General features: G+C 49.1%; 2 protein-coding genes and 1 pseudogene across 13 annotated transcripts; 1 reads left to right on the forward strand and 2 right to left on the reverse strand.

The window, feature by feature from the left end:
- The first annotated feature begins 7,013 nt into the window (after nt 1-7,013).
- LOC102904802 (calmodulin-binding transcription activator 1 pseudogene) lies at nt 7,014-7,537 on the forward strand (annotated as a pseudogene).
- A 7,059-nt stretch (nt 7,538-14,596) lies between these two features.
- On the reverse strand, nt 14,597-41,197 carry Ppcdc (phosphopantothenoylcysteine decarboxylase). 11 transcript variants are annotated; one of them, XM_076576350.1, is made up of 8 exons: nt 41,105-41,121; nt 39,832-39,969; nt 38,507-38,570; nt 36,028-36,210; nt 22,572-22,667; nt 21,577-21,705; nt 16,574-16,742; nt 15,437-16,161 (listed from the first exon to the last, which is right to left on the reverse strand). In XM_076576350.1, the coding sequence occupies exons 4-8, from the start codon at nt 36,160-36,162 to the stop codon at nt 16,076-16,078; spliced, it is 615 nt and encodes a 204-aa protein (XP_076432465.1). In that variant the 5' UTR covers nt 36,163-36,210; nt 38,507-38,570; nt 39,832-39,969; nt 41,105-41,121; the 3' UTR covers nt 15,437-16,075. The 11 variants fall into 11 exon arrangements, 10 of the variants coding, with proteins under 10 accessions (XP_042136933.1, XP_042136936.1, XP_076432466.1 ...); XM_076576349.1 differs by having other exon boundaries at nt 41,000-41,111; XM_042280992.2 differs by lacking the exon at nt 39,832-39,969 and having other exon boundaries at nt 41,105-41,197.
- Nucleotides 41,198-42,068: 871 nt separating this feature from the next.
- Scamp5 (secretory carrier membrane protein 5) lies at nt 42,069-68,630 on the reverse strand. 2 transcript variants are annotated; one of them, XM_006971537.4, is made up of 7 exons: nt 68,511-68,630; nt 54,119-54,170; nt 52,995-53,123; nt 48,377-48,533; nt 47,151-47,252; nt 46,629-46,746; nt 42,069-44,644 (listed from the first exon to the last, which is right to left on the reverse strand). In XM_006971537.4, exons 2-7 carry the CDS (start codon nt 54,123-54,125, stop codon nt 44,450-44,452), a joined length of 708 nt encoding a protein of 235 aa, XP_006971599.1. In that variant the 5' UTR covers nt 54,126-54,170; nt 68,511-68,630; the 3' UTR covers nt 42,069-44,449. The 2 variants fall into 2 exon arrangements, with proteins under 2 accessions (XP_006971599.1, XP_015859679.1); XM_016004193.3 differs by lacking the exon at nt 48,377-48,533.
- Nucleotides 68,631-70,532: the final 1,902 nt, after the last annotated feature.

Here is a 70,532-nt window from a genome sequence, read left to right on the forward strand (position 1 = left end):
TAAACAACCCGGAGCCAGATACTGGGGTAAAAGCTGAAAGGTCAGAGGGACAAAGGAACAAGCCAGTGCTATCTATGTCTTACCTCTAGGACTCCTCAGCCTGAAAAGGCTTCCTCAGTCGAAAAGCTTTTTGTTCCTGTCTCCTCACACCTTATATACCTTTCTCCACCTACCCATATCACTTCCTTCCTAGTGCTGGGATTAAAGGCGTGTGTGTTTCCCACAATACTGGCAGCAAAGGCATGAGATCGCAAGTGCTAAGATTAAAGGTATGTGACTTCCAAATACTGGGATTAAAGGTGTGTGCCACCACTGCCTGCCTCTGTTTCTCTCCTAGACTGAGTCAATCTCATGTAGTCCAGGGTGGTTTTGAACTCACAGAGATCCAGACAGATCTCTGCCTCCCAAGTGCTAGGATTAAAAGTGTGTGCCACCACTGCTCGGCATCTATGTTTAATCTATTGGTTTGTTCTGTTCTCTGATCTTCAGATAAATTTTATTAGGGTACACAATATATCACCACAGCTCCCAGAATCACACACTGACCAAGGAAGTATATAAAGTGAGTCCAGCCCACAGTTCTCAGCAAGATTTCTTTAAAACTCCTTCATTCCCTACCCATCTACAGAAACCCTATTAAGACAACCCCCCCAGCTGTCCTGCCCAGCTCTGAGACTGCCAATGTACTCAGGCCCCCTCAGCCCTCTTGCAGTTAACTGAGTCTCTTTGTTCCTTGGTTTAATTTCTTTTCCCTTTACCCACTGACAGAATTTGCCATGACAAAAGAAACCTGGACACATCCAGACAGCAAGGCTTGTTTCTCTTTCTTCCCATCTTCCTGTTCTGTGTCCTAATCTGTTTTTCTAATGCCACACCTCAAAATTCCTATGAACACAATGACAGACCATGCAGTCCTGAGGGTCAGGAGAAAGGGAAAAAATGCAGGTAGCAAAGCAAAATTCTTATTAACGGATGTGGACTGTGAATAAATTTTGCACCAACAAAACTGACATTAAGTTCCCTCTCTCCCACCCTAACTTGCCACAAAAATGCTAAGTTTTCTTTTCTTTTCTGTTATTATTGCTTGTCTTTTTTTTTTTCTTTTTCTTTTTTTCTTTCTGGCTGGCCTTGAATGTTCCTCCTACATGCTAAGTTCCTTGAGAGCAGGTAATAGGTTTTCTCTCCCCTCCTCCCCATAACAGGTTACTCCACCAATGCAGTAAACCAGATCAAGCTGAACTGAAAAAGTATAAGAACAGGTTTATTTGAGCAAAGCAACTCCCAGATGGTTTCTCCAGTCCCAGAGATGGAGGCTGGAGAAGCCGCAGGCCCAAAATAAAGCAGGGAGATTATATAGGTTGTAGGTGAGGGGTGATGATGTGTCCTCCACAGCTGGGTTTGGTCAAAAGCTGAGCACTTTAGGCAGGGACTTGGGCTGCTGTCAACTTCAGGGGAGGAGCTGCAGTAGCTTCCAAGAATGCAGAACAGGGCTTTTTGGCACCTTTCCTTTGCTCAGAGACCCCCTGTGCAGACGGGGTTTGGAGAGAGAAAGGCAGGAATGAGGCTTTCTGGATCAAGCAGGAGTGAGCTGGAGGTTCCAATTGAACATCAGAGACCGCAAAGGCTGGCGAGGAGTACTCAGGAAGTCATGTGGCAAGAAAAGTAGGCCCATTTTTACTCCAAAGTCCTTGATGAAATCTCCTCTGCCCCTACCAAGCCTTCTCCCTGCTTTCACTTGAATTAACTCTCTGCCAAGTAATTCTTAAGAATATCTGGACAAAGGGCAGATAAACCATTTATTTAACATTACTATGATTGTGTGTATGTGCATGTGTGTGTGTGTGTGTATGTGTGTGTGATACAACACACACACATATGTAATGTTGCAAAGTAAGCCCACCTGAGACCACCACATGGACACTCAAAATCAAAAAGAAAAGCTTTATTGACAGCTGGCGGCTTCGTGGGGAACTTGCCCAAATCATGCAGCCCTCAGCCATACAGCCCTTTGTCTTTTATGCACAAAAAAACCACATCCTGGTTGTCACATTTCAGTTAGCAGGAAGCAGAAACTATAGAAGCCAAAAAGCAAGATTCATGCATTTAGGAACTTTCCTGAAACTACGGACCAGTCTTTGATGGGTTAGGTCTTTGTTCCCGCTTTGGCAGGTGTTGGTGGAGCCTACACGCTGGATTTTAAGGTCAGAATGGTGCCTCTAACATGGCATCAGTGGTACTAAGGTCTGGGAGCCTGTACAGTAGAGGTCAGAGGTTCTGTTGTGGAGTCAGTGTGAGACTGAAACAGGAACAATAGACCTTGCAAGTTAAGGGTTCTGTTTGCAGTTAAGACAGTTAAGTTCCTGTTTGTCCTGTTCCGGTTAAGGTTTCTGCCTGTAGTTAAAGATAACTTCCTGTTTGTCCTGTGTTATGTACCTGCAAGTTAAGATTTCCATTTGTAACTAAGAATAAGTTCCTGTTTCTTAGATGTGATGTAAAATGAGGAACATATTTTCAACCTACACTAAACTTGTGACCCCATTCACATGATATATATCTTCACCCTTGCTCCCCTTGTATTTTTTTCTAACAGTGTATAACAGCCAACTCTCTCACCCCTGTGGACACCTTATCTCTCCTATTAAAAAGACCTCAAGAGGCTGGCAGGGGCTACACCCACAAATCCTGACTTAGGGTGAGACAGCCGGTTAGCCAGTCCCAGGTACACCCCAAAACATAGCTTGCTTTAGTTGGACAGTCATGGATTTGGTCTTTTCTCTCGTGATTCTGAGATTTAACAATTTTTTCTTTCCACCTTTGCATAGGTTCCAGGGATCAAACTCCAGTTGCCAGTCTTGTCTGATAAATGCCTTTACATAGTGAGCCACCCGACTGACCCTATCTACTTTGAGTCCTGTAACCCAGGTTGGCCTCAACTCCTGATCACTCTGCCTCTATCTCCTAAGTGTTAAGACTGCAGGTGTGTGTCACCATACTTAGCTAAGAATGCTTTTTAATTTTTGATTAATTATTTTTAAAAGAAAAGTAGGCCAGCTGAGCATGGTAGTACATGACCAGAACCCCAGAACTTCCGGAGGCAGAGGCATGAGGTTCCTTACAAATTTGAGACCAATCTGGTCAGCAAAGCAAGTTCCAAGTTCCAAGTCATCCAGGCTACATAGTTAGACCCTGTAGTGGTGTGAAAGAAAATGGCTCCCAAAGAGAATGGCTCTATAAGGAGGTGTGGCCTTCTTGGAATAGTCCTGTTGGAGGAAGTGTGTCACTGTGGAGGCGGGCTTTGAGGTCTCCTTTGCTCAGCTTCACCCAGTATTTCAGTTTACTTCCTGTCTGCCTGCACAATGTAGAATTCTCAGCTACCTCTCCAGCACCATGCCTGCCTGCACGGCACCACACTCCCAGCCACCACGCTCCCCATCCATGATGATAATGGACTAAACCTCTGAAACTGTAAGCCATGCCTCGATTCAATGTTTTCCTTTATAACAGTTGCTGTGGCCTGGTGGCGGTGGCACATGCCTTTAATCCCAGCACTTGGAGGCAGAGCCAGGTGGATCTCTGTGAGTTCGAGGCCAGCCTGGTCTACAGAGCAAGATCCAGGACAGGCACCAAAACTATACAGAGAAACCCTGTTTTGAAAAAAACAAAACCAAAAAGAGTTGCCATGATCATGGTGTCTCTTCACAGCAATAAAAACCCTAAGACAGACCCTGTCTCAATAAACATAAAATGAGAAGAAAGAAAGAGAGGAGGAGGAGGAGGAAAAGGCATACTGTCACATGCAGTGCCTCATCTGGATGTATGGGAAGTCTTGGGAGTGTAACTCTCTTACATTCCCCTACTAATGGACCCTGAGTATCGCCACCTGGGGGACTAGTCTCCAGGCAGCTCAGGGCTCAAAGGGAAATCCACAACATCAGCATGTACTTGACTTTTCTGTTTTTTGGTTTTGGTTTTGGTTTTTGGTTTTTCGAGACAGGGTTTCTCTGCGTAACTTTGCGCCTGTCCTGGAGCTCACTTGGTAGCCCAGGCTGGCCTCGAACTCACAGAGATCCGCCTGGCTCTGCCTCCCGTGTGCTGGGATTAAAGGTGTGCACTACCACCACCCGGCTGTACTCGACTTTTCTATCTGAGGGGATTAGGGAAAAAGACACTCACGAACTCTCTTGATGGTTTTCTTCTTTATTCTTCTTTTTCATTCTCTATTCCTTCCCTCATTCCAGATGTTTTCATTCTATCTTTATTTTTGATGTTTCCCTTCTAGTTCTCTCATTCCAGATGTTTTCCTTCTAACTCATTTTAACTCTCTCATTCTTTTTTTTTTCCTCCTTTGGAGCTGAGGACCAAACCCAGGGCCTTGTGCTTGCTAGGCAAATGCTCTACCATTGAGCTAAATCCCCAACCCCAACTCTCTCATTTCTTGATGTTTTCATTCTAACTCATTTTAACTCTCTCATTCTTGATATTTTCCTTCTAGCTCATTGTAACTCTCTCTCTGTTCTTCCTCTTACAGCTTATATACCCCAGAGAAATCTTTCAGGCAATATAAAATTACAATGTGGTTACACTCTGTTTTTCAAGTGAATGATTACAATGAATACAAAACAAATAGTAAAAAACCAGCATGTTTTCCATATTCTTTACATGATTAAATATTTTACATATTACAGGTGAAAAACAAATTATCCCAAGAACCCACATACATTCATACCCAAGCAACTTGTTATAGATTAACCATGTGGGCAAGCAAGGTATTTTTCTCAGTCAGGTCTTTTACTGGCAGGCTACATTTTGCAGTTACAAGGAAAGGGCCAATTACTTTATTACTTATCTTTTTTTTTTTTTTTTTTTTTTTGGTTTTTCGAGACAGGGTTTCTCTGTGTAGCTTTGCGCCTTTCCTGGAACTCACTTTGGAGACCAGGCTGGCCTCGAACTCACAGAGATCCGCCTGGCTCTGCCTCCCGAGTGCTGGGATTAAAGGCGTGCGCCACCACCGCCCGGCTTACTTTATTACTTATCTTGAAAAGTAAACTTACAAAGAATCCTAAAGGAATCACAAACCTAAACTTTTATATATGGAAAAAGAATCAGTCAGCTCTACTTTAAATCTTTAGCATATATACCCACTCATCAATAGTTTTTTTTAATATCGGGAGACTGAGGGCAAAAATGGGTATAAGGAATTAATCATCACCTTTGGTCATCAATCAATCCTAGCAAGAAAAGTGTGTCAGCTAATGATAATTGGTCTGCTTTGTTCTTGTTCCCTGACCTTAAAGAATTCCACATTCTATGTGCCTTTCTTTTTTTTCTTCTTTTTTTCTTTTTTTTTTTTTTTTTGGTTTTTTTCAAGACAGGGTTTCTCTGTGTAGCTTTGCACCTTTCCTGGAACTCGCTTTGGAGACCAGGCTGGCCTCGAACTCACAAAGATCTGCCTGCCTCTGCCTCCCAAGTGCTGGGATTATAGGCGTGCACCACCACCGCCTGGCTCTATGTGCCTTTCTAAAACTTTAGATTGATCTTGAGTTTTTTGCCTCAAACCTATTTAGCAAAAACATCTTAGTCTAACTTTATGTTATTTTTAAGGCTTTGTTTCAGCTATTATGCACTCTGAAACCTGTGAACACATCTCCCAACATTAAGGTTAAAAGAATTTAAGCTAGCTGGGCTCCTGGGACTCAACTGTTTTTCTTAATCATTAACCTAAACTACAGTCTATATGGCTCCTCAATAGAAACTCACGTGTTCTAGCTGTGTGACACTTCCTTGTATTTATTTTTATTCATCAAAATTCTGTATAAACTAACATTATTATTATCAATGAGACAGTACAGCTTAGGAAGAAATCATCTTCATAATAATCCACAGGTAAAAATGCCCAGTAGATGGGATGTTTCCACGAGATAAACACACTACATTACAGGCAGTGGGGATCTCCCCACACCTATTCACACCATGCCAGACACCAGAGGAAGACAGCAGCAGCAAACATATAAAGGTACAGCAGAAGCAAAAGACATTCCAGAGTCTGTGGTCTTGGGGGCCTTGCCTGTCTGAGATTTCCTCCTGGTGGGCTGACACCTTGAACTTCAACTGCCACTTGCTGTTCCTCTGACATGGCCACTGGCATCTGAGGGCTTATTTGGAGGTTCTGGCAAGGACACATAGCTACTCAGATCCCCTTGACCCAAGAATGGTCCTCCTCTATTGGGGAAGATCACTGTCTTCCACGGCATGCAGCTCTGAGAGGAACTCATATGAATAGTGAAGGAGGAAGGGGACACTTGCCTAACCATCCTGTGATGCTTAAATGTGGTTGCCAACTCGACTACTATCTGGAATGAGCTAAAGCTCAAGCAGCCGGGCACACCTGTGAGGGATTCTCTTGACCAGGTCATTTGATGTGGAAGACCACTCTAACTCTGGGCCACGCCTTCTGGTGGCAGCCCACATAAAAGAAAATGAAGGAACTTTGCTTCTTGTCTGCTTGCCTTCGTTCTTGCTGGCAAGTTCATCTGTCCTGTTGCCGAGGAATCCCTTCATTGGTATTAGGGCCTCCTTCTTCAGGATTCTGAAGTGGACTCAAGACTAGCAGCTCTCAGGGAATCCTCTGGGACTCTAGCACCAGATTGGGACTGCTGAGACATCCAGTCTTGTGGACTGAACAACTACTAGATTCTTGTCCTTTCCAACAGGAGACCGCCATTGTTGGACTAGGTGGGCTACAAACTGAAAGCCACTCAAATAAATCATATCTATACATATACACATATGTTCTATCAGTTCTGTTCCTTTAGTGAACCCTGACTAAACACTGCCAGATCAGTTGACTCAATCCTAGAGGTAATAAATGTGGCAGGACCTTTTAAAAATTTTACTAGTTTTTGAGGCAGATAATATGTTCATCTGGCACAAGATTTTAAATGAAGTCTGCTTCTCACTGCTGCTGCTCCGCCTCTCAGGTCCCTTATTTATCTCCAGTAGATTTTTGCTTCATAGAAAACCAATACGAGGGCGGTACGAGGCGCGCGCTCGGGGTCCCGGTCGCGAGGAGGAGGAGGATGTGGCGCGCGGAGGGGAAATGGCTGCCGAAAACAAGCCGGAAGAGCGTTTCCCAAAGTGTATTCTGCGGAACTAGCACCTACTGTGTTCTCAACACCGTGCCACCTATAGAAGATGACCATGGGAACAGCAATAGTAGTCATGTAAAAATCTTTTTACCGAAAAAGCTGCTTGAATGTCTGCCGAAATGTTCAAGTTTACCCAAAGAGAGGCACCGCTGGAACACTAATGAGAGATCATGATGCAGCCGCCCTTTTGGATTTCTTTTTAATAATGTGTGACCCTTCACCTTTGATCCCCTGACCTGCATTACCTTGGTAACCATTTCATTTTTTAATTTAATTTCATTTTTTAATTTTGGTGTACAAGCTGTAACATTTCATCTCTCCAAGTGCAGCACACTGATTTCCTCAAGTAGAGATTCTCCTTTGAGTGATAAAGTTGCAAAATGCTGTCTTCATTTTCTGTATTGAAATTCATTTTGGTTTTTAAGAATAAAGTGTAAAGCCGGGCGGTGGTGGCACACGCCTTTAATCCCAGCACTCGGGAGGCAGAGCCAGGCGGATCTCTGTGAGTTCGAGGCCAGCCTGGGCTACCAAGTGAGCTCCAGGAAAGGCGCAAAGCTACGCAGAGAAACCCTGTCTCGAAAAACCAAAAAAAAAAAAAAAAAAAAAAAAAAAAAAAAAAAAGAATAAAGTGTAATCTGTGTTTTCAAAAAAAAAAAAGAAAACCAATACGAATCTATCCGCCGCCCATTTTTATACATAAGCTATCATGCTATATACATTTTTTTCTGTACTTTGCCTCAGAAATCTTCCCAAATCAGGAGTTTCCCTAATACTGTGTTTGTGTCTGTGTGGTGTTCCAGCAGATGGATTCCAATTTATTGAGTCAATCTCTAGTTGTTTCAAGTGAAGGGTTTCCAGTCTTTTATTGATCCCCTAGTTTGCCTTCTACTGATGGATAAACACCATGACCAAAAGCAGCTTGGAGAGAAGAGGGTTTATTTGAGCTTACAATTGCAGTCTGTCATGAAGGGAAGTCAGGGCAGGAACTCAAGGCTGGAACCTGGAGACAGGAACTGAAACAGAGACTATACGTAATTTGTGGGAGATATTTCTAGATGATTCCTAGAAAGATTGCATCAATCTATAGTTCCTACGAGCAAAGTATGAGGTTTCTGGTTTTCCACACATTGCTAATCTAAGAGCAAAACCTTAACTTTGAATGTAATTTGACTGATATCATTCTCATCACAAAAGTGGACAAGCAGTTTATGCACAATTTATGTGGTTGTTTTGTTTTCATTGAGGGGTGTAGACCAGGCTGTCCTTGAACTCATAGAGATTCACCTGCCTCTGCCTCTCAAGTGCTGGGATTAAAGGCATGCACCACCATCTCTCAGTTGTGTGGCTGTTTTTTATGTAAACTTTTTTTTAAAAGCCAAAGTGTGTGTATGAAGATCAGAGGATAACTTGTGGAAGTCAGTTCTCCCCTCCCATCATGTGGGCCAGTGATCAGGCTTGGCCACAAGGGCCTTTACCATTTAGCCATCACATCAACTCCCTAGACTTTTGTTTTTGAGGTAGCGTCTCAAAAACAACAGCTTTGGCTGTTCTGGAACTCACTATGTAGAGCAGGGCGGTCTCGAACTCACAGAAATCTGCCTGCCTCTGCCTCCTGAGTGCTGGGATTAAAGGCGTGCCCCGCCACAACAAGCTCCTAGGTTTGTTTTTAAGACACAGCCTGGGCTGTCCTTAAATTCACTGTGTAGCTGAGAAAGTCTCTGAACTGATGTCCCAGCCTCCACTCCCAAGTACGGGGTCATAGGTGTGCACCATTATCATGGTTTACACGAACTCTTTGCCTTCTTACCACTTTCCTTTGTGCTTTTGGTCTGTTTCTAGTAAATGAACAGTTCTTCATACTTTAAATATGGAATACTCTAGAGAGGAATACTTTAAATAGGATGGTGGCTCCGTCCTGTAGCACTTATCTGGCATATGTAAGACCCTATCATAGAGACAAAAGCCAAAATGAGAGCTGAATTCCAATAATCAGGCCATGGCCATCTGGAGTTTGATCTCTGGTAACTTATATCTTATACAGACATCTGTATGATGACTTAACCCAAACGACTATCCTCAAGAAAAACTTCGGCTGTAAGGTTTACTACTTAACAAGATAACCAGAGGATAGGCTATCCTCTCAGCAATGAGCCCACACACAAGTCCCATGGTGATAAGACCAAGTAACTTGGGGCTGGAGAGCTGGATCGGTGGTTAAGAGCACCTACTCTGATTCCTAGTATGCATATGGCAGCTCATAACCATATGCAACTCCAGTCCAGGAGATAAGATGCCCTCTTCTGGCCTCCTCAGGCACTGCACACATATGGTGCACAGACACACACGTAGGCAAAACACCTGCACATATACAACACAACATAAAGGAAAAAAATTAAAAGACCAAGTAACTTCCCCCTCAACTGTTCTAAAAGAACTTCTGCTTGTCCCCCCGAGCCCTCCTCCCCAAGAACTTGTCAGCTGCTCCCTTGCAGGATTTCCAATAAATTCTCTCTGTGCCTACATTAGTAAATTCTTTTTAATGCCCCATCACTGACCTTTCATTCTTTGCTTCCTAGCACTGGATATGATCCTCAGCAGCACAAAAACAGAAAGCTGGGTGTTGTGGTGCATGCCTGCAATCCCAGAACTTGGGATGCTTAAAGTAGAAGGGTCTCAAGTTCAAAGTCAGCCTGGGCTACATAGTTAGACCTTGCCTCAAACAAACACACATAGCAATGAAAGATCCTGTATATTAGGGAACTTCTCCTTCCGTTGTAAGAGTTGCAGGTGATTTTCCAAGTTTGTCTTTTAATCTTGCCTTTGGGTTTCTGTTCTGTCAACCTGTTTGTTTTTCTATAGTCAAACTTATCAGTCTTTGCTTCTTAGGATTCCTAGGTTTTCAGTCTTGTTCAGGAACAGGATCTGACCTACCCACCCACTCACTCCATACACACATCTGACAGTGCAATAAGCTCGGGATGATTTGCTGGGTTCTATAAGGCACAAGACAACTGTTACTTTACAAGAGAGCCCAAATGCCAGAGGGACACAAAGAAAACAGACAGCAGGCAGTGGTGCACATGCTTTTAATCCCAGCACTTGGGGGGCAGAGGCAGGTGGATCTCTGTGAGTTCTAGGCCAGCCTGGTCTATAGAGCAAGTTCCAGGACAGCCACGACTACATAGAGAAACCCTATCTTGAAAAACAAAAATAAAAACAAAACAAACAAACATACAAGGACCTGGGTAAAGATCCCTTAATCCAGTCCAAGTGGGCCAGAGAAGGCTTTGGAAAGGTGACCTACGGTTTCCTGGGGCAGCACAGAGAGGTGACAGATGTCTTCAGTACAGGCAGCATCATATGCAAAGCTAAGTGGCAGGAAAGAGCATGCTTGTCAACACTGGCAGAGGACAGGAAGGCCTGCAGGGTTGGCTTTTGGTCCAGGGAAGAGCTAGAAGAGCAGGGATCGGGGCCTGGCTTGGGGCAGTGAGAGCAGCTGAGGAACCCGGTGAGTTGTGGGAAGTAGCCCATAGTAGCAGAGCAGCTTCAGCCTCTTGACCAGCGGCAGCCACAGAAGCCTAGAAAGATGCAAGGCAGCCTCCCACACAACATCACAAATTTCAGACCCAAATGTTTTGTTCTGCCACACTTGCAGAATTCTGAAGATACTAGGAGACTAGAAAATTCTCCGAAGAACATATTTCTACCCAAGATGATTTCAAAAACACGGCGCCTCAGTGGAAGGGGCTGTCACTGTCACAACCACCACAGCACCCCATCTGTTACATGTTCTGCCTTTCCTGGTTAGTCGGCTCAGACGTGCAGGACTGCCCTGGGTCGGAGTAGTAAACCCCAGGGCTGGGGCCTCTAGCTGACTCCTGTCCATAGGGACATCCATTTCCCTTTAGCCAAGGGCGAGTCACTGCTCTGAGTGACAGGGCAGGGCACTTGGGAGCTCTCTGCTCTCATAGCTTGTTGGTTTGGCACAGGCTCTCTCGATGTGTAGCTCTGGCTGGGCCAGAACTGAGATCTGCCTGCCTGTGCCTCGGGAGTGCCGGGATTAACGGCATGAGCCACGGTCCCTGGCCTCCCACCATTGTTATTTGAGACAGAGTCTTACTGTGTAGCCCTGGCTGGCCTGGAACTTGCTACACAGACCAGGCTGGCCTTGAACTCAAAGGATCTTCCTGCCTCTGCCTCCTGAGTACTGGGATTAGAGGCATGTGCCATTATACCTGGCTCTTTCATAGCCTTTTAAATAGCACTTTATAGTTTGTGCGGGCTAGTTTTATGTCAACTTGACACAAACCTATAGTCGTTTGGGAAGAGGGACCCTCAACTGAGAAAATGACCCTCCTGGATTGGCCTGTGATAAACCTTTGGTACATTTTCTTTCTCTCTTTTTTTTAAGTTTAATTTATTTATTATGTATATAATTTTCTGTCTGCATATATGCCTCCACACCAGAGGAGGGCACCAGGTCTCATTACGGATGGTTGTGAGCCACCATGTGGTTGCTGGGAATCGAACTCAGGACCTCTGGAAGAGCAGCCAGTGCTCTTAACCTCTGAGCCATCTCTCCAGCCCATAGTACATTTTCTTGATTGATAATTGATGTAGGAGGGCCCAGCTCACTGTGGATGGTGCCACCCCTTGGCTGGTGGTCCTGAGTGCTATAAGAAGTAGGTTGAGCAAGCCAGGAGAAAACCAGGAAGCAGCACTCCCATGCTGGAGTTCTGGCCTCCAGATTCCTGCCTGAGTGTCTGCTCTGACCTCCCTCAGTGATAACTATAAACTGGGATAGACTCTTTCCTCACCACACTGTGTTTGGTCATGGCGTTTATCACATCAATAGAAACCCTGAAACATAGCTAATCTGGGTTACTTCTACTGGAAAGACCTTTGCCACTTAGCTGTCTCCTACACTAGAGGCAACCAGAGGCCACCTTTGGGAACTGCCTTCCCTAAAGTGCCCAGCACAGAGCCTTCCCCACAACAAGTACTGAGCAGACAGTCGTTTCTCTTAAATCAGTCTTATCATCCATGAGCAGGGTTCTGAGGTCAAGGTGAGGAGCAGGGTTCTGAGGTGACCGGAGGGAACTATCTAACAAGCTCTTGAAATGCAGTGTGGTAGGCTCTCCTCCCCACATTCTGACTCTGAAACCTGTCAGAGGCGAAAGGTGAGAAAAGGTCTCATTGTGTAGCTCAGGCTGGCATGGAACTCACTTTTCAGCCTAGACAGGACTCAAACTCGACGTTGAGAAGTTTCTGGTTTTGTTTACCATCAAGGGCCATGCACATGCTAGGCAGCAAGCACTCTTCCATTACTACATCCCAGGATGGTGGGGTTGTTTTTTAATAGTTCCTTATTTATTTTGTATATATGTGGGTTTGCATGTTATTGTATCCATGTGGAAGTCAGAGAACAACTTCCAGGAACTGGTTCTCTCCTTCCATCCTGTGGGTCCCGGGGATCGAACTTGGGTTAACAGGCATCTTTTACCTGCCCACCCATCTTGTTGACCCTAAGGTTCATTCTTAACCCTATTAAGGTTACATTTTCTTTACTGCCCCAAGGCAATTTTATTCCAAAAGGTCACTTATTAATTTAAGATAGAAGGGCTCTTGGAGGCTACTGGAGACCACGGTTCTGGTACCTCACTACCTGTACGTACCCACAATCCTTTCAGGACACTGCTTAGTCCAGGAGCCAGAGCAGAAAGCAGCCCCCACTTCAGCTGCAAATACACAGAGGGCCTCACAACAGCCACATCAGAGTCACTAGGTCAAAAGTGAGACAGCAAGAGGTTTCTAGGCCAAAGTTTCTCTTGAGACCAGTTCTCTGGGCCACGTGCACCATAAACAGGGCAGGCATCTCCAGGCAAGTGCAACAGGCTGAAAGGATGGGGATTAGACGGGCCAACATGGAGAGTAAGAAGAGGGAGGCTGCAGCCCGGCCGATGGCTTACCTGTCGCCTCTGTAAGGGACCGTGCCAGCTTGGGATTTGGGGCTTATGTCCCTAAACAAGAGATGGGCTATTTCAGCAAATGTTAGGGAAGTTCCTGCCACATGTGTGCACTTCTGAGATTGTGCATACAGTTTCAACGCTCATTTATTTGACATTTACTAAGTTCTAGGCATTCAGCAGAGTGGCCACGGAATCTGCAAAGTTGCTTCTGTTACCTACAGTCAATTATAGTCTGAAATATGAAAGTTTATTAAAACAATTCTTAGTTTAAAGCCACATACTGGCTGGGCGGTGGTAGCGCACTGTGGTGGTATTGCGTTCCCTGAAATATTGTGCACCCTAATAAACTTATCTGGGGTCAGAGACAGAACAGCCACAATATTAAACATAGAGGACAGGCAGTGGTAGCACATGCCTTTAATCCCAGCACTTGGGAGGCAGAGCTAGGCAGAAATCCATGTGTTCAAGGATACAGCCAAGCATGGTGATACATGCCTTTAATCCCAGGGAGTTGTGGTAGAAGGCAAAAAGGTATATAAGGCGTGAGGACCAGGAACTAGAAGCATTTGGCCTGGTTAAGCTTTTAGCTGGTTAAGCTTCAGGCATTCTAGCAGCAGTTCAGCTGAGAGCCATTGGGATGAGGACACAGAAGCTTCCAGTCTGAGGAAACAAGACCAGCTGAGAAGTTGGCCAGGTGAGGTTAGCTGTGGCTTGTTTTGGTTCTCTGATCTCCCAGTTCACCCCAACACCTGACTCAGGTTTGATTTTATTAATAAGACTCTTTAAGATTCATGTTATAGCACACTCCTTTAATCCCAGCACTTGGGAGGCAGAGGCAGGTGGATCACTGTGAGTTCAAGGCCAGCCAGGTCTACAGAGTGAGTTCCAGGACAGGCTCCAAAGCTATACAGAGAAACCCTATCTCAAAAAACCAAGAAATAAAATAAAGTCACATACTGTGCTGAGGAACATGAACTATCACACCTCTTGCTCCATCCCAACCTAGACATCATTTAGTCCAGTGTGTCCATATTGTATATAACTGACAGTCAGCTACTACTGTTATCAGATCAACCACCTTAGTATCGAAATATCAGTGTTTGTGCTCAGATAGCCCTTATCTCAATAACAGCCCCAAAGCACAAGAGTAATAATGCCAACAATTCAGAAAAGCCAGAGAAGCATCAAGTGCTTCCTTACATGAAAAGGTCCAGTCCTGGGCCAAGCATGATGGTGCACACCATTAATCTCAGCATTTGGGAGGCAGAGGCAGGTGGATCTCTGTGAGTTGGAGGCCAGCCTGGTCTACACAGTGAGTTCCTGGACAGCCAGGGCTAAAAAGAAAAAAGAAAACCCCTGTCTAAAAACACAACAACAAAGTCTATGTTTTTTACTTACTACAATTTTAAAATTGTATATTGAAGTTGCTAAATTACCATGTTCACACAGGTTTGATAATAGTATTTTAAATTATTGTATTTATTTTGTGTGTGTGTGCATGTGTAAATAGTACATGTGCCACAGTGTGAGAATGGAGGTCAGAGAACAACTTTCAGAAGTCAGTTCTCACCTTCCACTATGTGGAAGTCCCAGGGACCAAATTCAAGTAGTGAGGCTTGGTGGCAAGCACCTTTATGAATTGAGCCATCTTGCCAGCCCCTATTATATTTTTAATTGTTCTTTTTTTTTCAGCATGGAAAATAGTTTATTACAGAACAAAGTGAATACCTGTTCTATTTTGTTATTGTTGCTAATCTCTCACTGGGCCTAATTTATAAATTAGAACTTGTCATAGGTTATGTACGTCTAGGAAGACATCATACGTCTAGAGTTCTGTACTGTGGTTTCAGGAATCTGCTGGGAACCATGAGAGACAAACCCTCTCAACAGCTCTATGATGGAAGAGTGGTCATCCAGATGGGAAGTGAGGGTCAGGCAAGGCCCACAGCTGGTTAGTGGTTGGACTGATCTTGAATCCAAGCATCTGCTTCAGGAGCACTGTCCTTTTTTTTTTTTTTTTTTTTTTTTTTTTTGGTTTTTCGAGACAGGGTTTCTCTGCGTAGCTTTGCGCCTTTCCTGGAGCTCACTTGGTAGCCCAGGCTGGCCTCGAACTCACAGAGATCCGCCTGGCTCTGCCTCCCGAGTGCTGGGATTAAAGGCGTGTGCCACCAACGCCCGGCTTAAGGAGCACTGTCCTTAACCACCCATGTTGCATAGGAAGGTGGGAATGCGAGTCAGTTGTCAGCCCAGAACCTTCTCTGGCCTTACTTGGCCATGCACCCAACCTCTGAGGGCATAGACGGGATATCAATAGGGACAAAGTCTCCTAAAAGGTCACTTTCTTTTATTTCCCAGGACCATCCCTGCCCCCACTCTCGGTAATCTGTGGGAAATGTGAAGTCTTGCCTCCTCACAGACTTCTTGACTTTGTGTGACACCTGGAAGCTTCCAAGGCCTGCCTGGTCAGGAGCCTGCTGTGTCAGGATCTCGAGCTAGGTTTCTTCTTGTTGTTGCTTTTGTTTTGAAATAGGCTGTCACACTCACAGGCCTGGCAACGTCAAAGTTGTGGCAATCTTACCTCAGCCTTCTGAGTGTTCGGATTACAGACGTGAGCCACCACACCCAGCTTCAGCCATGGTGTTTCTAAAAGCAATTTCCAGGCAGAAGGTCCCTCAGTCATTCAATTATCCTTCTGGTAACAGCCTGTTTGCCTGGTTTGCTGGGCCTATCCCAGAAAGAAATGGGAGGGCTTCTGGAAAGCAGGTATCTCCTGGTTAAAAGCAGGTAGGACTTGGGTCTGTAGTTGTTTAACTTAAGAGGGTTAGCTCCCAGGGAAGCTCTGAGAAGGTGCTAGCCAGCCCCTCCTCAGCAAACACAGGCTCTTCATACTGTGCTGATGTCCTTCTTCAAGAGCTCACGTTGAACTCACTAGGTGCAGGAACACCATGACATAATCCCAGTTCAACTCTGCTGGACGCCACCATGCTGGAAGAGCACTTCTTTCACTTTATCCACAATGGTCTCCACCTCAGCCATGGCTCCGAGACCTGGAAACAAAGTTCATCTGTGGTAAAGAGCCGCCATGTGAGCTAACCTTGCCTGTGGCTACACTCAGATCTCCTCTGGGCCCTTCACCCACATCCTAGTCCTGGGGAGCCCAAGTTCAGCTCAGCATGAGCTAGATCCACCATATCTCTTCCAAGCTAGCCCAGGACAGGCCCTGGGGGTCACTCATTACCAGGGACTCCACCAGACACTTCACACACCTGTCTCACTGCAGCCAAATGATCCTGAGAAACAAGAATTAGCACTCTAGCCATTGCCAGATGAGAGCTGAGCTCAGCAAACAGTTCTGTCCAAGGTCACGATGGGCCAGAGAACCATTGGACCACAGAACCCAAAGGTGGCCCCAAAGCAGAGCCCCCTACAGCTCTGGGCTGAGTATGGCAAGAAGCCCACCTTGGTCTCCACACACCAGCTTCTTGCTCACACAGGGAATCTCCATGTAGCCGAAGGCCTTGAGCTGGCCCACCTGCTGTGCAGTGAGAGGGTGCTTCCACATGGCCGTGTTCATGGCAGGGCAGAAGAGGAGGGGCTTGCTGAGGTCCCAGGCCCGGATGACACAGGTCTGTGAAGAAGTGGAGGAGAGGTGCTGATGCTCTGTCTACTACCCCTCCTCAGTCCCCCCAAGTTCCCCTTACTGTCCTCCAGCCATAGTCAGCAAAACAGCTGTTGACTAGGGATGGCTGGGTGTCACACATCTACAGAGATCTGTTCTTGCATCCTTAAGCGGGGAGGGGCAGTCTCTTCATCCCTCATCATCTCCGCTTAGGCTCTGGCATGGTCCGAGACACAGGAGACACTCAATCAGCACCCACAATGCCCCAGATGCCTCCCTCCACAGATCTCCACTCTGTGTGCAGTCTCCCCGCCCGCCTGCCAGCCTGAGCCTTCTTCACACAGCTCACACCTGCAGGGCTGGGCAGCAATCCTAGGGGCAGGGGCTAGCTTCACCGTTCACTGAAGGCGAGAAGCCAGAGTGCTCACGTTCTACTAAGCAACAGCTCTACTTCTAGGTTGAATAAACCCTGAGAACGAGAACATCCAACACACGATACCTTTCCTCATCCATTATCTCAAGAACCCTACTGTAACCCTGTAAGGAAAGTACTGTCCCTTGTTCACACATGAGCAAGCTGCAACTCCCTGACTGATTAATAGTTGTCCAAGATCACACTTAGATACAAACATGGTCTTGCACAACCACCCACTGGACTGGGCGGTCTCCCCTCCTCCCAAAGCTAGACCATACCCAGGTCACACAGCAGAGCAGCTATGAAAGAGCTTGACCAATTCAGATCATCTCTCCCTCCTTCCTTCCTTCCTTCCTTCCTTCCTTCCTTCCTTCCTTCCTTCCTTCCTTCCTTCCTTCCTTCCTTCCTTCCTCCCTCCCTCCCTCCCTCCCTCCCTCCCTCCCTCCCTTCCTTCTTCCTTTTCAGAGTCTTAAGATTGTGAACTCTAAAGTCATACAAGCTTGAAATCAAACCATGAATGCTGGTGTGGTGGCATATGCCTGTCATCCCAGCCCCTCTGGAGGCTGAGGGGAGAGAATCTCAAGTTCAGGGCCAGCCTGGAATATATACCAGGACTCATTATTTATTATTTTTTTAAAAAAGAAAGAGCTGCCAGGCAATGGTGGTGCACACCTTTAATCCCGGCACTCAGGGAGGCAGAGGCAGGCAGATCTCTGAGTTCGAGGTCAGCCTGGTCTAAAGAGCAAGTTCCAGGACAGCCAGGGCTACACAGAGAAACCCTGTCTGAAAAAAAAAGAAAAGAAAAAAAAGAAAAAGGGAGGGAGAGAGGAAGGGAGGGAGGGAAGAAAGAGAGAGAGACAGAGACAGAAAGAGAAAGAGAGACAGAGAGAGAGACAGAGCGAGAGCACGAGTGAGCTGGGCATGGTAGTATACTCCTTTAATCCTAGCCCAAGAGAGGCAGAGGCATGCTGATCTCTCTGAGTTTAAAGCCAGCCTGGCCTACATAGCAAGTTCCAGGCCAGCAAGGGCTACATAGACCTTGTCTCAAAAAATAAAATAAATAAAAATAAGAAAGAATGTGAGTGCTTTTGATGGTAACATGGTATGGCAGTAGTCTTTTGAGGCAGAGTCTCTTGTAGTCCAGGTTGACCTCTGAACTGACTATGTAGCAGCTGACCTTCAACTCTTGGCTCCCTGCTTTCCTAGGTGGTGGAATTAGAGGTGGGTGCCCCAGATGCCAGTCAAAGTGTGAAAGCTCTTAGCTGAGGGCCTAGCACTCAGAACGGGCTCCACAACAAAGGCCCAGGCTCAGGAGGCCAGGGAGAGCCTCCCGAAGAGATAAGTTCCTGTGCTCTGACCACCCCAGACACCTCCTCCTGAAAGCTCCTGGGGAGACAGCAATTGTGACACCCCTCCCAGAGATAGAGTCCTTTTGGGAAGGGAGGAGAGAGCAGAGAACAGTGCAACACAGAGCCAGAGCCAGAGCCTGTCCCTCAGTGCCATTACCCTCTCCTGGGACAGGCAGCAAACAGCCTCAGAATCCGACTGCTTGCGTCATCCCAGACACCAGAGTTGGTTTCCCACCAAGTCCTCTGGATGTGACAAGCTGGCTGTGAGTGGACAATTTCAGTGCCCCTTCCTCTTGGCTCTGTGCCACCTGCTGCTTTTGCGGGAGTTGTAAGCAAACCTAGAAGGGGCCCTCGGTGATGTCTGGTGTAGGGATGGGGCTGGGCGGGCTCTAAATACTTCCAAAGCAGAGCACACTGACCACAGCAAAAACCCAGCCCGTCTGCCCTCGGCAGGCCTGCCTCCCCGGCGTCTGACTCGGAGGACAGCGCTTCCTGGACAAACCACAGCTTCTCTGAAGCAAGTAGCGGTAGGAAAGGGAGAGGAGGACGTGGTTCCCACAGCCAAGTGGCTGGCACCATGCTCAGTGCCTCGGCCTTGCCCCTGGGAACACGCTCAGGCAGGGCAGAAGGCTGGATCCCAGTCAAGAGACTAGTGCTGAGCCAGACTGTCAACCCTGGGGAGTGGGGGGTCACTCCCCAGGACCTGACAGTTTAGCACAGAGAGGCCAGTGCAGACAGAGACAGCCATCCCAGGCTGAAGGCCCGGAGACCAGGAATGCAGGACAAGATCTAGCATGCTGCTCTCCAGCACCTTTCCAATGGAGACAGGACAGTCTGGAAAGGAAAGCAGGCTGAGTTTCCTTTCAGGATTCTAAGAAGACACGTACTGAGCAGAAGGTAGCCCCACAACCAAGGAAGCTTACAGTTCAAACCATAATACCGGACATTGTCTGAAACGTGTTCAGGTGAGACTGAGGAAAGTAGTTAGTTCAGGGGCATGCTCCACTGTTCATGATACTGGAGACTGTCTGAAATGTGTTCAGGTGAGACTGAGGAAAGTAGTTAGTTCAGGGGCATGCTCCACTGTTCAGGCTATTCTGAAGAAGAGACCTCAAAAATAGGGAGTGTGGCAGCTTAGGGGGAAAAAAAGCCAGGCCCTCAGGCCACAGCGATCCCATCACTTGGGAAGGGGAAGCAAGAGGATCAGGATTTCAAGGCCAGTGGGCTATCTGAGACTATATTTGTTTTACATGTGTGTGGGTATTCTGACTGCATGTATGTCTGTGCACCACATGTATGCCTGCTGTCCATGAAGGCCAAAAGAAGGTGTCAGATCCCCTGAGACTGGAGTTACAGACAGTTGTGAACCACCATGTAGGTGCTGGGAATCAAACCTGGATCCTCTAGAAGACCATCCTTTGCTCTTAACCACTGAGCCATCTCTCCAGCTTAGCTATAGGCTCTATTTAAAAAAAAGGGCTTAGCATATGATTATAATAATAATAATAATAATAATAACAACAACAACAAAAAGAAGGGAGACCTGAGTTTTCAGAGGATGGGAAGAACCCTCAGAGAGCTGGCCGGGGTGTGTTCTACCACATTAGCTGCTGTTAACCTGCTAACAGGAGCCCAGGGATTTGGGGGTACACGGCTGAGCATCACAGCCCTCCTGGGCAGCGAGGACCATGCTGTACCTGGCTCTGCTTCTCTGTCCTACCCAGTCTGCTTCTGGCCACAGCATCAGGGTGGTGTTCCTCCCATCCTATGTTCTTAGTCTAACGATGTTTAAGTCACTAGCAGCTTCCCAGAAGAGGAGCTTAGAGTTTCCTAACAAGCAGACAAGGATTGAATGAACCCAGGTTTCACACTCAATACACAAGCATCCTGCCACTGAGCTACATCTTCAGCCCTCTTTTTACTTTCAGAGAACTGTGCTGGAGCCTACACAGGCCTTGAACTTTTGATCCTCCTGCCTCAGCCTCTCAGTTGCCAGGATTACAGGCTTATGCCACCGGGCCCAGATGACAGGACATTAATTTCATATGTGATCTCCTAAAGCTCCTGATGCATCTTCCATATTCAGTTCTTCACCATTTTCAACTCTAAAAATGAGCTGAGTGTAGTAATACACACCTGTAATGCCAGTATTGAGAGGGCAGAGGCAGGACTGCCGAAGTTTGAGGGGGGCCTGCATATTCCCCCCCCCCCCCCCGACTCCACTCTGTCTGTCTTCTCACACACACACAAATAAATTCACACAAAAATATTTATGAAAAAATTACTTCCTACACATACAAGCAGTACTAGTAAATGCCTACTTGGTGCCCAGCACTAAGCATGCTCCACAGGCTGATGGGGTCACTTAAGTCTCTAGTACCCAGCAGGGAGTACTCCTCCTGCCTGCATGGGTGACCACAAATCTCTCCCCGTATCCTCAGTATAAGCCCTCAGAACACGGGAGGTGAAAGGTCAAGAAATGGAGGGAGGGGGTCCATAAGACCTCCTCAGGATGATCACGTAAACAAAGACAGTCGCTCTTCATGGGAGCAGCTCCCCAGAGGTCTTGGGTATAAGCCAACCCGGCAATCACTTCTCACCTGGTTTGCCCCCCTTTCCCTCCAAGCTTCCTCTGATAGATGTGACAATTGATTGGGGTTTCGCTTTGGGGCTGAAATGACTCTAGAGAAGTGAGCATGTGAGCTGCATGAGGACGCAGACACCCTCATCGGGGGCTTCATGTGTGTTTCTAGGTTCTTGGGGGGAGGCAGAACTGATGGAGAAGCAGTGAAGGACGGGAAATCCATGGGGGTGCGCGCAGAGGGCAGCCTGTGGGAGGAAGGTGGAAGAGCAGGGGGCTGAGGCTGGGGCACCTGGCTGACCACCGACAACAGGAGAGAGGGGGACACTCCCAGACAGACAGCACTGGCGGAGCCAGACGATCCATCAGACCCGGGCAAGGGCAGGGTGCTGCTCCACAGACCTGCACCCCACAGCTGCAGACCGACTGGTCCAGTGAAATCTGCAGCTCGGCAAACTGGGGGCAAGGCTGGCGAGGGAGGACAGAGGAGTCACTCACAAGTAAGTTGTCACAGATGCCACTGGCCACCTTCCCCAGAGTGTTGGCATCGAGGGGAGCCACTAGCATGAGGTCAGCCCACCTTCGCAGGTCAATGTGGAGAACTGGGTCGGAGCGGCGCTTCCACATCTGCCAAGGGAAAGAAACGGGGGCCGTCAACCCAGTCATTCTCGGTATGCGTGTCGGGGGGGATGACGGCCAAACAGGCCAGGTACAATAAGTTGAGAAGGCCAAGGAAACCACCTAGCTCTCCCTCAGTCGTCCACTGTCCCCTCTCCCAGCGAAGCTGGCAAGCCCTGGCCATGGAGCCAGCAGCCTGACAGAAACCAGGCCCGGGGAAACAAACGCTCCTTGTCTCTCCGAGCTTATTCCCTTTATGGTTTGGTTTTCAAGAGAACTGACATCTGGCAGGGAACTCCTGGCCTGTCTGCTTGAGGCGGATGCTTGGGTTGTCCAAGCCAGTAAGAAGGGCTCTGGGGCGGTGAGAAATGAAGGGGGAGGGGAGGGAGGGGAGGGAGGGGAGGGCAAACCAGCCAGAAATGTTCGGGACTGAGAATGTTTTAAAAGGCCTGGCAGGGCAGCCCTGTGAGGCCCACACTGCGTGCCTGGCAAATCGGCTGGTGCCCACCCCTCTGCAGGAGGGCGGAGGCATGGCCGGCGGCCGTGGGAAGTGAAGCACTCGGGATAGCCTTGACGCTGACAGCCACATGGACAAGGGTGGTGGGAACAGAGCTCCTCTGTGGTTTCATCGGCCCAGATAAGTACAAGGACACTCAACCCCAGGCACTGGGCCAAAGCTGAGCTCTGCCTGAGGAAGGCGGGACTACGGGCCTCCCGCAGGCCAGAAGCTAGACAGATGTTTTCCTCATTGCCTCTGCCCAGATGGCCCTGACCACTGACTTGAGCCCAGGCTGCGTGCTCCAGCGGCCAGGACCACAGGCTGCAGGGAAGAGAGCTCTGTCCTGCTGGAAGGAAAGCAATGGGCCGGCACTGACCTCCCATTCATCGGCGTCGCTGTAGAGGGTGACAGGAACATCCTGGGGGCTATAGAAATGTTTGGCTCTCTCAGTTGTTACCACTGTGACTTCCAGCTGTCACCAAGGAAGTGGAGGGAAGGGAGAAAGAAAAAAAAAAAAGTTACTAGAGCCACAGGCATAGAGGCCACAGGAGGGCCAGTACAGGCAGATGCTCTCTTCAGCCTGGTGGTGAACAGGACTTCCCCTCAGCAATGAGCTCATGTTTACACAGCTACTTCCGCTGTCACCCAAAGGTCAGGCCCTGCCAGGTGTACACATTTCACTTCCCTATTTAAGGGGCTGCTGAGAAATGAGTCACCAACTGCCTCGGTATATAAAGCAGCAGCCTCTTGCCACTCAGGCAGCAGAGTGAGTCCGGAGGCAGGGGTAGGCAGACAATGGGAGAAAACTCCAGCCTACCACAGGCAGGAGAGACTCACAGGACCATGCTCTATGGCAACAGCTTGCTTGCTACGGGCCAAGGCGTTGACAACTGGTGTGCGCATCCGATGTCAGTCTCCATGCTCCAGTGAGAGAGCAGAGTCCCTCACCTACTTCAGGAGCAAGGCCTGGGTGTGGGACAGGGCCTCGGGCTACAGACAGGCTCCGGGAAAATGAAGTCTGTGCCCTCCTACGGGAAGAACGAGTGTGTCTTCACCTTGTCAATGACAGCGCTGAGAAAGTGCTGATGCAACCTAAACGGTGTTTAGTCTGTGTGACAGAACATGGCCTGGAGAAACAGTCCAGGAGGAAGTCACTGCGTGAGGCAGGGAGCAGAAAGCCACCCTTGGGAGAAACCACTGAGGCAGGAAAGGACACTCATCCAGGAGGACAGAGCACCACTGACAACCAGGGCTTTGTGCGAAGGCCACAGTGTCTGAGCAGAGCTAGCCCTTAGCCTGGACAGGGTTCTAGGCAGTTCTAGCCCATGTGTAAGTTGGAAGACTTCACACAAACTCCAGTCTCCTGCCTGCTAGGGAAACCCTGAACGCTCCGATGCTGTTGGATCTGTTGGATCGGAATTCCTGCTTGATAAGAACTGGCCGTGTCCGGTCAAGGCCGCCTCTTTGCACACAGTCTAGTTGACACTCCTTCCCACCAAGAACCTTTCTCCCTTGCACAGAGCAGGGGCTACCATGCTGTGTGAGGACAAAGCTGGAGACAAAAGGAGACATCTGGGAGAGGGAGACTGAGGAGGGGCTGCAGGTCTCGGGTCCCCAGCATCACTGATCTGTCCACTCCGTCTCACTTTTTCTACCTATCATCCCTAGTCCCACACAAAACATGTACACAGACGAGATAAATACAAAACCTCAGGGATATTTTTAGATATCCTTTAGACCAAACCATCACTGAGAACTGAAGGCCTCTCTAAGACACCTACGAACAAGCCTGCCAGTTCTAAGCAATGGCAAATGAACAGGGCTGGCCTGTCCCTCCACGGAAACCAGCCATGGAGTACAGCTTGGACCCACCAAGGCAGGGAGAGCAGAGGAGTGGGGAGACCATGCTAAGGGGCTTCGTGTTTTCATGGCAAAGACACAAGATATTGAAAAGGCCAACTACGGGCTTAATAAGATACACCATGAGAAGAACGATAGGCAACCTCAATCATGCATACCTTTCCAACCAGGAGAAGAAATGTCAGTCTACACAATAAAGGAAAGATAAGGAAAAACAGCAGAGAGAAGACACACTAGGTAGAAGGCACTAACTAAATAAGACGACAGAGGTAGCCACAGGTGGGGCACATACCTGCAATCTCAGCATTCAAAAGGCAAAGGCAGTGGGATTAAGAGTTCAAGGCCAGCCTGGGCTACATAGAGAGACTCTACAGAGGACTGGGCATGTAGCTCAGTTGGTAGAGTGCTTGTCTAACTTGCACAAAGTCCTAAGTTTGATCCCCACATGGCATAAAGCCAGGCATGATGGCACACACCTATAATCCTCCACTCAGAAGGTGGAGACAGGAGATCAGAAATTCAAGGTACTTTTGGCAATAGTGATATAGAGTTTCAGGCCATCCAGGGATACATGAGGCTATATTAAGTAAAAAAAAAAAAAAAAAAAAAAAAGAGGGAGGTTGGGGAGAGAAGGGCTAGGGAGTAGGCTCAGTAGTAGAGGCAGAATTCAGTCCAAGTGTGATAAATATAAATATATAATAGCCTACACTTCTGATGAAAATACACATTTTCTCAGCTGGCGGGATGGCTCAGTGGGTAAAGGCACTTGCCACTAAACCTAGACGTGAGTTCAATCCCTGGGATCCAATATTGGAAAAAGAGAACTGACTCCCTCAAGTTATCCTCTCATCTCCACATACGTGCAGTGCATGTACACAGACGAGATAAATACATAGAAATGTAAAAAAAAAAATCAGATTCTCATTCAAACTGGGTGCAGTGACACACGCTCAGAACCCCAGCTTTTCAGAAGCAGAAGACCACGGCGGGAGGCTAAGAAGTCTGCCTCAAAATAAGATAGTAAAGGGCTGGCAACGTAGCTCGGCGGTAAAGAGTTGGCCCAGCATGTGTGAGCCCTTTGTTTGATATTCAATACTGCAAATAAAATAATAATAAAATAAGCTTCCAGCCAAGTGAAGTAAATTAAACTCTCAAGAACAGAGGAGGAAATGGCAGCAGTTGAGACTTGTCAACACACTTCTGGAAAACTAGAGTGGAAGGAAACATTAGCAGATGAGATTAGAAGACCAAACACCAAGAGCCCACAACACGCCACAAACAAGCCCACCAGAGGAAAGGAGGAGGCAGCTCGGGCCAGAGGCGTGGGGTGGGTACCTTGGAGGGCAGGCAGGAAGCGGAGCTGAATGCAGGACTGTTCCACCACCTACCGGCAGTTAAAGCCTCCCAGCCTCCATCCCAAGGCAGGCAGCAGCCAGACATTATTAACAGCCATCAGAGCTGTCAAACAGAGGCCAAACGGCCCCGGGCTAGAAGTGCTTCTACAGAACGCCCAGACGCGGGGAGACTCTTCTCCACCTGAGCCCTCAACACTGGCTCTACAGGCGGAGGCCAGACTTGTGAGGGCTTTTCTGGAAAACACAAATGACCCTGGGACTACTAGGGGGTGCAGGGAAGGAAGTTTTGAGGTATTAAATTCTGAGGACTCCCCCAACAGAATCATTCATTCCCAGCTGAGTCCTGGCAATGGACTCAGAAGTTTCCAGCCAGCTTTTCAAAGCCGAGTAAGTATAGCCAAAGAACAGCAGACATTTGAAGAAAGCCCTCCAGGTCAGGGAACAAGATTAAACAACTGAACAGAAAACAGAAACTCATAGACAATGCAGGCAGAAGACTCAGCTGAGGAATGCACCCAAGAAACAAGAGCATAGTGCTGGTTTTTTTTTTTTTCTCTTTATGTATATGGGTGTTTTGCCTGTATGTATATCCATGTACCATGTGCATGCAATGCCTTCAAAGGCTAGAAAAGAGCATCAGATGCCCTAGGACTGGAGTTATAGACCACTGTGAGCTGCTGTGTGGGTGCTGGGAATTGGAACCAGGTCCTCTGGAAGAGCAGACAGTGTCTTAACTGATGAGCCATCTCTCCAACCCCATAGTGCTATTTTTTTGTAAAGAACTATTTAGGGAACAAAAATAACTCTGGCAAATTAAAAACAAAAGCTCACATCTTTTGTTTTTGTTTTTGTTTTTTGAGACAGGGTTTCTCTGTGTAGCTTTGCACCTTTCCTGGAACTCGCTTTGGAGACCAAGCTGGCCTCGAACTCACAGAGATCCGCCTGGCTCTGCCTCCCAAGTGCTGGGACTAAAGGCGTGCACCACCACCGCCCGGCACAGCTCACATCTTTAACATCAGCGCTGGGTGGTAGAGGCAGTATGATCTGAGAGATCAAGGCCAGCCTGATCTATAATGAGTTCCCACCCAGTTTACATAGTGAGACTGTCTCAAAGAGCCAAAAAGTAAATCTTACAATTTTTTAATTCAATGCAAAGCTAGGAATGGTAGCATATACTTGAACAAAAATATAAAACTATGAAAACAATCAGGGCAATACAGGGGGGCTAAATCTGACCAGTAAATTCCACAAGGAAATAACAGAAAAGGGAGAGGAGGGGAAAACCCCTGTTTAATTAAGCCTAGAATGCCAGCACTTGGAAAGCTGAGGCAGGAGAACATGATTCTGAGGCTAGCTTGTGGCACACAGTGAGACACTGGCTCAAAAAAAAGGGGAGAGGGGAGAAAAGGGAGGAAGGAGAGAGGAGGAGGAGCAGGAGGAAGAAAGAAAATGAATGTACTCAGGAAGCTGAGGCAGGAGGATCATGAGTTCCAGGAAAACCTGAGATACAGAGAGACCCTGTCTCAAAAACAAATGCACAACAAAACACAGCCCCCAAGTGGCTCCTCTTGCAGCCATGATTCCCACCAATGTCTACGGGGTTTTCAATCAGCCAAAACTCACCAAGTCCTCATCCACGCTACTACTAAGGCCACACCCAGGCTTGTAATCCCTCAGGGTTTTCTCCTAAGTCCCCACACTTACCAGAGTTGGCTCACTGTTTGCTTGGTCTACGGCAGCTCCTAAAACCTTACTCCTGCTGCTCCTCATGGCCTACTCTCAGCCTGTGCCCCCATCAGTAGCCCCCAAAGACACCGATGAGAACAAGAGACCTTCCACAAGGTTCACGTGCTAGGGGAAGGGAAAGAGGGATGAAAGAGAATCAAGAGTGGATCCTTTTGTGTGTGTGACACAAGGTCTCAAGTACCCCAGGCTGGCCTTGAACTCCCTATGAAGCCAAAGATGAACCTGAACTTCTAAACCTCCCGAATGCTGGGATTATAGAGTTGTACCATCACACACATTTTACGTGGGATCGACAAAGGCCTTTGAGCAGGTTCTCTACCAACTGAGCTACATCCCCTACAAACGAGAACGGCCTCTTTCACTGGTTAGAAACAGTCTGACATCACCAGGTGTTGGAGGAAGATGTCCTTATAGATCTCATGTAGGGCTAGGAGATACAGCCAGTGAGAGAGAGCTTACCTAATGAGTGAGGCCCCAGACCCTAATCCTAAGTCCTAAAGAAACACACACACACACACACACACACACACACACACACACACACACACACAAAACTTCATCTAAACCCAAAACTACTGTCCCAAATCTCAAACCTAAGATGCAACTGAAGGGCTGAAGAGAGGGTTTGCTGCTCTGGCAGAGGACCCGGGTTCGGCTCCCAGCATCCACACGGCAGCCTGAAACTATCTGCAACTCCAGTTCCACAGGACCCAATGCCCTCTTCTTCACAGGCCCTGCACACACTAAGTCATGAGTAAAACGGATACTGCCATGCCTGTTCCCAGTGGGCCTCACAGAACTCACCTCTTTATTTATTTTATTTTTTATTTGAGATAGCGTCTCACTACGCAGTCCCGGCTGGCCTGGAACTCAGGCACACACCACCTGCCTTGTTTTAAGACAAGATTTCGTGCAGCCCAGATGAACCTCAAACTTACACAATGCGGTAAGGGGCTTTTAGCTTTCATTTCTAAGAGCTTCCCCCCATCCCTGCGGTAAGGGGCTTTTAGCTTTCATTTCTAAGAGCTTCCCCCATCCCGACCACCAGGCTCCTCTTTCTCCACTCAGAACTCGTGGAAAGCTGCCCCTTGAAGCTCTGCGGGGCTCCACTCTACCACCCAAGCCTCTTGTGAGCTCTACGGAAAGACTCTGCCTAGGGCTAGCTCAGAAACACTCCCAGATTGGTACTGTCCTTGTTCAGGGGTCCTCTGGCTCTCCGGGATCTTCACTAGGTCTTCTCCCTACCTGCCATTCAATGTTTCAGAGTCTGCATGGTGCCTTCCCACATACCCACCACCTCCTGAGGACCTCCAACCAGGCATCCTTTTGGCCTCCGACCCTAAGCAACAACTCTGCTTGAGATCTTTCCTTCACGATGTTGTACTACCTCTTGGCCAGTGCACTCTGGCTACCCTTCCAGGGTGTTCAGTCACACTGCTAGGGAGCCTCCGGGAACAATGCATTCACCTAAGAATAATGGGAAGAACATGTGACAGGAAGGTCCTTCCCCATGCCCTTCCCCAAGCCTAGTGTTACTGGACAAGCCCAGGCTAGTTTCTCTGGTTTTAAAGGGATGCCACTTGATCTGACTCATCAGCCATATGGGTTTCATTATTTCATCTTAATTCACTTAAAAAGGTCCTGAGAGCGAAAGGTTGGGTAGGTTCTGGATCAGCACTCTTGCACATGCACGTGTGCACACATATATACACACACTATAGACTATTTACTCATTCATTCATTCATTCATTCACATCAGTCAATAAATGCCAAGGGGTTCTGGCAGTGTAGAGAATGCCCTAAGGGCAGGAACCCCCAATGCTTTTTCTGAAATCTCTGTGGGTTCTAGTGGAACAGAACTGGGCAGTCAAATTTTCTCCCCAATACTGCATAACTCCTGAGAGCCAGCTCTGTGCTTGGTCCCCTAGAGATCCCTCTTACGATTAGGTTTTGTGTTGAGTATTTTTAACCTGTACTTCTTTGTGTGATGCGACTGAAGCCTGGCCAGACATGATTGCATAAGCTGTCTGCATTTTGTCTAGCATTTATAGAGATTCCTTCCTGAAACCAGTTCACAAGTCTGGTTTCCTTTTCTCTGCTGAATCTGGAATCTGGGGCTCCTAGAGAGTTGGGGGGGGGAAATGGGGGGACAGGGGTAATGGAGACAGAATTTGCAGTGATACCTCCACCTCTACTTTAGGCCCCTGATCTGGTCCAGGTTATGGCAGAGATCAAGGAAATCTGGGTGGAAATACTTCAAGGTCATAGCGTGAGAGAAACTCCATGGCCAGAGTCTCCACCTCCATCCTTGTTGTCTACCAGAAGCCTGACCATCCTTAGTTATGACAACCAAAACCTGTCTCTGGACATTGTTCACTGTTCCCTAGAGGCACAACTGCTCTAATGGAGAACCAGGAACCTACAACATTATCCAGTAAGAACTCAACAGCAATAATGGAAGCGCCTTACCAGTTCTGTCCAGTGTGGTCACCACCAGTTATAGGTGGCCACTGAGTACTTGAAATCTCTGCACAGGCAGAGAGATGAGTGGGTATTTCTAGCACTGCATGTGCGTGTGATGATGTCCCCACAGGAACAAAGGACTTTAAAGAGAAAATGCCTGCTGTATTAGGTACTTTTCTGCTGCTGTGGTAAACCACTAGGACCAAGGCAACTTAGAGAAGGAAGGGTTTATTTGAGCTTATGGTTCCAGAGGGATAGGAGTCTATCACTATTACTGTGGGGAAGAGTAGAAGCAGGTAGACATGGAACTGGAATAGCAAACTGAGAAGGACATGAATCTTTGAATTCTTAAAGCCTGCCCCCAGTGACATACTTCCTCCAGCAAGACCACACCTCCTAAACTGACTGAACAGCCCCACCAACTGTGGACCAAATACTCCAGTGCCTGAGTATGAGGAACAGCTCATCCAAACAACATCTGCCATGTACTTATCCCGTGATGAGACGATGCATCAGAGCTGTAGCTTTGGGCCTCTTGGTTGGGGCATACAGTAAAGGACCCTGACACTGAGTCAACAGATACTAACCCAGCATGTCCTAGATCTGTGCCTATGGTCTAGTGGTCAGACAAGCTGCCACTAACCCAGGGACAAGAGTGACAGATACGCCCCAGGAAAAAAGACTCCTGATGTCCAGAGCAGTAGCTGGCACACAGGGGACGGGGCTATGGAAGAGGTGGCCTCATGAACAAAGCCCTGAGTGAGCATGCTGATCTCTCGTAAGGAGAGACGACTTGGCATGTGTTTCCCTATTACCATACACAGGCCACAGGGCCAAAGCCCTCAGTCCAGCTGAGCCGAGCAAGGAGGTGCAGCATATATAATCATGACCATAGAAGAAGACAGGCAGAGGCTAGTTCACAACTTCCTGAGTTCAAGTAGAGAAAACCCATGGTGGAGACCTGAGCTCCCCAAGTTCACTCACAACAGGAATCAGCAAAACCTTGTTTTGCCACCTTACTCACTGAGAGGTCTTGGGCAGGATAAGTTCCTCTCTGACATGGTTTCTGAGGGGGTCTGGCAGCTCACTGGGATGACCCAGTCCTCTTATGACCCTTTTCCTTTACCCAGCAGGCTCTGCCGGAAAGCCTCTCGCTGGCCTGTTTCGCAGTCACACCAACCCCTCCCTGCAGCCCCAATCCTGCTGTGCCTGTCCCCAAGACAGGAAATCGATAAAGACAAAACCACCTTCTGTATGGGTTTCCACAGACATACTGTCCTGGGCCCGAGATGGCTGCCTCGGACCCTGCCCATGGCGTTCGTTCCTAGAACAGCAGGTGAGAAGCCTGCAGGTAGAGGAAGTAGGGGCCAGCCAAGCCAGCTGAGGCACAAATACAAGTCTCAGAGCTGCCATACCAAGATCACAGGTGGCTGCGCCTAGAAATTAACTAGAAAGAAGAGAGAACCCAAGCCAAGCCTGGTATCTCCTGCTCACCTCTCCTTGACGAATATTTAAAAAAAAAAAAAAAAAAGCAGAACCTCCTGGGACAGTCCTGTCATTCAAGCCATCAATGCCATTCTGAACTCCATAGCAAGAATCTGCCTCGATATATACATACACACAGACACACACACACACACAAATAAATGTAAATTTAAAAAAATTTAAGGAAGAAAAACAAAAAGAATGTTCTATAATATGCCCCACCTCAAATTTCACTGTCCTTTTTTTTTTTTTTTTTTTTTTTTTTTTGGTTTTTTGAGACAGGGTTTCTCTGTGTAGCTTTTGCGCCTTTCCTGGATCTCACTCTATAGACCAGGCTGGCCTCGAACTCATAGAGATCCGCCTGGCTCTGCCTCCCAAGTGCTGGGATTAAAGGCGTGGGCCACCACTGCCCGGTTCCTTCCACCTTTATATGAGGATTGAACTCAAGGGATCATCTTGTGTTGCTGGGCCATCTCACCTGGCCCGACACTTTAAATTTTTTGTTTTGTTTTGTTTTGTTTTGTTTCAAGACAGGGTTTCTCTGTGTAGCCCTGGCTGTTCTGGAACTTACTCTATAGACCTGGCTGGCCACAAACTTGGAGATCCACCTGCTTCTGTCTCCCAAGTGCTGGGATTAAAGGTGTGTGCCACCACCACCCAGCTAAATATTTTATTTTTAAAGTTTTAATTGTTAGGTAGGGCTGGAGAGATGGCTCAGCGGTTAAGAGCACAGGCTGCTCTTCCAGAGGACCTGAATTCAATTATCAGCAACCACATGGTGGCTCACAACCACCTATAGTGGGAACTGATACCCTCTTCTGGCCTGCACGCAGATAGAGCACTCATATACATAATATAAATAAATAAACCTTTTTTAAAAAGTTTTAATTGGTGTGTGTGTGTATCTGTGTGTCTGTATGCCTGTGTGTGTGTGTGTATGTGTGTGTGTGAGAGAGAGAGAGAGAGAGAGAGAGATGAGAGAGAGAGAGAGAGAGAGAGAGAGAGATGAGAGAGAGAGAGAAAGAGAGAGAGAGAGAGAGAGAGAGAGAGAGAGAGAGAGAGAGAGAGAGAAATGGGGATTCACAGAGGTCTGATCTGACCCCTAGAAGCTGTAGTTACAGGTAGCCGTGAGTCACCCAACATGGAAACCAACTCAGGTTCTCTGGAAGAGCAGTCTGCACTCTTAACCACTGAGCCACTGTTAATCCGAAAGATGTGAGGAGAAGGACCACTGAGCCAAATCATCATGGCCAAATTAATTAAAGCAAGCAATTAATTAAAGCAAGGTTTTTTATTTGTGTACATGGGCTACCTCCCCCAAAGGCAGGGTTTGAGAGGTCAGAATTAGATGTGAGGCAGACAAGGTTTTTATAACTCAGAGGTAGGGGTTTTTCAATGGAGGATTTGGTGGGCAAAATACATGGGGCGGGGTTACAGGAACAGATTATCATAACAAGTTAGTCCTAACGACCTCCTGAAACAAAGATAAGGTTGCAAGGTGGCCGTAACAACATAATAAGGTAGCCATAGCAATCCTCTGAAACAAAGGCAGGGTTGCAGGTTAACTGGTTATTACCTTTTTGAAACAGAGGCACGATTTCTGTTCCTGGAGCAGGCGGTATATAGAACCATCTAAGGTTACAGGTGGGCATAGCCCATTTGCTCCTCCCATCTTTGGGATGGCCCACACTAGTAGGAAGGAATCACTTCATTGTTCCAATCCACTTGAGAAAACCACTGAGAGGCTGCACTGTGAGTACACCATAGCTCTGTACTGTTGGACTCAGGGTTTGTTTTCAATTGTTTTGAAATCATCAACAATGCTATAATGAGTATTCTTGTACATGGGTGAACTTTTGCAACCACAATTCTAGGAGTGAAATAAAGGCTATGAGCATTTAAAATTGTTCTGTATACTGACAGACTAACTAGAAAAGCAGAATCTACTTCCTAAGGCCCTCCTTCCTCATCTCCAGCCCTGGGTGTCCTGATGAACGTGCTAGAAACTTATCTTTCTATCAACTCAAGGACTAGCAACTCCCTCCCTCTGGCTCTCAGGCCCGCTGCCACCTGTCCTGAAAGTCACTGTGGTGTCTCTGTCTTCTGTTCCCGGGTCAGGTCAGACTTGCCCACCAGGTGCAAATGTTGAGCTGAGAAGCTGGATGAAAATGCTGTCCACATAAGTAACAATTATGGAGTTGCACAACGTTCTCCTAGATAGCCTTTGGCCCTAGTCCTGGGGGTCTTGCAACCTGGGCCCAACAGTAACAATTATGGAGTTGCAAAACATTCTCCTTGATAGCCTTTGGCCCTAGCCCTTTTGCCTTCACATCTGGAATCTTCTAATACCAGAGCCAGAAAGACCCTTGGGGTAGATGACCTGCAAGCCTGCCTCCTGTGCACTGCACGGATAATGACTAAGGCTAAGGGAGGAAAGAAAACCTCAAGTAAACCCGCTCAGAGTCCCGGCAGCAGGACCTCTATGCCTCTTCCCTTTTCTTTCTTTTGAGGCAGGGTCTTACATAGGCCAGACTGGCCTCAAACTGGTTATGTAGCTAAGGGTGATCTTGAACTTGTGATCTTTCTGCCTCTGTGCTAGGCTTACTGGCTTGCACCACCACTCTTGATTTCAGGTGGTGCTGGGGACAGTTCCAGGACTCTGTGCATGCTAGGCGAGTAGTCACCCAGCTGAGCCACATTTCTAGGCTTTATGATTTTTTTGAGGCAGGGTCTCCTGCAGCTGAGGACAATTCCTGTTCCTCCTGTCTCTGCCTCCCAAGTGCTGGGACTACAGGTGTGTGCTACCAGGTCTGGCTCAGATCCTCTCTCCTCCCACCCCCTGCTGTCTTACTCTTCAGACTCAAAAAAAGGTGCCTGGCTTTGCTGGTGACGTCCCTCAAGTGTTTGTGTGAGGCCAGCAGCTGAGTCCATCACTTACCCCTGCTGACTCCATTGCACAGGCCCTCACATCTCTCTGACCTGCTCTGGGGCGATGGCACAGCTCTCCCAGGACACCTGCACATGCTGGCATGCCAGGCGTGGATGCAGAATGGCCCAGCTACCTGCAACCCACCCCCAGATGCGTATGTGACTATTCACAAGCTGACTGTCCTCAAGAGAACCGGAGAAACCCTTCTTCACATGAATGATCAACCCAGCAAAGAGCTGAGGGTGATTACTCAAGAGACCTAGACTGCACTATAAAGGGGCACTGGGAAGCTCAGTACCCCCAGGGAAGAAACTGGAGAGAGGCGTGCCGGGAAGGGAGGGAAGGGGCCACCCCTGGTTACCAACACCTCACAAAGCCCCACGGGCAGAGCTAGCTTTAGCCTGCTGCCAGCCTTCAGGATGAGGACACGGGGACCCTCACGTACGAAAGGGAGCTGTATGTAGTTCCAGGGGCTTTTCCTATGTTGGCGTCTCAACCATCTCAATACCTAAAGCCATTTGTGGCCCAAAGGCTGTGACACAGAGCAGAGGAGGTGCCAGACAGGAAACACACACTGGTAAGTGCTTCCATGTGCCAACCTCTGAGCCAAGCTGCTGTCAAACTGTCCTCTGCCCTCCCTCCACACCTGGGGAGTGGGAAGGACTCATCCCAACTTTGAAACAAGAAAGGCAGGCTCTTAAGAGTCAAGTGACGGGGAGGCCTCCACAGTTCAGTGCCCTCTGGCTGCCTCACTTGGGCTCCAACCCCAGCCAGAGAAAGAGCGGGCCAAGGCCTGCTCCAGACATAGCCTGTCCTCTCTCCCAAGGGCCCAGGCTAAAAAAGCCTGGGGTGGGTGGAGCCACCACCCAGCAGGCAGCCCTTTCCTCACACCCCCACACATGCGTGGGCTGGGAGGAAGTGGTGGAGTTCCCATCCCTTGTGCTCTGAGGCTGCCCATCTGTTTCCTGGGATAGGCCTCCCTACCCCCATCCTCCGACCCGGAAACTCACTTGCTCTGGGGCTATGGGAAAAGGAACTATTAGAGTCCCTCTCTCCCCAGGGGGTGGTGACAGCCTCAGAACCCCTTTCCAGGCCTCCTGCCCTCCAGGCTCTTGCTAATCAGCTCCTACCAAGAGCTCTGGGCTCCTGATGCAGAGAGCCCCCATGAGATTCTCCCTTTTCCTGACTGTGGCATGGTTGGCATCTTCTTCACCTATTTCAGCCTGTGGGAGGGAGGGACTTGGAGAGAGGAGGCAACATTCTGGGTCGAAGTTAGTAGAAAGTAAAGAAACAAGTCTTTCCAGTCCCCCACTGGAAGGCCCCACAACGGCCATCTGTGTGAGAGGAGCGCCCTCTGCTGGACATGCAAGATACAGCCACTAGGGGGCCCCCAGCTCAGGGGTTCTGCTGGACGCAGGGAAATGAATCTCTGTCTGCCCCACAGAACCAGTGGTGGGTTCACCAGGCGGTGCCCAGTGCAGCCTAGGGTCCTCTGTCCTAGGAGTTGGAAAGGAGAGTAAAACCACCCAGGCTGGGACAGGAAGGGAGGGTGTAGAGTGTAGACTTGAAAGGTGAAGAGAAGGGCAGTTACAGGCAGGGGCCAACCCAAAGCAGTGGGCATTAGGTGGGACGCAGGAGCAGCAGGAGGCCACATGACCACAGGGATTCTGGGGAAGGGAGACATCTACCTGCTGGAGCTAGCAATATTTCAGTCTTTGAACTTCCGTTCCTGAATCCTAAGATACAAAACTAGTCAAAGTGGAGGTGGCTCTGCCCACACAGTATCATTTAATCTAGCTTCTGCTTATCTTGTACACTAGTCTGTCTCCTGCGCGCCCCACACACCAGCACACACCGACGCCTTCCAACTTCCTGCTTACACACCAGGATTAAGGAAAAGAGCAGCCTGTTCACTGCAGAAGTGGTTTGGCCCGGGAGCACTGACTCCCTAGGCCAGAAGCCACTGCGCTCGCTCGTCTTGAAAGGATACTCACCCCAGGAATGTCCAAAAGCTTTGACACCAGAAGAGGCAGCTTCAGGGCAGCCACGCTTCCAGTGACACCCACAAGAACATGGAATTTTCTCTCCACCGAGGATATGGCAGCTGGGGATGGGGACCTCGGTTCCATGTGGGGTCTGGTGGCTTTCTGGGAGCCTGGAAAGCCTGGGTTTAGAATCTAAAACGGAAAAAAGGGGTATCATCTTCATTCACAGTCACACGACAAGCAGCCAGCGGAACGCCCTAGACCATCCAGATGCTGGGGCTGCTCTGGGTTTCAACGGTCCCAGTTTCTGGGAGAAGAGAGTGTAATGATCAAGTCAGGCCTCCACTCCATACAATGCTGTAAGCGCTATACCTGTGCCATGGCTGCCCAGTGACTCTCCCAGAGATTATGTCACATAAAGATGTCATTCAGGCTGAGTCCTGAAGGATGAGCACTTTTTTCAGACAGGAAGAAATGACTTCAAAAGGAGAATGGCAGGTCTGGGGAACAAGGTGTAAGTTAAGAGAGAAGCTGAAGAGTCATGAGGGGGTTGGGAAGGGCCAGTCAGGCTGCACGACCAGATCTGTACCAGAATGTCAAGGGTGGTGAGCACCTGGTGCTTTGCTGTAAGAAAGAGGGTCGTGGAGCTGGCAGTGTGTGGAGGGGCCATGGGGAGTGTAGAGGCTGAGGAGCTACTACAGTAGGCCTGGCTGGCCAGTGAAGAGGACCGAAAGAGAGGATGAGGTCCAAGGATGCTGTGACACAGAACCACAGGCAAGAAGGGGCTTCTGCAGCTAAGAGACTTGCCTGGAACTCTGTCCCGTATCTGTGGACCAGGCTGAGCTCCAAACCACAGACTGACTCCTACGAGCCAAACGCAAAGCAGTAGACCACCCCACAGGAACAGCGGGTTGGCTTCCTCTTCTGACAAGTGCATCAAAGCCTCTACTCCGGCAGCTGGGCCAGCACACCTCCCTCCATCAGCCAGTCACTGAGGATTGACTCTGGCAGAGAACTGTGGAGGATACCTGTCTTAGAGACTCTGGGGATGAGTCTAAGATGGCCCTTTTCTTTTCTTTTTTCTTTCTTTCTTTTTTTTTTTTTTTTTTGGTTTTTCGAGACAGGGTTTCTCTATGTAGCTTTGTGCCTTTCCTGGAACTCACTTGGTAGCCCAGGCTGGGAGATGGCCCTTTTCTAGAATGAACCTATCTAGTGATTTCTCACTCCATTTATATATCAGTTTCCTTTGCCTCCCCCCTACCAGCCATTTCCCTAAATGAGCAGATGAATCACCAACCACCACTCCCCTCACTCTGACAGTCCTAAACATCTGATGAATGAATAAATTATGTACAGACAGCTGTCCCGTGAAGCAGGAGTCCTGGGTCCTGTCCAAGATTGTACTCCTGACCTGGTATATGACCTTGGGTCAAAATCATTCCCTCCCCAAAACTCTTTGTTCATGTGAAAAACACAGGGTTAGGAAGAGCTGATTTCTGAAGCCTCCAACAGTACAACCTGAGTCAACACAAAGGACAGGGTAAGTGTCTCTTTCTACAAGACGGAAAACCCTAGAAGATGTACTCCAAAAGGTCATGATCGCCATGGAAGGAGAACCTAGTGGCTCCCTCCATGCCTGGGTACCCAGAGGAGCCTCTGTTTGGCATTTGCCTGTAACATTGAGGCATATACCAAAAGAGCTGAGGGGATGCTCAATTCCTAAAGGAATTAAGCACAGACTGGTTCCCTGGGCATGGTTCTCACCCCTAAAGTTCAACTTGCCAACACTTCCTAAAGATTTGTTTTATTTATATATTTATTGTTTATGTGTGTTTTGTTACTGTTAGGTGTTTTGACTGCATGCATGTCTGTGCATCAGCTGTGTGCAATGCCCACAGAGGCCAGAAGAGGATGTCAGATCACATGGAACTGGAGTTAGAGCTGGTTATGAGTTGCCAAGTGGGTCTAGGGAGTCAAACCCAGGTCCTCTGCCAGAGAAGTATGTGCTCTCTTAGTCACCGAGGCTTTTCTCTGTCCCACCCCCCACCCCCCGCCGACAGTACTTTGAATCTTTTCTGTAACTGGAGCCTGAACCAGGACCAGGCTTGTTCGAGTACTGAGTGCTCCCAAAAGTCTGGGGAGCACTGCTGACAACTGACAAGGACCACGGGGCCTCCTGGCCAGCTCCCCAGAGCACATCGCCAGCAGGGGAGAGAGACGTTTGGGGTTTCGTTGTGGTTGTTAAATCATTTTATTTTTACTTTTGTGTCTGTACGTGACTATGTGCACTCGAGTGCAGGTGCTCTCAGAGGCCAGAGGCATCCAGTCACCTTGGAGGTGGAGTTTTGTGAGCCGCCCGACACGGGTGTGCACGAAGGTGACTGGAATGGAACTCGGGTCATCTACAAGAGCAGGACGTGCTCTTAACCACCGAGCCATCTCTCCGGTCCCATGAGAAGCACCTTCTTGATTCTGCAGCAACACTTACCTGCCAGTCCTCAGGCCGTGACCCTGCCCTGCGTCAGTCAAACGGTGCAAGAACAGGAAGAGTTCTGCAAAACAGAAACACAACTTCATCTCTGCAGTCCCTGAGCCCAAGGATCACTAAACTGGAGACAGGACTCTGCCTTGCTCGGTCCAACTGTCCCCACAGCAGGCACTGTGGCCCAAGACGCACTGCTTCATCTGCTAGCCAAGCTCTGCCCAGGACCAAAGCCATTCCTCTAAGATGGGGGTGGTGTGTGTGTGTGTGTGTGTGTGTGTGTGTGTGTGTGTGTGTGTAGGGGAGGATAGTTGAAAAATAGGAACTAGATTATTTAACCAATATTTGGAAGTGAGGTCAAGTATGTTCAACCCGAGAGTCCCAGGGGGAGTGGCAGTTGGCAAGAGTTTGCTCTCCAAGATCAAATTGCAAGCCAATTAAGTCTCTTCCTCCACCCAGATCCTATTAAAGACTTTTAAAATTTTTATTTATTGACAGTCGGGGTGACTACGGGCAGCATCTCACTTCCCTGGCTCCTGCCACTCACAGGAGCTGTGAGCAGCAGAGAAGAGTGGACAAGCAGGCAGCAGGTCACGACTGAAAGTCTGATTCCCGAGCTCAGGGACCAGGGCAGCCAGCCATGTAGGGGAGAGCCGCAGGCAGATAACTGCACGTTCTCTACCCTTCAGAAAGATGGAAGATCCTTTGCTTACACAATAAACATAACCTCCAAAACACAGTACCAGAGAGAAACTCCTTTCTACACTTGAAAATGCTTCCTATTTGTGTTTCTTCCTAGCTGGTTAATGATGTACCTTCTGATGCTTTGGAGCACAAGGTTTCCAGCACAATTCCTTGGGTTCTGGAGGACGGTTAGGATAGCTAACCCTCCATCCTAAACACGGAGTTCACTGGTTTGAACGGATGAGTCAGTACATGTCTGTGTTCCCTGATCTATGTGACATGCTTGTCCAGGTATGTCCAGGAACTGAATATCATAATATCTAATTCTCTCCCACCACTACTGACCGCCCTCCCAAGAAAAAAACTCAAAAGACAAGATTGTTTTATCATATAATTCAAGGTTCCCCTTAAACTTTCAGAGTCAAACTTGAGTTACTCTTGGCTGGCCTTGAACTTAGGGTTAATTCTTCTTTCCACCCCTCATAGGCTGAGGTACAGGTACAGGTACAGGAAGACGCCTATATCACCAATGTCCTGGCTACCGTATTTGCTAGACCAGATTTTATTTTAAGTGGCATATGCAGAAAACACATTTTTTTTTCATATTTTTACTTGACCTGTACTATAACCAAAGAACTTACACTTACTCTTATATTCAAGAGAAAGTGGGATTTGATGGCACATGCCTTTAATCCCAGCACTTGTGAAGAAGCAGATTTCCATGAGTTCAAGATCAATGTGGTCTACATAGTAAGTTCTGGGCTAGTCAAGGATACAGAGAGACTCTGTCTTGAACAGAGGAAAAAAAGGGAAAAGAAAAAGAATTTAAGATAGTGAGAGCGCGCGCGCGCGCGCGCGCGCACGCGCGCGCACACACACACACACACACACACACACACACACACACACACCAGAGAAAAAGGCCTGGGTGTGACATGTAAGTCTCCTCTGCGTTGAATCAAGGTCAAAGTTTAACTAAAGTTTCAGTTTCAAAACGGGCAAGAATGTAGCCAGGAAAATGTCACCACCCTACACCAAAATCCATACCATCCAGCACCTAAACCCGTTTCATGGTAGTAGGAAGATTAAGGAATGCTCTTCAGTCAAAAGGCTTGGCATTCTAATGGACTTCCCTCAAACCAGAAGCAGGCATGTTTAGGTCTAAAGTTCCTGCAAATTTCATTTCGGAACCTCTTGAGGACACATGTTGGGGGGGAACGCCCAGCTCCCAAGCACCCATCACTTCCTGAAGCTGGGGATCTCTCCTGCCTCTCTTGCTTCTAATATTCCAATGGTTCAGTGACCAGGAAATTTTTTTCAGACAAAAACTGCCCCGACTCTAATTTTTAAATGCTGCTCAGCACATTTAGGGATTAAGCAGCTAAACACTCCCAGGGTTTCCCTTTCCCTAGTTTATTCATTTACAGTACAGTTTGAGGCGAGGTGGCTCGGTAAGGTAGCTTGCAGCCGAGTCTGAGGCCCTGAATATGAGTGACGGGACTTACAGGGTGGAACTGAGTCCCGCAAAGTTGTCCTATGACCTCCACCGCACGCCGTGACAGCACCACCCCCCCTTCAAAATAAATGTAACTTTAAGAAGTTTGCACTTCGGGACGCTCCTAGATCTCTCTGACGGCAGCTTATGCCGCAGTTTTTCAAAGGTAAGCGTCAAGTGTGGGTGGCCTGCTTGCGCCGCCTTTAAACGAGATTCGACAGCTCTGGTCCCGGACAGAGCACACGGTCAGCCGGCACAGGGGCAGCTGCTAACCCCCAGCTCTGAGTTCGAGGCCACGCCCGGAGCCTCACATCACACACCTAACACATCGACCCTCCCTCGAGCCCACAGCTCGAGGGGCTTCTCCCACCGCCACACCACGCGGGACCCAGGGACAGAGCTTCCCTGCCCCTTCCACGGCTCACCCGCGCCAGCCGTGCAAGTATCGCGGTACCTAGGCGCCCTTGCCCTCCAAGTCTAAATGGCGCGCGAGAAAGCTGCGAGATCGCATGGCCTTCTGGGAGTCGTAGTCTACTTCTCTGCTTTCTGGGAGTTGTAGTCACCGGAGCTCCCAGCGCTTTGTACATCGCTGGCGCTCGCGACGGTAATTGTGTTGATTCTCCCCCGCGCACCTGTTCAGAACTCAGGCACTTAATACTATTTTACCACGCCTGTTCTAAGAGCCAGCTCTGCTCTTGAGACAAACAGGAATACAGAAAATTAGAGGCTAAGAATAAAGAAGCTGCAGGATCTAAGCCACAACTCTTAAGCATGTCATTGAAGCGATCACTTTGAGAATTTGGGGGGGGGGGGGAGCGGGCGGTTAATTGGCTGGTCTGGAACGCAGAAATCTGCCTGCCCCTGCCTCTGTCTCTTAAATACTGGGATTAAAGGAGAGTGCTACTGCAACCACGGCTACTTGAGAGGCATCTTGAGGGGTGACCAGCACAGAGGATCTAGACAGCACTCCTCGTGGGCACACCTTTGGCAAAGTCTCAGCATATTGGAATAATTGTCGTCACCCTGCAGCAATCATAGGTCTCAAGAACCTGTGTTCATTGAGGCTACTGAATTAGCTTCGGATGACCCACCATGGGAGCAGAGGAGGGGCCTGTGTTCCAGTCCTACCACTGTGGGCCATCAACCATCAGGACCTCACTCGCTGTTACAGACTACGTCTATTTCTTCTTCTTAATTGGTAGTCACGGCATTTACCTCATGGCCTACTCAAGGCTGCTTTAGGGAAAGGACCACAGAGAAGTATATGGTTTTTGGCACCACAGAACGCCAGGCCACAGATCCCCTCAACCCAACCCTACACCCTGCCTCACATCCCACATCAATGCCTCATAAAGATCCACATGAAGACAAGTAACACAGCAGAACAGACACAGGGTCAAACGATCCCTTTTATTATGGTTCATCCAGTTACCACAGATAGACACATTGGCTCAGGCAGGTCAACTGCCAGCTAGGGAATAGTTTGTGTCTCTCGGAAACAAGGGGCAGTGGGCACCAGGAGAATGCAAAAGCAGGTCACTGGCTGGCAACAGACAGGAGGACCCCCCAGAACCAACTGGGCCCTCCTCCCACCCCCAAACCAAACCGTCTGTGCCCAGCCCCATTTCTCAGCCTGGTTCCCTCCTCATGAAAGTGCATAGTTGCCTGGAGATGCAGCATTCCAGGGCCTGAGCAGCTGGACCAGACACCAGTAACAGGCTTTCCCAAGGGCAGCGCCAGGCATGGCCAATAGGTCTGAGCCAGGAAAGAGGAAAGGCAGATAGGGCAGGAAATTGACTGGAGGTAACATCCAAGAGCTTGTGGATGCTAGGCTGGCAGCTAGATCACAGCCCTCCTGGAACTACCAGAGGACTAAGAGAAAGGGAGCCAGAAGTTGGGGGTCAGGAGGAGGGAAGAGGAAGGGCTTAGCCCCATGGTCTCCTAGGATACCCAGAGCTATGACAACTGTTCTCCAGAGAGGAAACAGTAAGGGGGAGAATTCACTAAGCCTAAGGGGTCATTAGGAAGGGAACTTTCCAGAGACTCTTGGCTTCTCTTACAAGAAGCTGGAAATCAAAGCTCAAGGTGGCCTGAAACCAGGTCTTAGGTCCCAAGGCCAACCAGCTGGGGATGGCTGAGTGTAGTCTGGTTCTCCAGGCTACCTAGCCCAGGTGAGTTTCTGTTGGAAGGAGGTGAGAAACAGGCAGCTGCTCCTTGGTAAGGCCTACCCACCTCAGGCCTCACACACAGTCAGATCCTCGACCAGGCAATGTCCACCCACTGCTTGGAAGAGACAGTCTCAGGGACTGAGATCAGTTATGAAAGGGAAGGGGGTTCTAACAGAACTAAGCAAAGGCCAGGAACCAAGTCCTGTTGTTCTCAAGAGAATGGAGGGAAGGAGGGAGGGGCAAAACTCACCAAACTAAAAACTAAAGGCAGAGTCCTTCTTCCCTCCCCGCCAACCAGGAATCCTACTCAGGACATTGTGCTTGCATTGGGCCTGGGAGCATCTCCACAGAATCTGTCCGGCAGCCAAGGGCAAGTGGGACTGGAGAGGCAAGCTACCCTCTCATCGGGCTTCTATTCGACTTCTCTTCTGAGCCCCCCCCCTTCAGGCCTGGCCCTGTGAGCTCCATCCATTCTGACATACTCAAATAGAACAGCTACCCAGGAATCCAATGGTCACTCTGAGATACCCAGAAGCCCTTGTGGGCTGGCACCTCCCCCAGGGGCCAACAGTGAGTTCCATGCATGCCCGCCCTTCTCCCAGTGCCTTTACAGCTAAAACTCAGCTCAGCAGGAAATGCAGAGGAACTGGAAGAGGATGGGGAGAAGAGGGAAGCCGGAGAGGGAGGAGCGGCCTGCCTCTGCAGACCAGGCTTTTGGAGCCAAGGAAATAGGCCTGCATTTCCAATCCCTGGGTGCCAAGTACCAAATGTGCTCTCCATCTCCAAGCTGTGTACCCCGTTCACATCAGGGCTGGTTCAGCCCCCATGTCAGCTTCCTGGAACCCCCGGGAAGCAGATCAGATTTGGGGATCTGTGCAGTCTTGGAAGCAGACATAATGGGGGACACTCAGCCTTAGGAAGACAAAGAAAAGCTTCATGGGGAGAAGAAAGATCCCAGGAGAGCCGCTAGGGAAGAGAGCACAGAGTCTAACAGTGAGGCAGAAACGGGTGGGGGGGGGGGATGTGTTGAGGGGAGGACTCCAGGGAGCAAGGAAACATCCTCTCCGCCCCACCCTCCAGAACAGATTATCACCATGAATGCTAAATACTGTTGCTTCCCAATGGGACCAAAGGGGGAAATAGCTTCGGCTCATAACTCTACACAGGGTGCCAGGCTCTCTGCTAGGCCTCCCCCTGCCCCATGAGGAGTCCCTGGGCCAGGGCCAGGGGGGGCAGCCTGGTGGACGGGGTGGAGGGGAGCTGGTTTAGTTCTAAACACACATGTAGCACCACGACAAGAGATCTCCACTGCACGTTATTTCACAAGGGGACATGGACTCAGCTACCAGTGCACAGGGCCAATCTTTGTGCAGCCCACGGCTCTTGGGGTGCCAAGAGCAGGACCCAGAAGGTGGGGGGCAGGGAATAGACATATACATATACATACACACACATATATATATATATAACTCTGATTCTTTGTACAAAGTCGGGAGGGAGAAAGGGGAAGGGGGAACCCTGCTTGGTCACCACACAGATGATGTGGCATGAGCCCCCTGTCCCACTGGCCCCCAGCCCCGCCTCCTGGTGGGCTTGGCTGGCTCACATCTCATTAGAGTACGTGTAGTTGGGGGTGGCAGAGTACTGAGTCTGCGGCTGATTCATGGCGCCCTGCGCGGCCCCCATGGCTGCGTTCTGGGCTGCCTGTTGCACGTGTGGGTTTTTCCAGGCTCCGGTGGTCCATTCCTCCTGAGCTTTGCTGAAACTGCCCCCGCTGCCCCGGTAGAATTTATGAACCTGTAAGAAGAAAATCGTAAGGAAGGGCTAGTCAGAGAGGAGAGCATGCAGGGTGTTGCAGGCCTACAGTCCCCGAAGAGGCAGGAGAATCACGATTCAGGCGGCTGTCTAAAAAATAAAAACAAAAAAGCCCGGAGAGTGGCACCTGCCTTTAACCCGAGCCCTTGGGAGATGGAGGTGGAAAGATCAGGAGTCCATGGTTATTCTTCAATACATCTTGAGTTTGAGGCCAGCCTAGAAGTCATACAGCCCTATCTCAAAAATTGATGAATTTTTTAATTAATTAATTAAAGTGGAACATGGTGGTGTGCACCTTTAATCCCAGCACTCAGGAGGCAGAGGCAGGCGGATCTCTGAGTTCAAGGCCAGCCTAGTCTACAGAGAGAGTTCCAGGACACCCAGGACTACAAAGAAACTCTGTCTCAAAAAGCCAATAATGAATTTTTTTTTTTGTTTTTTTAAATGGGGTAGGCAGCCGTTCAGGAAACAGATGGGATCCTTCTGTGAAAAATAAGCCCTCAGAGTAAGTAAGTCAGAAGACTTCTGGGTCCTCCTTTTTTTAAAAGAGTATGTGCCTCTGTGTGTGTGTGTGCGTGCCTGTGTGCCTGTGTGTGTGTGTGTGTGTGTGTGTGTGCCTGTGCGCACTCGTTCATGTGACTCCAGGTGTCAGAGGACAAACTCCAGTGTCAGTTCTTACCTTCCACCTCATGTGAGACAACGTTTCTTCTTGTTTTGTGTGCCTCAGGCTAGACGGCCCAGTGTCTCCTCTCTCCACTTCCCACCTTGCCTAGGAGTGCTGGGATTACCGATGCTCATAGTGCCTGGCTGTACATGGGTTCCTAGTTTTCACACTCAGATCCTCACAGTGGGACAGCAAGTGGTTTTTACCCGCTGAGGGATCTCCTCAAGGCCACTTGTGTGTGTTGTGGTTTTTACCCGCTGAGGGATCTCCTCAGAGGCCACTTGTGTGTGTTGTATCCCAACGCAGGAGGGGTGCATTTGCATGTACCTGTGGAGGTCAGAGGTCAACTTCAGCTAGCTTCTTCCATTGCTCTCTACCTCATGTTTGGAGAATGCCCCTGTAGTGATATTGTGTTCCCCAAAATATTGTGCACCCTAATAAACTTATCTGGAATCAGAGAACAGAACAGTCACTAGATACAGAGGCTAGAAAATGGTGGCACTCACATCTTTAATCCTAGCATTCCTAAGGCAGAGATCCATCTGGATCTCTGTGAGTTTAAAGCCACACTGGAAACAGCTTTAATCCCAGGAAGTGAGCCTTTAATCCCAGGAAGTGATGGCAGAAAGCAGAAAGGTATGTAAGGCATGAAAACCAGGAACTAGAGCTGGTTAAGCTTTTTAGGTCGGTTAAGCTTTTAGGATTTTGAGCAGCACAGTTCAGCTGAGATTCATTCTGGATGAGGACTGGATGAAGGAAACAGGATCCGCTGAGGAACTGGCGAGGTGAGGTAGCTGTGGCTTGTTCTGCTTCTCTGATCTTCCAGCATTCACTCCAGTAACTAGCCTCAGGTTTGATTTCATTAATAAGACCTCTCTCTGAATCTGAAGCTTGACTGGCTGGCCTTTCAACCTGGAATCTGCCTGTTTCTGCTCTGCTCACAGCTCTAGGGTTGCAACCATTTGCCACCATGTCAGGCTGTGGATTCTGGGAATCTAAACCCAGGACCTCAAGCTTATGCAACAAGTGCTTTACCCACCAGCTCCCCAACCTCCTGAATCCTCTCCTTTGTGTTGTTGTTGTTGTTTGTTTTAGAGACAGGGTTTCTCTCTGTAACATCCCTGGCTGTCCTGGAACTCGCGTTGTAAACCAGACTGACCTCAAACTCACTGAGATCCGCCTGCCTCTGCCACAGCTGCCGCCCCCCCCCCACCTGAATCCTCTTGTAACTTGGAGGAAAGGTGGTTTCAGATCACAGTCCCCTCCCAAAGCCACCCCCTTACCCTTGAGGCTTACACATACCATGCTAAGTGCGATGAAGGAAAAGACAGCCACAACTGTAAACATGATCGTGGGGATGAGCATCACCACCGCTGAGCCAATGTTTGTCCCGAAGAAGGAGATGGTGGCGATCCAGCCACTGTAGGAAGAAGCCAGCTGTGGGATATGGATGTAGGAAAAGGGGCCCCAGGAACCACCCCAGGGATCATCTCATTGACACAGGGGGGAACTATACCTTTAGCCACAGAAGGACCCTATGACTGATATATAGCTCCAGAGCCTATGTGCCCAGAGCTCCTGAGCTAGAAGGCTTCTCCTCCTCAGCTTTCACACAAAGTCTGACTTTCCTTGGCCACCCAGACACCCCTCCCCAGTTCTCTGTCCCCTATAATCCTATGGTGAACACTACTCCACTACCCCCAAAACTCATTCTACCCATAACAAGCCACTTGGTTCCCTTAAAAGCAAATCATCTTAGTACACAGGTAAACAAAAACCCAAACGCTACTCCTACCAGCCCCAGATCAGCCCTTTGCCTCTTACCAGACACCCCAGCCTGGAATTCCCACAGCCTGGATGATGCTGATGACCAACTGCGCCATGAAGGTGAAGAAGAAGGCCATGAAGCTGAAGGAGCTGTCTGTCCTGTGGCAGAGAGAATGGTTTGTCACCTGGGCAGAAGCGCTGGGCTTCCCTGCACTCAGGAACCCAAGGCTCCTCGGGGCATAAGTGACAAGACATTTAAAGGCTTTAAATGAAGGTCTAAATGGGATGGGTGTCATCCACCGATCTTTAAAGGTTTCCATGAGTTACGCCTGTGTACAAGAAAGGGATGTCCTCGCCGGGCGGCGGTGGCCTTCAATCCCAGCACTCCAGAGGCAGAGCCAGGCGAATCTCTGTGAGCTCGAGGCCAGCCTGGTCTACAGAGTGAGATCCAGGACAGGCACCAAAAAACTACACAGAGAAACCCCGTCTCAAAAAACCAAAAAGAAAAAAAAAAAAAGAAGAAGAAAGAAAAGGATGTCCTCATGAAAGGACCACCCATGACACATGTATCAATGATCTTAAATAGAGACAGATGATTCCATTGTGGGAAAAATAAATAGCTCCATTATCAAGGGACTGGAACAGGGATGGATGGCTCTTCAGAAACAGAAAACCTCAGTGGTACCAGTATAGATACCTTATTGGCACCACAACAGTAGCTAATTGGCACATAATGGTTAGTCCCATTGACAAAGAGATTTAAGGCTCCATTGGCACTGAAATGCATAGTCTGCTGGCATAAAGACAGCCTTGTTGCTATGCACAGCCCTAATGGCACCAAAATTGAAAATCCCAGTTGGCACTAGGTGGACACTCCCTGGCACCAAGACAGCTAGCCCCATCAATACATAGATAGGTATTCCCTTTGGCACAGAACTGGATGGCATCATTGGCACATGAACAGTGTCAGTGGCTCTTGGTTCCAGTGTCACATGAATAGGGATCTTCTGGGTACCAAATCAGTCATTCCCCACTGGTACAGGGATGGACAGCTCCACCAAGACCCCATAGGCAAAATTTGACAAGCAGGAGAGACTGAAATGGAAGGAGATAAGGAGGGTCCCACTCCCAACCCTCTCAACCCAGCCTGGACCTCCCAGGAAGCCCAAGCTCCGCCTGACAGTCCCAGTCAAAGGTGGATAAGGAAAACAGTAGACAGAGTTTGGGGGACAGCAGACAGAGGGAAGCAGGGGGAGCAGCTGGGGTCAGCACCAACCACTTACTTGAAGGCCTTGTAAATGGGCCGAAACCAGCAGACGTAGGAGCAAGGTGTGAAGAGGATGAGCCAGAGGAAGGCGAGGCCAAAGTTGGTGGCTCCCCCGCCTCCGATCAGCCACGCGAGACAGCCCACCAGGTTCACGGCCAGCGTGACGCTGTTCACTGCAGACCCAGAAGCACATGCACACACAGAGATAGACACCAGATACACACACACAGAGACACCAGAGTCCATACAGAGACGTGAGTATCCAAACATGGAGGCACATACCCAGGGTTCCATATAGATGCACAACCAAATACACGGCAACAACACATACAAGTGCACACACACACACACACACACACACACACACACACACACACACACGACCCGCATGCCATACCAATAAACACACAAAGACACAAACACATACACAGGTGACCCACACGCCATACCAATGAATACACAAAGACACACACACACACACACACACACACACACACACACACACACACACACACAGAGGGAGTACAGACTGTAAGAAAGAAAGCTGGGAGCTTGGGTCAACCCCTCCCCAAATCCACCCCTAAGGATCTGAGAAATCCCAACAACCAAGAGTCTCTAGAACCCAGAGCTTCTACCCAGAAAGCCCCCTGAAAGGATCTCCAAGCCTTGGGGTCCTGTCCTTGTAAGAAAGGCCTCTGGAATGGGGGTGGAGGTAGCTCAGTGTTAGAATTGAGCTTAGCGTGCAAGAGGCCGGGATCCACCCCCAAGACCACAACTCAGTCCTTGGTCCTCCCAGACCCACAGCAATCACCAACCCCAAGGCAAGAGATTCATTTTATATATTTTCTTACAAAGCAGGGACATGAAAGCAGGGAAGAAAAAGCATTCTGGAAGCATCTCTTCAAGCCACTGGGCCACCTGCCTGGCGTGTCCGTGAGAGCAGACAACAGTGGCTGGACGCTCAGTCCTTATCTAATCCATTCCTCAGACTCCCATTGTTCTTCTTCCTCCAAGATGTCTTCCTTACCTATCTCATTTTCCTGTGACCTGCAGATCTGGACTGCTGTGCAGTTCCCCAAATTAAATTCCAGTCCATCATCCCGACTAGAAATTCCTCAGTGGTGAGATCCTGACTCCTCTTCCCCTTTCTCACCTCACCTAGAAGATCCTAGGGCTCATGGCATCAATGAGTCACAGCTGGCAGAGGTCTAAAGACTCTTTACAGATTCAAAAACAGACACCGGCATTAACATACACCTAGGTCTTCAGCCCCCAGACGACTCCTCTGAACCCTGGGCTGAGTCCCCAAAGACCTGCTGAGTTAACAAGGGAAGGTGGGCTCAATCGTGGCCTCAAACAAACAGTCCGGCTCCTACGCTCATCTTCTGAATCTCAAGGCTTAGATACATTGTTTCAGGACCAAAGCACCTGACAGGCACCTAGTAAGGACTTAAGGAAGTATTTATAGCCCTTAAATCCAGCTTCTGGGCCAGATCTCCTCATAAGGCAGAGTTCCAGGAGCCTAGGGCCAGGCAGAAGGCTCCCCTAAGGCCGACCTGGCCTGATAACTGTATCAACTATGTAGCTACACCCACCTTAGTCCTCCCCACATGACAAGTATGGACACTCTTGTGTATTTCAGGTGTTTCCTCCATTCCTGTTCATTGCCTCAAAGTTTCCTACAGCTTTCTGTTCTTACTGATTTTGTTTGTTCTCTAAAAAACATGTGGGGCGATGTGTGTGTGTGTGTGTGTGTGTGTGTGTGTGTGTGTGTGTGTGTGTGTGTGTGTCTCCCTGTCGTCTGTCTGTCTTTGCCATGGCGCACACGTGGAAGTCAGAGGACAATGTGCAACCCTAACCCTGAGTTGGTTCTCTCCTTCCACTATTGGCTCGAGAGCTCAAACTCAAGGTTGTCAAGACTTGATGGCAAGCCCCTTACCTCTGAACTATCCTGTTGGCCGGTATTTGCTTTACACACAGAAAAGACAGCCCCCACTATCACACTGGCTAGCATCATTCTCCCAGGCTCAGCCATCTCCAGTTCACTTGCTCTAGTGTTTCTATTGCAATTCTCCTCTCTGTCTTTGGGATGGACACCCCCTGACTCAGCCGTACTTCTCCAGCCATGAGGCAGTCTCTGTCTTTACTCTTCTCCCTGTCCAGCTCAGAGTACACAGTTCTTTGTTATACTTTCTTCCTCCTTTTCTTTCGAGACAGGTTCTCACTGTATGACCCCGGTTGACCTAGAACTTACTATGCAGACCAGGCTGGCCTCAAACTCACAGAGATCCATGTGCCTCTGCCTTCTAAGTCTGGAATTAAAGGTGTGCACTGACCCAGAATGACCATAACACACACCTTTGCCTGAGCTGAATGTCCCTAAGAAAAAAGGTTGCCACTGGGAAGCCTGGAAGGACTAGAAACTCACGGCAACCACCCTCAGATGACCCTGTGCATGCCCGGCTTTCACATCCTCATCTGCTATGAACATGGACACCCACCTTCCCCAAAGCCCCCACCCTCTATCCTTCTCTATATATTTCTTTTTAAAATTTATTTTATTTTATTTTACAATATCTTTTTAAATTTTAACCTTTATTATTATTATTATTATTTATGTGCAGGGTGTTCTAACTACATGTGTATCTGTGCACCATATGCATACAGTGCCTGTGGAGGCCAGAAGAGGGCATCAGATCCCCTGGAACTGGAGTTACAAGCAGTTGTGAGCCTCCCATGTGAGTGCTGGGAATTGAACCCAGGTCCTCTGGAAGAGTAGACAGTGCTCTTAACCGCTGAGCTATCTCTCCAGCCCCCTCCTCCTTATTAATTGGGAAAAGCAGAAGCCATCAAGGGCAATCTTGTTTTCCTTCCAACATCTACAGGCTATCCATACCTGTCCAACTCCTCGTCTTATGTTACAGGGCAGGACACCCTTCTCTGAACATAGGCCAAGGCAGGTCCTAGAACAGTCTAAGAGCCTGAGCCTCTGCTACTACTGCCCCAGGAAGGGCCTGTTGTAAAGATGGTGATTTTTTTTTTTTTTTTTTTTTGGTTTTTCGAGACAGGGTTTCTCTGCGTAGCTTTGCGCCTTTCCTGGAGCTCACTTGGTAGCCCAGGCTGGCCTCGAACTCACAGAGATCCGCCTGGCTCTGCCTCCCGAGTGCTGGGATTAAAGGCGTGCGCCACCACCGCCCGGCAAGATGGTGATTTTTGTTTGTTTGCTTTTTACTGTGTGTGTGTGTGTGTGTGTGTGTGTGTGTGTGTGTGTGTGTTGTGATGTGATGTGTCTGAGCCTGTGTGTGTGGTGTATATCTGTGTATGTGTGTGGTTTGTTTTTGAGTGTCTCTCTCTCTCTCTCTCTCTCTCTCTCTCTCTCTCTCTCTCTCTCTCGTGTGTGTGTGTGTGTGTGTGTGTGTGTGTGTGTGTGTGTTATGATGTGTCTGAGTCTGTGTGTATATGTGGTATGTGTATATAGTTTGTCTGTGTCTGAGTGTGTGTGTGGTGTGTGGTGTGTTGTGTGTGTGTGTTGTGTGTGGTGTGTCTGTCTAGTTTGCCATAGTGCACAACGACAACACAGGACAACCTTCAGGAGCCATTTTTTTCCGTCTCCCTTGTTAAGGCAGGGTCTCTCTTGTGTCTGCACTTTGTACCCCAAACTCCGCTAGCCTTCCCAGCTTCCAGGTGCCGGTCTCCTGCCTGTGCCTCCCACCGCGCCCTGTACTGGGTCTCCAGGCATTAGCCACCACACCCAACGTTTTACATGGGTTCCAGGTATTGAACCCAGGCTATCGGGCTTATGGGGCAAGCACGCTGACTCCACATTCACAAACTGAGATACCTCGCTCGCCCAAAACAGCAGCATTCTTCACTACCTTCTCAACACGACTGAGTGCAGGCCTGAGCCAAGGCAGTGACACCTGTGACAGATGCCCACTGTAGTCCCACCACAGCCTGCCCTCCCCTCACATGCCTGAGCAGTGCCTTCTGACTGCCCTGAGCAAAGTCAAGTCCACACACCTCACGATGACACCATTCCATCGTGGTGGCTGCCACAGAGCAGCAGAAACAGCACCTCTAAATCCTCGGCCTTAAATCCTTAAAGCATTAGAACCCTCGGCCACACAGCTACCTGGAATGGTAGCTGTCCGTGAGCCCCACTCTTTCTACAACAGAGAACCCACTGTTTGGGAACTAGAGCGGAAAAACCAGATCCCACGTCTCCTAACTCCCAGTGGAACGCTCTGCTCTTTGAGCAAGGCAACAAGAAACATGAGGCTTTAAAGGAAGGCTTCTTCTCCAAAGCCAGAATCTTGGCAGTCACCACGGCTTCCCTGGAAAAGGACTCCAGCGGGATGGGGTAGAGAAGCCAAAAGAAAAATAACACTGCAGAAAGAAACCCTGCTCAGAGGCTCTGTGAACGAGGGAGAGCAACCAGGGGAAGAAGAAGAAAAGAGGCCAAATGAGAGAATCTGAGGCCCAGCTGTGGAGCCGGCCAGCAGGAGCGAGCTTGCCTGGGAGCGGCAGGGGAAAGATTTCCCAGACCATGCAGATGCTACAGTTGGAAAGCGGGATGCGCAAGCACCCCTCCCCGGGGCCAGCACCTCTCCCTCATCCATCCCCACAGCACTCACACATCCAGAGGTAGTAGAGGCGCTTGGTCAAGCTGAGATGCTGAGGAGGGATGTCTGCCTCGAAGTCTTGGTAGAAACATGGCTTCAGCGGGATGAATTTGGGCAATGGTGGGAAGTTGTTCACTTTCTCTGTGGGTGAGATACACTGCAGGGCATCACCTTGGATGTCTCTTCTGGCCCTCCCTTCTTGGTCCTGTAGGTTCTATATGCCGCTCCCTCCCCCCAGATGGGCTGCCTATAGATCCTATATACTCCTGACCCCGCTCCCCCCCCCATGCTGGGCTGCCTATAGATCCTATATACTCCTGACCCCGCTCCCTCCCCCCGGCTGGGCTGCCTATAGATCCTATATACTCCTGACCCCGCTCCCCCCCCCCCGGGCTGCCTATAGATCCTATATACTCCTGACCCCGCTCCCTCCCCCCCCCAGCTGGGCTGCCTATAGATCCTATATACTCCTGACCCTGCTCCCTCCCCCAGGCTGGGCTGCCTATAGATCCTATATATTCCTGCCCCTGCCCCCTGGCGGCTTTGCCATCCCCACCCAACTGTCTATTTCCTGAATCTGCCAAGATGGTCCCAAAGAAATCAAAGATGCTAAAACAGCATCTCTCAAAAGAACACAAAAATAATAAAAGCTGCCATCAGGGTGAGGTGCTCTCCACACAGAGCAAGTTCCACGGCAAGGATGAGAGTCTGGAGATGTGGGTCCTAGCCTCTACTCCATCATTCAATTCACTGGCCCTCTCCAGACCTCGGTTGTTCCGTGGAGCGGAATCTGGGCTACATGGTCCTTAAAGTTCCCTCCAGCTTTGACACTACGGACCTCTGGGCCTTTAGAAACCAGAGGGAAAAGTCTGAGTACAATGGTAATACCAGGGACAGGGATAGGCCACCCATGCTGCCACTTTGTCAGCTGGAAGGTAAGACAGGGCCATCAAGATGCTCAACTCAGGTCCCCAGGCTCAAAATCTGACACAGGACTAGATGGTGCTATGAAGTTCTCAGACAGCCAAAGCCACAATGGGGGGCAGGGGCGCATACAGAAAGAGCAGGCCTCTGACAAGGGCCAGCTACTTTACACTTCTTTTCATGTCCACCCCACAGGACCCACTTCTCCTTACCCGCCATGATGGACCAGCCAGCCCAGAAGCCTGCTCACACCTTTGTCCTGAACTGGAAGGAAAGAAAGACTAGATAAGAATGAGGATCAGAACACCGTCTAACACAGCTCCCCCCACCCCCACTCCAGCTGTGGGCCACACTCCAGCTATGCGCCACACTCCAGCTGTGCGTCACGCTCTCTGAGGCAGGACAGGCTCCCATTCCGACTGTGGCATGAACCCAAGTGGGGCAGCTCTTCACCCTGAGGAGCCACCACAGCATCATCCACATCCTTCCAGCTGTTTCCACTACCGCTAGTTAGTTTGAAATGTCAACTTGTCACCATCTAGAATCACCTGAGAAGACAGCTCCAATTGAGAAGTTGCCTAGATCAAGTTGGTCTACAGGCATGTCTGTGGGGGACTGTCTTGACTGTTAATTAATGTGGGAAGACCCAGAACACTGCTGGAGGCACCATTGCCTGGGCAGGTGATCCTGGACTGTATAAGTGATGAAAACTCGCTGAACGTAAGCTAGTAAGCAAGCAGCATCCATGTGCTTCCTTCTTTCTGCTCTTGACTATGGATGGTAAACCAGCTGTTTAGGATCCTGCTTGACTGTGGATGGTAAAGTAGCTGTCTAAGATCCTGCTTGAGTATGGACAGTAAACTAGCTGTTTAAGATCCTGCTTGAGTGTGGATGGTAAGTAACTAGCTGTTTAAGACCCTGGTTGACTTCCCCTCGGTGATGGACTATAACCTGGAACTATAAGCATCACAAACTCTTCCCTCTCTTAAGTCACTTTTGGCCAGTGTGTTTTGTTTTGAGAAAGGGTCTCACTATGCAGCCTTGGCTGGCCTGGTACCCACCATGTAGAATAGGCTGGTCTCGAACTCATAGAGATCCACCTGCCTCTGCCTCCTGAATACTGAGATTAAAGGTGTGTACCACCAAACCCAGCTGATCGGGGTGTTTTAATAGCAGCAGAAATGAAACTGGAACCACCTTTTGTCTCAAGGCCCAAAGTCTATCCTCAGAAAACCCCATCCAGGGCGAGTGCAATAACTCAGCTGGGGAAAAGCTGCACATGTCTGGTGACTTCAGTTAGAGCCCTGGAACCCACAGTGGAAAAAGACAGCTGACTTGCAAATCATGTCCTCTGACCACATGTAGCACACACAATAGTAAATAAATAAATAAAAACAGAAAGAAAGAAAACCCGCAGAAGGTAGGAAAGGACATCCCATTCTCTGATCCTCATAGGCTAAGCTGGCCTCCCTCCTGCCATATGTTCACTTTTTAGGACTTCATTATCTGCCAGGTACCAAGGAAAGAGACTGAGCAAGACAGAAATGGCCTGTGCTTCACATGAAGCATCCACAGCCCCTGCAGTCAGTCACGCAAGGGAAACAAGCCTGCCATGTTGGTATACACTTTGCAGCCCCAGGTTGGTGCAGGATAATCACAGGCTCAAGGCCAATCTGGCCACAACAGTGAGACTGGGATTCCTAAGGATATTAAGAGGTCAGTTACCTGGGGGAGGAATAAGAGGAAAGAAGCAAACAGGCAGGCTCTCAGCCACTCAGAGCACTGGGCAAATGATGATGGCCTACCACCAGAAGCATGTGTGAGGAGAGATACAGAAGTTCAGGAGGACAAGCTGTGTCGTAGGCACGGTGGGAAGACTGCAGGCAGGGCTTCGTGCCAGCATCTGGAGCACACAGGGTCAGAAACTCAGCAGAAGTCTTGCTGGCACACACATGAAGTCAACACTGATGACAAACGGCCAGGGAAGCCACTGTGCAATCCCCTGCTGGAACAGCACCCTTAGTGGACATGTATGTGACCAGGACCAGAAAAATGGTCAAGGGCAATGGCAATGTACCATTTTCAAAGCTTGGCTGACATTGATCTACGGTTTCGTTTTTTTGTTTTTGTTTTTTTGTTTTTTTAACTTCTTTTTTTTTTAACATTTATTTATTTATTATGTACACAAAAGAGGGTGCCAGATCTCATTACAGATGTTTGTGAGCCACCATGTGGGTGCTGGGAATTGAACTCAGGACCTCTGGAAGAGTGGCCGGTGCTCTTAACCTCTGAGCCATCTCTCCAGACCTCGTTTTGTTTTGTTTTTAAGCAAAACTAATCTACGACGTTAAAAGTGAAGACATAGGGCTTAGTGAGGCTGGGTGGTGGTGGCGGCAGCGGCGGCAGCGGCGCACGCCTGTAATCCCAGGACTCAGGAGACAGAGGCTGGTGGATCTCTGAGCTCAAGGCCAGCCTGGTCTACACGGTGAGTTCCAGGACAGCCAGGGCTACACAGAGAGACCCTATCTAGAAACCTATCCCCCAACCAAAAAAAAAAAAAAAAAAAAAAGTCTCAGCAGATAAAAGCAGCTGCCACCAAGCCCAATTACAGAGCAAATGTTAACAATGAATCCATCTGAGTAAAGAGACCTGGTGCCCTGAACTACCTTTCCAACTTTATAGTTAGGTTTGGAAGTTTCCAGATAAAAATTTAGAGGGAAATATAAATATAAATATTGTCAATAATGGATTCAAAACACTGAGTGAAAAAGTGCACGTGCCTTATGTCATCTCAGCACTCAAGACGCGGAGGCAGGAAGAGCACTAGGTGAGAGCTAGCTTGGGATACAGGGTTAAACGGGAAGAAACGAAGGGACCTTCGATAAAGCTCAGTGGTAGATCGCATGATCAGAATGTACAAGGCTTGGGCAGGCAGGTTGGCTCATTGGGTAAAGTGCCTGAGACCAGGCCCGATGACCCGAGTTTGGTCCCTAGGTCCCACACGGTAGAAGGAGAGAACTGACCCCCACAGCTCATTCTCCAACTTCCACAAGTACTCCATGAGGCTCACATGCCTGTGTGCCTGCACACACACTAAATAAATGTAAAAATTGTAAAGGGGGGTTGGAAGATGGCTCAGTGGTTAAGAGCACTGGTTTCTCTTGCAGAAAACCAGGTTTGGTTCCCAGCACCCACACATCACAGCTCAAAGCAGTTTGTAACTCTAGTTTCCAGGGGTTCAATGTCCTCATGACCTCCGTCAGTACCAGGCAGGCACACGGTACACAGTACACATACATACATGCAGGCAAATCATCTAGACCCATAAACTAAAACTAAATCTTTCTTTAAAATAAATAAATAGGATGTGCAAGGCCCTGGATCTAATCATCAGCACTTTTAAAAAGTCCCTTTGTTCTTCTTTTTTTAGGTGTATTATTTTATGTGTCTCAGAGTTTTGCCTGAATGTATGTCTGTGAACTGTGTGTGTGTGTGTAGTGCCAGAAGAAGGTGTTGGATCCCCTGGGACTAGAGTTATGGATGGTTGTGAGCTGCCATGTAGATGCTGGGAATGAAACCCAGGTCCCCTGGAATAGCCAGCACTTCAGCCCAGAGTCATTGTAAAGTCCTTTTGAGAAAGCAGAAGGAATAACAGAATTCTTCAAAATCACCATTCAGTGGCTTTCTGTGCAAACATGAGAGACTTGAATTTGAACCCCCAGTACCTAAATAAAAAGCTGGATGTGACTACATGCACCTGTAACCCATCGCTGTTGGCATCAGAGACTACAGGATCACCGGGGCTTGCCAGCCTGCCTAGCCCAAAACAGCCACCTCCAGAGATCTTGTCTCAAGGGAATAAGGAAATAGAGCAGGACACCTGACCTTCTCCTCTGACCTCCGCACAAGCTCACATGAGCACACACACACGGGTAAGGAACACACCAATATACTACCCGTGCACACAACTCTCCACTCTGCAGCCCCTGCACACCCTGGGACGGGCAGGGCTTCCTTGGCTGCCAACACCACTGTGTGGAGGCTGCTATGGAAGAGCAGCAGTGTGAGAGTCACATTCCAGACTGCTTATGACTCTTGAGAGAGAAAAGACATTCCTAAACGAAAGAATCTGGCAGACCAGAAGATCCAGCTTAGCATTCATGGTAACAGGATAAAAAGGCAATGTGTGCACAGAAGGACACACACAGTCTCCTGCGTGATATCATTGCCAAAAACTATTTAATCTGAAAGTATAGGCCAAGCATGGTTGAGCATGTCTGTAGTGCCAGCAATAAAGAGATGGAATCAGTAGGATCGGGAGTTCAAGGTCAACCTGAACAACCAAAGGACCTATCTCACAAGGTGGGGGCGAGGGGGAGGGGGGGAACTACTTATTAAAAAAGAAAAACAACTGTTCACAAAATAGAGCTCCCTTATGGGTCTACTTACACAAGATACTGAGTCAAATGCACAAAAATAGGAAAAAAAATTAAAGAAGGTAATAATCGATGGAGGAAGAACCTAAAAGGTGAGATTCTGAGGGACTCAGGAGTAAGTAGGTGAGGAAAGCCGTGGACTCAGTATGAAGAGGAGCAGCTGCAGACAGATGTGGGGCACTGGAACACAGCAGGGTCAGCCTCGTACTCCCCGTGATACCGTACAGGGCAGGTTGGAATGAGAGGAAGGAGGCAAGAGCAGAGCTCTCAGTTAATGGCAATCACAACACAACCTAAGCTCTGTGACAGCAAACACGGAAAGCTGTGGGAAACAACATCTCCCGGTCCCTGCCGGTGCGGCCAACAAGGGCTCCACAGAGGAAGCAGCACCAGATCTGACCGGGCAAAGGTCAAGTAGGAGTCAGCTGGGCCAAAGGCGTGAAGGAAACAGGAGCCCGACAGAGCAGTGCATCCCTGTCCAGGGATGCGGAGGCAGACTGGGCAGAAAGCTTTAAGTGGGAGGAGGAAAGGGAAAGCTAAAGGGTGGCCAGGGGCTGGAGAGATGGCTCAGTGGTGAAGAACACTTCCTGCTGCTGGAGAGGACCCAAGCTGCACTCCCAGGCAGCTCACAAACACCTGGAACTCCAGGAGATCCGACACCTTATTCTGGTCTCCTTGGGCACATGTACCCACATGCACACATCCATACATAGACACACACGTACACATAATTAGAATATTATTAAAAGGTGGGGAGGGGTGAAAAATAAACGGGCTTATCCCTTCCCTGAAGGCCATGGGCAAGGTCTGGTTTTGCACTTAAAACCATGGGACACAGTGAAGGATTTCATCCTAACAACAACAGCAACAAAACTCCTCAGACTACTTTGGGTTTGTTTGTTCGGCTGGTTGCCTGGTTTGACACACGGCCTCACACTGTATCCAAGGGTGGCCCAGAACTCACTACGTATCCTAGGCTAGCCTCAAACTCATGACCATCTTGCCTCAATCTCACGTGTGATAACAGACATTCACTAACAGGCCCAACTCAGACATTTGTTTTATAAAGCTAAAATGTTTATCATAATAAGTAAGTAAAGCTTTGAGGGCTGAGGAGATGGTTCAGTGGGCACCAGCCACACAACCCTGAAGACCCAAGTTCAATCCCTGGGTCCCTGACAGCCAGATTTGATGGCTCACACTTGTGATCCCCTTAGAGCAAGATGGGAACTAGAGACAGGAGACTGTAGAAAGCCTGAAGCCCAGCTGGCCCTAAGTGGGCGGAGCAGAAAAAGCAGGAGAAACCCTGTCTCAAAAACCAGGTGGATGCCAGTTGTAGTGAGGCAGAGGCAGGCGGGTCTCTGTGAGTCTGAGGCCAGCCTGGGCTACAGAGTGAGTTCCAGGACAGCCAGAGCTATGCAGAGAGACCCTGTCTCAACAACAACAAAAGGAGGAAGATGAAAAGTGACTCCCAAAAGGGTCCTCTACCTCCACATAGGCACTGTGACATGCGTGCACCTGCTCCTGCTTACCTGCCCCCGCTCCTCTTCCCCCCACTTTTCTCTTGCTCAAACACAAATTCTAGAAGTTGTCCTTTGACACTCATATACACAACACACATGCACACACACACACACAGACGGATCTATAGGTAAGTTAAAAAAAAAAAAAAAGCCAGGCAGTGGTGTCACATACTTTTAACCTCAGCACTCAGGGAGGCAGAGGCAGGCAGATCTCTGTGAGTTCAAGGCCAGCCTGGTCTACAGAGCGAGTTCCAGGACAGCCAAGTCTGCACAAAGAAACCCTGCCCCAAAAAAACCAACATAAATAAATAAATGTAAAAGAAACTGAGCTTGAAAAACAAACAACCCTGCAGGGCTGGGGAGGTGCTCAGTAGCAGAAGCACTTGCTGGGAAGCCTGAAAATCGAAGTTCAGCTCTCTAGCAGCCAGGCAAGCACCAGGCAGAAGTGGTAGCCTACCTGCTTTTCCAGCTCTCCAGCAGCAGAGAAGGGATCCCCAGAGCAGGCTGGCTAGTGAGACCAGCCAAACGAGGAAGCTCTGAGTTCAAGCAAAAGACCTCGATACATGGAGTGGAGAATGATCCAGGAGCACACATGATGCTAACCTCTGCCTCCGCATGCATACATGTGTGTTCCCACACAGGGATACATACACACACACACACACACACACACACACACACACGCCAAAACATTAGTAATGGTAACAACAATAAAACTTGGAGCTGGGTACAGTGGTACAGGCCTGTAATCCCAGGATTTGGGAGGCTCAGGCAGGTGGAATACAGGAATACAATCTCCCAGGATTTGGGAGGCTCAGGAGGCTACAGGCCAGCCTGGAATACATATTAAGATACTGTCCTCTCATCCCTTCTAAAAAATAAAGATAAAAATCTTGAAGCTACTACAAAGTGAGTTCCAGGAAAGGCGCAAAGCTACACAGAGAAACCTTGTCTCGAAAAACCAAAAAAAAAAAAAAATCTTGAAGCTAGAGGGATGGCTTCCTGGATGAAGTACTTGCCACACAGGCATAAGGAAAGGGGTTTGGGTCCCCAACACCCATGCAGAAGCAGGCTGGATGAGGGGACGTGCATATAATTCCAGAACTGGGAGGCTGCGGCAGGCTATCCCCAGTGCAAGCTGGATAACTACCCTAGCCAAGTTGGCAACACCCTGACCTGAGTTTGATTCTCCGCATCCACACCAGGAGGCTTAGAACCCTGTGTAAATCCAGAAGTCCAGAAGTCTGGCACCTCTGGCCTCCAAAGGCATCGATGCTCACATTCATATATCCATGCACAGACACACACACATAATTGAAAAGAATAAAATCTTTCAAAAAAGAAAATTCTAAGAAGCTCACACCTGTAACCCCCACACTCAGGAGGGAGGCTGAGGCAGGTGGCCCTGAGTTCAAGGCCACCCTGGACAATGGGAACTAAGAAGCAAGACACTGCCTCAAAAGGAAAGGAAGAGAGACAGAGAAGGAGACAGAGAGCACAAATAATGCAGAAGACTGGCATGGTGGATATACCTTTAATTCCAGCAGTAGGAAGGCAGAAACAAGCAGATCTCTGTGAGTTCAAGGACAGCTTGTCTACACAGTGAGTTCCAGGTCAGATAGGGTGACATAGAGGGTACCTGTCTCAAAAAACAAACTAACAACAACACAGGAGTAACACAGAACCCGTGGATTTGGACCCAGCTTCTTCAGTCATTGAACAACCAAGTGAGCAAAACACCCAAGATGCACCACTGTCCATACCGCCCTCGCAGCTGGTTCAACCCATACATACTTAAGCTCCCCTGCCACACTGAGAGGATTCTCACTGAAGAGGAACAAAAAAACAATGTTCCTAAGCCAGGAAAGGAAGCAAAAAGGTCTTCCTGAAGAAACAAAACTTTACTGCATGGGAACAATTCAATGTAAAATACAAAAGCCAGGCGGCAGTGGCGCATGCCTTTAATCCCAGCACTTGAGAGGCAGAGCCAGGCGGATCTCTGTGAATTCGAGGCCAGCCTGGTCTACAGAGCGAGATCCAGGACAGGCACCAAAACAACACAGAGAAACCCTGTCTCAAAAAACAAACAAAAAAAGAAGGTAAATAAATATAGATCCTAACTTTGCTTCCAAAAGAAGGAGAAGAAGGAAGAAAGGAAGGGAGGCAGGGAAGGAAGGAAGAAAGGAAAAAGGAAAGGAAAGGGAAAAAGAGAAGGAAGGAAAGAAAAAACAGAGGTTTGACATGCTCGGTGGATCAAGGCACTTGCCACCAAGCCTGACGACCTGAGCTCCCCGGGACTCACACGATAGAAGGAATAAATTGGTTCCTACAAGTTGACCTCTGACCTCTGTAAGGATGCTGCAGCACATATGTGCACACACAATAAGTAAATAAATGAAAAAAAATTATTTCAAAAGATTTATTTAATGTGTTTGGGTGTTTTGCCTGCTTGTGTGTCTGTGTACCGTGTGTACAGTGCCTGGGGAGGCTGAAGGAGTGTCAGACCCCCTGGAACGAGGGTTACAGATGACGGTAAGGCACCAGGTGGGTGCTGGGAGCTGATTTGCCTGCAGGTGTGTAGGTATGCCACATGCATGCTTGGTACCTTCCACAGTCAGAAGGCGGCACTGGAACCCCTGGAACTGGAGTTACAGATGGCTGTGAGCCACTGTGTGGGTGCTGGGAACCGAATCCAGGTCCTCTGGAAGAGCAGTCAGTGCTCTTAACTGCTAAGCCTCCTCTCCAGGCCCAAGAAAAAATATTTTTAAAGAAGGAAAGAAAAACTTTCCTATTAATGAGTACAGATCTATCTTAATCTTTTTAATGACTGGCCAACTAGGTCAACAATGACCATGGCCATGGAGCAGTCAAGTGTGACATGGGCTGACCAAACAGTCAGAAGGTCACAGCTTCAAGGAAGTGGCAGAGTAAAAGCCACGCTGCCAAGAAACTAGGAAAAGACGAGTGAGAAGAAGAATTAAGTCTGGCAGCTGAAGGGCTGACTTGGTGGTTAAGGGTACATCATGTGGCTCACAACCGGTAGCTCCAGCTCCAGGGGATCTAACACCTCTGACCTCCCCAGGCACCTGCACTCAGGAGCCCATGCCCACATGCAGATACACACACCGACACATAATCAAAAGTAACATCTTAAAAGAAAAAAAAATATCCAGGCTGGACGGTGCATGCCTACCACAGCAGCACTTGGGAGGAGAAACCAGGGGGCCAGCCTGGGCTATAGAGCAAGACCCCGCATCAGAACCAAACAAGACAAGGGCTGGGGCTGCAGCTCTTGGTCTGCAGGCACAAGGGCCAGAGTCCAATCTCCGGCACCCTACAAAATGGGTGCGGCGGAACACACCTGCAATTCCAGCACTTGGCAGGTAGAGACAAGAGGATCAGCTCTAGCTCATTGTCAGACACACAGTGAGTTACAGGCCACCCTGGGCTACATGAGACCATCCTTATAAACCCCCATGACCCTCAAAAAAAGAGGCTAAGTTCAGCCTGGGCTACAGTGTGAGACCCTGTTTCAATAAATGAACAAAACTGCAGCAGGATACGACACCGGGCTAGAAAGCTTTTTCTCCAGGCCGGGAAACTTAACTACAATTTACAAACCAGGAGGAAGACGTCAAAGAAAGCAGGAGAGAGGCTCAAGATGGAGAGGAAGAAGAGAGCTGATGGGCAGTGGTACTTTGGGAGACACAAAGGGTCAGTATCCCTAATACAGAGTAGGGCTTCCCACAAGGACGTGCCTTACCAGAATTCAAGAGATGCATGAGGGCGGTGGTGGCACACGCCTTTAGTCCCAGCACTGGGGAGGCAGAGACAGGTGGATCTCTGTGAGTTCGAGGCTAGCCTGGGCTACAGAGTGAGTTCCAGGACAGCTAGGGCTACACAGAGAAACCCTGTCTTGGAAAGACAGAGACAGACAGACAGACAGACAGACAGACAGACAGACAGAGAGACAGAGAGATAGAGAGGCATGAAAAATGCCCAGTGTGGTAGCATGTTTATAATCCAGCACTTGAAAGCTGAAGAAGGAAGATCAACATGTGTAGGACAGCAGCCTGGGCTACATGACGAAACCCTGTCTCAAAATAAAGAAAAAAAAAAGGAGAGAAAGAAAAAGCAAAAGAAAGGGCTGGAGAGATGATGCAGATGCTAAGAGCACTGGCTGCTCTTCCAAAGGACCAGGTTCAATCCCCAGCACCTACATGGCAGCTCACAAGTGTCTGTAACTCCAGTTTAGGGGATGCAAGGCCCTCTTCTGGCCTCCGCAGGCACCAGGCATGTATGTGGCACTCGGATTCATCTGCAGACAAAACACTCACATACATAAAATAAAAATACAACTCGATAGCTCTTATTTAAAAAAAAAAAAAAAAAGAACAAGTGGGCAGGAACACAGGTATGGCTCTGCCTCCCTTAGCACATCCTGATCACCCTCTCTCTTCCTGAAAAAGGACTTTGGGGAAACAGTCCACGTTGGAATGGTCCTCCCATGGAACAGACTGCAGAGCAGATAAGAACAAGGAAAGAGTTTTGAGGCTTTTTAGATGACACAGGGAGATGACTGAGACAGGACACTCTGCTGGAAGCAGAGTCAGACTGCCCTGGTCTGATGGTCTGCACAAGTTTTCCTCATCCTGAGTACAGAACCCAGAACTGGGGTCTGCTGCTGGGTAGGGCATGTAGGCAAAATGGCCCAGTGATTGAGGGCATGGAGCCAGAGGACGCAGAGGGACACTGCTCATGCAATAGAGAAATCAAGGATGTTAGAAGACAGTAGGTCCCGTCTCTAGCCCTGAAGGACACAGCAGGTAAGTCCCTGAGGTCAGGGAGGAATTCAAAACTGCATAAGTGACCATATGCCAAGGATAACAAGACGGGGGGGGGGGGGGGGGGGGGCCGGAATAGACTAAAGGAGGCACTGCCTTCCCCAAACAGAATGGGATATGGGATGAGAGCCTGCTTCCACAACAACGTCCTCCAGAAAAAAACCGAGGAAGGAAAGCAGGAAAGGAAGGTTAAAAACTAAATTATAGGAACCTCAAGGGAGGAGGAGGCTCCTCTAATTCTGGCTCCAGCCCAACCCTTACCACAGACCCCAGGTTGTTTCTCAAAGGTGAGCTCATGGTGACAGAGAAGTCAAAAAGTCACACGGGAATGATCCAGGGCGGAAGTCTGGTTTGTTGCTGAGGGTAAAAGCAGAGGTAATTTAGGGCTCAGAAAGGTTACAGGAGGCTGAAGTCACAGAAATGGAAGTCTGCAGGGTTCTTTCTCCTTAGGACAAGGCTACCTTTTGCTTGAGGAAGGGGGTGATATAAGAGATGAAAAAAAAGCTGGCTTTTGTAACCAAAATTCTTACTTGAAGAAGTAGCAATTTGTTCCTCAAGTGAGACTCTTTTGTAACTGGGAGCATGTTACATTGTTCCTGAAAAAATACAGGCTTAATAAAACATCTTATTATCAAATAAGATACCAAGTATAATCTGAAAATTTGTTTTAGTTTGTTTTGGCACAGGCTCTTACTAGGTAGCCCTGACTGGCCTGAAACTCACTATTTAGGCCAAACTGGCCTTGAAATTCCAGCCATCCTACTTCAGCCTCCCAGCTGCTGGGATTCCAGGTGCACACCACTACCCCTGACTCAATATAACCTAGAGGGTAATTTATTCAAAAAGTCCTTAGTGCGACTGGTCCTGCAATAGTAAAAATAAGGCGCACGGTGGATATAAAGAAGTCAGGCCTGGCTTCGGGTCCAGCCAGGGGCCTGAGGCTACTTACTTCTAAGTGCTCTCAGCTTGCCAGGAAGAGCGCCTCATCTACTGGCACAAAAATGGTCATTCTTCTATTTCCCACAGCCTATTGGCTAAGATGGAAGTTTCCACTTCCTGTTCTATCCCTGACCCCCTTATCCTTATCTGTAGTCTATCTAATCCCATCTGTAGTCCTGAAGCCCTGAAACTGTGAATCACCCTCAGAAAACAGCACTCGCCTGGCCCTGTTACCATGCCGCCGATGATGCTGTAGTAGCCGCCTACAGATCCTGTACCTGGCATTCGAAGTTTTATGCCAATCAGCTACAAATACTCCCTCCCTGATACCCTGTTTCTCTCTCATAGGCTGACCAGTTTCTATACACCCAGCTTTATGCAGAATATCATGTCTGGCCACCTCTGTGACCCCGAACCAGCAGCCCAGCCCTATCACCTGCTCCAACACTTCTCACACCTCTTCTGTGAAGCCTTCCTAGACAGTCCGGCTCTACATCCCACTGCGTAAGTCCTAAAGCAGTCACTGGGTGCTTAGCTTACTCATCCGGTCTCTTCCTCCATCCCTCACAGATGAAGGCTGTTCTGTTTTTGATACAGAGCCTTGCTCAGGAGCCCAGGCTGACCTTGAATCCCCACAATCTTCCTGCCTCGGGCCCCCAACTGTGGGATTACAGGCATGCGCCCTTCTACTGCATCCCATGCAGTCTGGAGGTGGAAGCCAGATGGTGATCTGCCCCACTCCTTAGTGTGGAGTCGGTGGGGACAGGTCCTGCAGTAGAGAAGATCAGGTCCACGGTGGGGAGGAGCTTTCAGATGGGGCCAGAAAGACCCACACAGAGCACAGTCAATCCATAGTCAGTACTTAAGACTTGGACAGCCTCCCAAAGTATGGGAGTGGGAAGATTAATGCCTTCTCCTAAACAGGCTAAGGCCAGCACTTCTCTTAACCCAGCCCCATCACACTTCCTTCAGGAAACTCAGACTCCAGACTGACAACGAGGCAGGAAGTGTGGCATGGAGAGGAATTCTGGTGGGGAGGAGGCCAGAGAGGCAGAGAGAAGAGGGAAAAGGAAGAATTCAGAGGGTGCCTCTAAAAAAGAACAAAACACCTCCTCAATCTCAGTCCAGTTATTTTGTTCCTAGAGTAAGTGTTGGCAGAAAGATACACAGAGGGGGTAATCAAATTGTTCAGCAGGGACCATGCAGACAGGAGGCTAAAGAAGCAGCCACCCTGGGGCTGGAGAGGGGGCCCAGCAGTTAAAATCACTGCCTGCTCTTCCAGAGGACCCAAGTTCGATTCCCAGTACCCATAAGGCAGCTCACATCACAACTGTCTGTAATTCTAGTCCCAGGGGATCCAATGCTGGCTTCTGAAGTACACACACAGTGCACATACATGCAGGCAAAACACCCATACATATAAAATAAATACAACTTCAGGGCGGTGGTGGCGCACGCCTTTAATCCCAGCACTCGGGAGGCAGAGACAGGCAGATCTTTGTGAGTTCGAGGCCAGCCTGGTCTACAGAGTGAGATCCAGGACAGGCACAAAAACTACACAGAAAAACCCTGTCTCGAAAAACCAAAAATAAAAAATAAATAAATACAACTTTTAAAAAACTTAAAAGAGAAAGAGCAAGCCACAAAGTCCAGGACTCCTAATACTGAGTTTCCTCCACTAACACTCCATTTTCTGTGGCCCATTCATGACATGGTCTTCCCCCAGCAATACAGAGTTGGCTCCCCGTCTTTCCAAGTTCCCGCAGAACCTAAACTAGCAACCCCAAGCCAAATCTCTCTGTCGACACACACACACACACACACCCGAGCCCCTGCCAGAATCACTTCCCTCTTTCCCAGTCCTGACGGTGAAGGCGTCATGGGTTAGGCACGGGCTGCAAATTTCTCTCGACCACCCCTCCCCCAGACACACCACAGACAGGCTGGGTGGAGCAGCTGTGCTTCGTTCCCACCTCTGGACTTTGCCCATACCACCACCCTGAGATGCCCGGTCCTGCCTCTGCCTCCTTCCAAATCCCACTTCCAGATGGTCTCCTAGGGGACAGCTCCTGCCTCTCCTCCCTGTCTCCAGCCCAGGCCTTCGCTGCTCTCCTCAAGCTGGGACATCGCAGGTTTAAGAGGCCTTGGACAGCCAGTTTTTACTCTTACTTGACTCCCCGGGCCTCCAGATCAGGCGAACCCCAAGGCAAGGACAGAGGTTGGTTCCTACACTTCTCCCCTCCTTCCTCGTGACCGACTGGTGACAACGTTGGATGCGCTACGTCCAGCATCCCTATCCCACGACCCAAACCCCAGGTGGTATCCGGGCCCTAGCCAGTGCACCCATCCCCCGCTCCTCCGAAAATCAGGCTGCTCAGACCCGCGGTACAAAGATCGGCCGCCCAGGGGTGAGTACAACTTGGGTCCACCTGCAGGCAGGCGCCTTTAGTGATACCACGGTCACCCGATTCCAGTCGCCCCCCTTCCCCGGCCACATGCGCCATCCCAAAAGGAGGCCGGTTTCCAGGGAATGCCAGGTGGAACTGGGGGGTTGTTGGGTGGCAGGCCCAGGCTCAGGCTCCAGCATCGAAGGGTCTGACGTCACCCAAATCCCGGGCTCCCTATGCGGGGACAGAGGATGACAGGGGTTGGAGAGGAGGGTTTAGGGGCGCCCAGGGAGCTCTTCACCGCCCCGAACAGGGAAGGTCACCTCCGACTCCCCACTTCTCCAGCACCTCGGCCTGCCCCCTCGAATGCAAAGGGTCGCTTTGAAGGCAGGAAACTGGAGCCGCTGACGCCTCTCCAGCCCAGCTCGCAGCTTCCCTGCAGAGCCCTCCTCGTGTCTCCAGGCCCAGGACTTACCAGCCCCGACCGCTCAGCTGCAGAAAGGCAGTCGCGCTGCACCGCGCTGAGCTGCGCTGCACCTGGGGAGGAGGCGCGGAGCCGGCCGCCAGCGGCTCCCGGATTGGGGGCGGGGAGTGCGCGCGCGCGTCCGAGGCGGGCCCTGCGCGCTCCCGCGCCGCTGGGCCTGCTGCAACCACTCTCGCGAGACTCCCACTCGGCTCCTAGGGCCATTCCACTGGCGCTCGCGAGAAGAAAGGCGCCAGTCGTCGTCGCCGTCCCCCCCCCCCAACCACACACCCCGCCCCCCATCACCTTGCAGGAGCTGTCCAAGGTGCTAGATCCTCGGCCATGCCTTGTTCAGGTTGTAGGTGAGCACCTTGGAGAACAAGAGCATAGCGAGACCCAGAGATGGGAGCCTGGGACCAGCAACCAATGCCTCACCTTCCAAATCTGTAAAGTGGGGAGAATAACCCCATACCAATCGCAGGGGCCTCTGGGATAACCTAGGAAGGAGTAAGAGACAGCTTGACGAAGGGCTGCAGAGATGGCTCAGGAGTTGAGTACTTGTGCTCTTGCAAAAGATTAGGGTTCCATTCCCGGCACCTATACGGCGGCTCCATAACCCCAGTTCCAGAGAATCCAACAGGCATGCACGTGGTGCACATACATGGATGCAGGCAAAACATTCATACACATAAAATAAATTATTTTTTTTTAAAAGAACTAGATAGTTTGATGAAATAAGAAATAGAAATAGAGCCGGACATGGTGGTGCATGCCTTTAATCCCAGCACTTAAGAGCCAGAGACAGGCCAGTCGCTGTGAGTCTGATGGCAGCCTAATCTACACGGTGAGTTCCAGGACATTTGGAGTCACATAGTCAGGCCTTGTCTCAAAAAGAGAAAGAAAGAGGGGGTGAGTATAGAAAGGTACATAAAGAAACAGGAAGAACGCAGGTGTGTTGATTCACACCTAGAATCCTAGCCCTTGCAAGACAGGGGCAATGGGATCAATGAAGTTCAAAGCCAGTTTTTTTTTTTTTTTTTTTTTTGGTTTTTTTGAGACAGGGTTTCTCTGTGTAGTTTTGCGCCTTTCCTGGAGCTCACTTGGTAGCCCAGGCTGGCCTCGAACTCACAGCGATCCACCTGGCTCTGCCTCCCGAGTGCTGGGATTAAAGGCGTGCGCCACCACCGCCCGGCTCAAAGCCAGTTTTACCTACACAGCAAGTTCCAGGCTACCAGGGATACACAGTGAGCGACTGTCTCAAAATAAATAAATAAATAAATAGGAATAGAAAACTAGGAAACAGCTTTGAAAAAAGCCAGAAAAAAAAGAAAGAGATAATAATATACAGACGTGAACAGCAAGAATGAAGAAAGACCAAGGCAAATGCTTAAGAGCACAGACCTTGGGTGGCTCTGAGACTCTTTGGAGACATGGAGCTGGGGGAGTAGGAAGACAGGCGGTCATTGTGAGTGGTGTTTACATAGCAAACCCCTGTAGGCTCTCCACAGCCAAGGCCATTCCCCTGTCCTGCCAGCCAATTGCTTCTGCCCCTCACCCACACCACCCCAGGCCTGGAAGAGGGCTTCTGTGGGTGGGATACACTGCAGGGATTCATTGCCCAGAATAAGGGCCCATTGTCTGGTTCTAGGCTGCCAGAGCCCGGGCCTCACTCCCACATCTGGCATGACAGGGGAGGGATCGAAGGGAAGCAGACAAGAGCAAGTGCAGGAGAGGCGAGGAAGGCTGAAAGAGGCTGAGCAGGAAGAACACGAGCCCCCAGGCCAACCAGAAGGAAGAGCCCTGGGTGACAGGCGGGACAACTGAGTTCTCTCCTCAGTCCACCCACATGGTCCCTTATTCTGTATACATGTGCTGAATTTCTAGGCAGTTGTTGGGATTTCTCCATCAAAGCACACAGCCTACCCATTCCAGCTTCTCTGTATGGGTGTCTATCATTTCTTCATTCCCCAGAGACCCAGTTAGGTCAGGCTTTAAGCTGTGAAGGTCATGACACATGTAAATAAAAATAACAAA

This window comes from Peromyscus maniculatus, chromosome 7, assembly GCF_049852395.1.
Source record: "Peromyscus maniculatus bairdii isolate BWxNUB_F1_BW_parent chromosome 7, HU_Pman_BW_mat_3.1, whole genome shotgun sequence".
In the NCBI taxonomy this organism is placed as follows: domain Eukaryota; kingdom Metazoa; phylum Chordata; class Mammalia; order Rodentia; family Cricetidae; genus Peromyscus; species Peromyscus maniculatus.

Bases quoted from the DNA above. Each gene is read 5' to 3' on its own strand.
- Ppcdc (XM_076576348.1), bottom strand. The intron at 22,668-36,027 runs GTGAGTATCCTT...CCTTGGTGACAG, and splicing joins AGCTTTTGGACATTCCTGGG to CTGGAAGTCACAGTGGTAAC. The intron at 16,743-21,576 runs GTGAGTGACTCC...ACTTCTTCACAG, and splicing joins GCATCTGTGACAACTTACTT to ACCTGTGTCATCCGGGCCTG.
- Scamp5 (XM_006971537.4), bottom strand. The intron at 48,534-52,994 runs GTGAGTGCTGTG...CTGGGTCTGCAG, and splicing joins CCTCTACTACCTCTGGATGT to TGAACAGCGTCACGCTGGCC. The intron at 44,645-46,628 runs GTATGTGTAAGC...TTCTTCTTACAG, and splicing joins CCTTCATCGCACTTAGCATG to GTTCATAAATTCTACCGGGG.